The 72,089-nt window shown below is 42.7% G+C and overlaps 2 protein-coding genes across 3 annotated transcripts; one reads left to right on the top strand and one right to left on the bottom strand.

Moving 5' to 3' along the window:
- The first annotated feature begins 9,126 nt into the window (after positions 1–9,126).
- On the top strand, positions 9,127–12,155 carry LOC106577045 (zinc finger protein Pegasus). Of its 2 annotated transcripts, XM_014154730.2 has the most exons (4): positions 9,127–9,485; positions 9,765–9,910; positions 10,568–10,741; positions 10,967–12,151. In XM_014154730.2, the coding sequence occupies exons 2-4, from the start codon at positions 9,778–9,780 to the stop codon at positions 11,932–11,934; spliced, it is 1,275 nt and encodes a 424-aa protein (XP_014010205.1). In that variant the 5' UTR covers positions 9,127–9,485; positions 9,765–9,777; the 3' UTR covers positions 11,935–12,151. The 2 variants fall into 2 exon arrangements, with proteins under 2 accessions (XP_014010205.1, XP_045556823.1); XM_045700867.1 differs by lacking the exons at positions 9,127–9,485; positions 9,765–9,910 and adding an exon at positions 9,928–10,397 and having other exon boundaries at positions 10,967–12,155.
- A 24,669-nt stretch (positions 12,156–36,824) lies between these two features.
- Positions 36,825–56,186, bottom strand: LOC106577095 (transmembrane protease serine 9). The gene is made up of 10 exons (XM_014154819.2): positions 55,892–56,186; positions 47,807–47,827; positions 42,939–43,101; positions 42,476–42,744; positions 42,193–42,338; positions 41,357–41,705; positions 40,684–40,855; positions 38,725–38,990; positions 38,315–38,424; positions 36,825–37,879 (listed from the first exon to the last, which is right to left on the bottom strand). Exons 1-10 carry the CDS (start codon positions 55,944–55,946, stop codon positions 37,583–37,585), a joined length of 1,848 nt encoding a protein of 615 aa, XP_014010294.1. The 5' UTR covers positions 55,947–56,186; the 3' UTR covers positions 36,825–37,582.
- Between the last annotated feature and the right edge of the window lie 15,903 nt (positions 56,187–72,089).

The raw sequence follows: 72,089 nt of genomic DNA on the forward strand, positions 1-72,089 counted from the left end.
TCAAGGACAGCAACCACCCGAACAACTGCATGTTCACCCCACTATCATGCAGAACACAAGGTCAGTACAGGGGCATCAAAGCTGGGACCGAGACAGAAGCTATTATTCAATCTCAAGGCCATCAGACTGTTAAACATCCATCACTAACACAGAGAGGCTGCTGCCTACATACACAGACTTGAATTCATTGGCCACTTTAATTAATGGATCACTAGTAACTTTAATAATGCCACTTTAATATTGTTTACATATCTCACATTACTCATCTCATATGTATACAGTGAGGAAAAAAAGTATTTGATCCCCTGCTGATTTTGTACGTTTGCCCACTGACAAAGAAATGATCAGTCTATAATTTGAATGGTAGGTTTATTTGAACAGTGAGAGACAGAATAACAACAAAGAAATCCAGAAAAAGGCATGTCAAAAATGTTATAAATTGATTTGCATTTTAATGAGGGAAATAAGTATTTGACCCCCTCTCAATCAGAAAGATTTCTTGCTCCCAGGTGTCTTTTATACAGGTAACGAGCTGAGATTAGGAGCACACTCTTAAAGGGAGTGCTCCTAATCTCAGCTTGTTACCTGTATAAAAGACACCTGTCCACAGAAGTAATCAATCAATCAGATTCCAAACTCTCCACCATGGCCAAGACCAAAGAGCTCTCCAAGGATGTCAGGGACAAGATTGTAGACCTACACAAGGCTGGAATGGGCTACAAGACCATCGCCAAGCAGCTTGGTGAGAAGGTGACAACAGTTGATGCGATTATTTGCAAATGGAAGAAACACAAAAGAACTGTCAATCTCCCTCGGCCTGGGGCTCCATGCAAGATCTCACCTCGTGGAGTTGCAATGATCATGAGAACGGTGAGGAATCAGCCCAGAACTACACGGGAGGAACTTGTCAATGATCTCAAGGCAGCTGGGACCATAGTCACCAAGGAAACAATTGGTAACACACTACGCCGTGAAGGACTGAAATCCTGCAGTGCCCGCAAGGTCCCCCTGCTCAAGAAAGCACATATACATACCTGTCTGAAGTTTGCCAATGAACATCTGAATGATTCAGAGGACAACAGGGTAAAAGTGTTGTGGTCAGATGAGACCAAAATGGAGCTCTTTGGCATCAACTCAACTCGCCGTGTTTGGAAGAGGAATGCTGCCTATGACCCCAAGAACACCATCCCCACCGTCAAACATGGAGGTGGAAACATTATGCTTTGGGGGTGTTTTTCTGCTAAGGGGACAGGACACCTTCACCGCATCAAAGGGACGATGGTCGGGGCCATGTACCGTCAAATCTTGGGTGAGAACCTCCTTCCCTCAGCCAGGGCATTGAAAATGGGTCGTGGATGGGTATTCCAGCATGACATTGACCCAAAACATATGGCCAAGGCAACAAAGGAGTGGCTCAAGAAGAAGCACATTAAGGTCCTGGAGTGGCCTAGCCAGTCTCCAGACCTTAATCCCATAGAAAATCTGTGGAGGGAGCTGAAGGTTCGAGTTGCCAAACGTCAGCCTCGAAACCTTAAAGACTTGGAGAAGATCTGCAAAGATGAGTGGGACAAAATCCCTCCTGAGGTGTGTGCAAACCTGGTGGCCAACTACAAGAAACGTCTGTCCTCTGTGATTGCCAACAAAGGTTTTGCCACCAAGTACTAAATCATGTTTTGCAGAGGGGTCAAATACTTATTTCCCTCATTAAAATGCAAATCAATTTATAACATTTTTGACATGCGTTTTTCTGGATTTTTTTGTTGTTATTCTGTCTCTCACTGTTCAAATAAACCTACCATTAAAATTATAGACTGATCATTTCTTTGTCAGTGGGCAAACGTACAAAATCAGCAGGGGATCAAATACTTTTTTCCCTCGCTGTATACTGCATTCTATACTTTTCTACTGTATCTTAGTCTATGCTGCTCTGATATTGCTTGTCCAAATATTTATATATTCTTAATTCCATTCCTTTATTTAGATTTGGGTGTATTGGGTATATGTTGTGAAATTGTTAGATATTACTTGTTAGATATTGCTGCACTGTCGGAACTAGAAGCACAAGCATTTCGCTACACCCGCAATAACATTTGCTAAACATGTATATTCGACCAATACAATTTGATTTTATTTGATTTACAGCCTTATTAAAAAAAAAAAATGTTTCAATCTACACAGAATACCCCATAATGACAAGGCAAAAACTGTTTTTTATACATTTTTGCAAATTAAATTTACATAAGTATTCAGACCCTTGACTCAGTACTTTGTTGAAGCACCTTTGGCAGCGATTACAGGCTTGAGTCTTCTTGGGTATGATGCTTCAAGCTTGGCACACTTTTATTTCGGGGAGTTTCTCAAAATTTTCTCTGCAGATCCTCTCAAGCTCTGTCTGGTTGGATGGGGAGCGTCGCTGCACAGCTATTTTCAGTTCTCTCCAGAGATGTTTGATCGGGTTCAAGTCCGGGCTCTGGCTGGGCATCTCAAGGACATTCAGAGACTTGTCTTGAAGCCACTCCTGCGTTGTCTTGGCTGTGTCCTTAGGGTCGTTGTCCTATTGGAAGGTGAACCTTCGCCCCAGTCTGAGGTCCTGAGCACTCTGAAGCAGGTTTTCATCAAGGATCTCTCTGTACTTTGCTCCTTCATCTTTCCCTCGATCCTGACTATCCTCCCAGTCCCTGCCGCTGAAAAACATCCCCACAACATGATGTTGCCACTACCATGCTTCAGCGTAGGGGTGGTGCCAGGTTTCCTCCAGACGTGACACTTGGCGTTCAGGCCAAAGACTTCAATCTTGATTTCATCAGACCAGAGAATCTTGTTTCTCATGGTCAGAGAGTCTTTAGGTGCCTTTTGACAAACTCGAAGTGAGCTGTCATGAGCCTTTTACTGAGGAGTGGCTTTTGGTGGTTCCAAACTTCTTCCATTTAAGAATGATGGAAGCCATTGTGTTATTGGGTACCTTCAATGCTGCAGAAATGTTTTGGTACCCTTTCCCAGATATGTGCCCCGACACAATCCTGTCTCGGAGATCTATAGACAATACCTTCAACCTCAAGGTCGCTCCCCATCCAATCTGACAGCTTGAGAGTATCTGCAGAGAAGAATGGGAGAAACTCCAAATACAGGTGTGCCAAGCTCGTAGCGTCATATACAAAAAGACTCAAAGCTGTAATCGCTGCCAAAGGTGCTTCAACAAAGTACTGAGTGGGCTTCCCAAGTGATGGTGCGGTCTAAGGCACTGCATCGCAGTGCTTGATTCGTCACTACAGCCCCGGGTTCAATCCCAGGCTGTGTCACAGCCGGACGTGATCAGGAGACCCATGAGGCCGCATATAATTGGCCCAGTGTCGTCCGGGTTAGGGGAGGGTTTGGCAGGCGGCGATTTTCTTGTTCCATCGTGCTCTAGCGACTCCTTGTGGTGGGTCGGCTGCCTGCACACTGACTTCGGCCGCCAGCTGTACGCTGTTTCCTCTGACACATTGGTGCGTCTGGCTTCCGGGTTAAGTGAGCAGTGTGTCAAGAAGCAGTGCGGCCTGGCAGGGTCTTGTTTTGGAGGACGCATAGCTCTCGACTTACGCCTCTCCTGAGTCCATACGGGAGTTGCAACGATGGGACAAGACTGTAACTACCAATTGGATATCACGAAATTGGGGAGCAAAAGAGATAAAAAGTACAAAAAATAATAAAAATAATAATATTAAAAGTAAAACAAGTATTGAGTACAGGGTCTGAATACTTATATAAATGTAATATTTCAGTTTATTTTATATTTTAGAAATTTCCCAACATTTCTAAAAACCTGTTTTCGTTTTGTCATTATGGGGTATTGTTTGTAAATTGATGAGAAAAAAACAATTTAATCAATTTTAGAATAAGGCTATAACTTAAGAACATGTGCAAAAAGTCAAGGGCTCTGAATATTTGCTAATGCACTGTATGTACCTACATCTCCTTATTAAAAAACAAGTAATCTTACTTACAGGTCTTCATGTTCGCTTGAGAACCTTGAGGATCTCGAAATGGAGTCAGTCAGCAGTGGTGAGCGCTCTGAAGGTGAGCCAGTCCAAGATGTAGTGGGCCTACCTGCAGGGCCAGGTGTGGCAGAGACTTCCAACGTTTGTCCTGAGAATCCTACCAGACATGATTTTGAACTGGTAGGAGTGAGATTTTTGGATTAAGTGGATTCCTGCTTTTTGGCTGGAATCCACTTGTGTCAGGCTGGGTAAAGGACAGACTGGGAATGGTTACATTTGTGAAAGTTTTTAGAAGTGGCATTGTTTAGATTTTTTGTGTATCTGCCTCCCAGAGGAAGCAGGCACTTCGAGTCAGGTGGATTGAGAATCAACCTGTGGTGTATTTTGCTCTCCGGAGCAGGGCACCGCTAAACGGGTCGATCAGTGGGGTAGTGTGATTCCCGCCATTTGATGAGACATAGACCCGGTAGCAATGGCGAGACTGAGAATACCCTCTCTGTCTTGTTGGGCTTTCACACAGAGTTTCTACCTGATAAGGTCAGGTTAGGTTATATTTGTAATTCTGTGAGAGCCTATGTTCCGAAGCTGCTTCAGTGCTTTAGGTGCCAAGGATTCGGACATGTTGCAGCTGTGTGTAGAAGGGAGATCCCACGATGTCAGAAATGTGTACAGTTGGGATAGAGAAAGCACTGTGTGTCAACTGTGGGGGTGCCCATGAAGCTGGGAATCCAAAGTTGCCTCTGAGAGAAAGAGAGACGAGTGGGTTCGAGTGGGGCAATATTTGGGTGTGAGAGATTTTAGTGCAGTTGATCAACAGAGAAGGGGTCTGAGAGAAGGGGTTCCATCCTCCTAGGCTGACGGCCCCATGTGTAGGATCATTTAGGGCCAAAGTAGTGGCATGGGGTTTTTGGGGAAGGTGTATAGGTGCAGGTTTAGAGGTGCAATTTAAGTTTTTATCTTTCCCCTTTTTTTGGTGGTGACCAGAATGTGCAGTGCGCAACAGAACGTCAAGTCTGACGGAAAGCCACATGAAGAACAAGAAGAAGTTGTTGAGCTTCCTAGCTACTAGGCTAGGCTACATCCAGACAAGACCAGGTTAAACTGTTTCAAGGTATCTAGAAGGGCGAGTGACTGTAACTGTATAGCCTGTATTGTTTTGGCAGAATTAATGTATAAATGCTTCCCACATGCAAACACACACACAAGAAAACCTGGTCTTAGAGCATTTAGTATTATTCTGTACGTAAATCCAAGATAATCGATTTAGTATAAAGATATGATATAGTATAAAGTTTAAAGATATGTTTGGTATGGTTACTTAAGGTAAAAAAAGGAGGGTGGTTGTGCATATAACAATAATGTCTAGCAACATAAAGGTTGTGAGTTCAAATCTCTTCACAGACAACTTTAGTATTTTAGCTAATTAGCAGCTTTTCAACTACTTAGTACTTTTTAGCTACTTTACAACTACTTAGCATGTTAGCTAACCCGGACCTTAACCCTTTTAGCCAACCATTCCTCTAACCATTTAACCTAACTCCTAAACTTAACTCTAACCTTAATGCTAACCCTGACCCAGCTAACATTATAATTCGTAACATATCTTACTAGTAGCAAATTTGGAACATATGGTACGTTTTGCAAATGAGTGACATAGTACGAATTGTAATTTGTAACATATTATACAAATTGGGTGATCGACATCCACAAATGAATACATACCAAACGAAACGTAACATACACTAAATCAAATGAAATGTTATTGGTCACATACACATATTTATCGAATGTTATTGAGGGTGTAGCGAAATGCTTCTTTATCTAGCTCAAACAGTGCAGTAATATCTAACAATTCATAACAATTCACATGAATCTAAAGTAAAAGAATGGAGTTAAGAAATATATAAATATTAGGACGAGTAATGTCGGAGTGGCATTGACTAAAATACAGTTGAATAGAATAAAGTATATACATATGTAACGAGTAAAGCAGTATGTAAACATTATTAAAGTGACTTGTGTTCCATTATTAAAGTGACCAGTGATTCCATGTCTAGGTATATGGTGCAGGGTTGAGTAACCGGATGGTAGCCAGCTAGTGATGGCTATTTAACAGTCTGATGGCCTTGAGATAGAAGCTGTTTTTCAGTCTCTCGGTCCCAGCTAGCTTTGATGCACCTGTACTGACTTCACCTTCTGGATGGTACCAGGGTGAACAGGCCATGGCTCGGGTGGTTGATGTCTTTGATGATCTTTTTGGCCTTCCTGTGACATAGGGTGCTGTAGGTGTCCTGGATGTCAGGCAGTGAGCCCCCGGTGATGCGTTGAGCAGACCGCACCACCCTCTGGAGAGCCCTGCGGTTGCGGGCAGTGCAGTTGCCGTACCAGGCGGTAATATAGCCCGACAGGATGCTCTCAATTGTGCATCTGTAAAAAATGTTGAGGGTCTTAGGGGCCAAGACAGATTTCTTCAGCCTCCTGAGGTTGAAGAAATGGGGCCATACGGGCCCTCACATCCTCCCCGTAGGCTGTCTCGTCATTGTTGGTAATCAGGCCTACAACTGTTGTGTCGTCTGCAAATTTGATGATTCAGTTGGAGGCATGCGTGGACACGCAGTCATGGGTGAACTGGGAGTATAGGAGGTGGCAGGGAGTATAGGAGGTGGCTGACCACGCACGCTTGTGGGGCCCCTGTGTTGAGGGTCAGCGAAGTGGAGGTGTTGTTTCCTACCTTCACCACCTGGGGGCGGCCCGTCAGGAAGTCCAGGACCCAGTTGCACAGGACGGGGTTCAGACCCAGGGCCTCGAGCTTAATGATGAGCTTGGAGAGTACTATGGTGTTAAAGGCTGAGCTATAGTCAATGAACATGAATCTTACATAGGTATTCCTCTTGTCCAGATGGGATAGGGCAGTGTGTAGTGCAATGGCAATTGCATCGTCTGTGGATCTATTGGGGCAGTATGCAAATTGAAGTGGGTCTAGTGTGTCAGGTAAGGTAGAGGTGATATGATCCTTAACTAGCCTCTCAAAGCACTTCATGATGACAAGTGAGTGCTACGGGGCGATAGTCATTTAGTTCAGTTAAATTTGCTTTCTTGGGTACAAGAAAGACATTTTGAAGAAAGTGGGGATAGGGAGAGATTCAATGTCAGTAAACACTCCAGCCAGCTGGTCTGTGCATGCTCTGAGGACACGGCTAGGGATGCCATCTGGGCCGGCAGCCTTGCAAGGTTTAACTCGTGTCTGAGCAGTTGAATCGCAACTCCACTTTGTCTATGTACTGATGTTTTGCCTGTTTGATTGCCTTACGGAGGGAATAACTACACTGTTTGTATTCAACCATATTCCCAGTCACCTTGCCATGGTTAAATACGATGGTTCGCACTTTCAGTTTTGCGTGAATTCTGCAATCTATCCACGGTTTCTGATTTGGGTAGGTTTTAATAGTCACAGTGGGAACAACATTCGCTATAGATTTAATGATGAACTCCATCACTGTGTCAGCATATACGTCAATGCTATTCTCAGAGGCTATCCGGAACATATCCCAGTCCGTGTCATCAAAATAATCTTGAAGCATGAATTCCGATTGGTCAGACCAGCGTTGAATAGACCTTAGCATGGGTATTTCCTGTTTGAGTTTCTGCCTATAGGAAGGGAGGAGCAAAATGGGTCATGATCTGATTTGCCAAAGGGAGGGTGGGAAAGGGCCTTGTAGGCATCCCAGAAGTTGGAGTAGCAGTGGTGGAGTGTTTTAGCAGCGCCAGTACTACAGTCAATGTGTTGATAGAACTTCAGTAGCGTTTTCCTCAAATTTGCTTTGTTAAAATCCCCGTAACAATAAATGGATACGTGGTTTCTAGTTTGCACAAGTCCAGTGTAGTTCCTTGAGGGCCGTCGTGGTATCGGCTTGAGGGGGAATATACACGGCTGTGACTATAAACAAAGATAATTTTCTTGGTGAGGTAATACGGTTGGCATTTGATTGAGGTATTCTAGGTCGGGTGAACAAAAGGACTTGAGTTTCTGTATGTTATCACAATCACACCATGAGTAGTTAATCATGAAACATATACCCTGCCTTTCTTTTTCCCGGAGAGTTGTTTATTCCTGTCTGCGCGATGTACTGAGAAACCCAGCTGGCTGTATGGACCGGGACAGTATATCCGGACAGAGCCATGATTCCGTGAAACAGAGTATGTTACAGTCCCTGATGTCTCTCTGGAAGGAGATCCTCGCCCTGAGCTCGTCTACTTTATTGTCCAGAGACCGAACAGTTGTGAGTAATATAGTCTGAAGCGGTGGATGGTGTGCACGCCTCCTGAGTTGGACTAGAAGTCCACTCTGAATACCTCTTCTTCGCAGGCAGCGGTGTCTTGGAGCAGCCTCTGGGATAAGTTCAATTGCCCTGGGGAGTACGAACAAAGGATCCAATTCGGGAAAGTCTTATTCCTGGTCGTAATGCTGGTGAGTTACCGCCACTCTGATATCCAGAAGTTATTTCTGACTGTATGTAATAACACAAAAAAAATTCTGGGCTAATAATGTAAGAAAAAACACACAAAAAACCCGAAATACAGCAAAGTTGCTTAAGAGCTAGAAGCAGAGCTGCCATGTCTGTCGGTGCCATCATGTGGCACCATCATGCGGAGTGTCTCGGATGAAATTGTAACGACCCTGGGTTTATAAGCGCGGATATCGACTCCGCCGCTTGAGCATGCTTTTGCGGCCCAGTCGATAGAGCGCTGGACTTCGGGCTAGAAGGTCGAGGGTTCGAGACCTGCTCCCTGCTGTTTCATTACAAAATGTTCTGAGACCGGGTTACAACAAGAGACACAGATCAAAGCAGGCCTCCAAGACCCAAATATTGTTCTCAGTTGCAAACCGAGGCTAAATAAGTCAGTTCTGACCCGTTAAAGGTGATTCATTACAGGTGACTATTATTTCACACTGACAAAAATAAAAAATATATATATTTAGTATCTAGTTAGTTAGTGTAGTCTACTTGCATTGATTAGATCTTGAGAAAGAATTAAACTCACCCTACCACAGATTTTTTTTTTAAAGATGTATGTTCCCTTTGGTAGGCTACTAGCTACAGCAGTTTACACGTAGGAACAGTTCTTCGTGAAATTATTGCACATCATGCGGGAGGAATTTCGCAGGTGCACTGGATGAACTTTCACCCCGACAAACGGATTCATTGTTTTGATTCACCTAGCGTTGCATTGCATATTTATGTGCTTAGAGACCACCCGATTGATAGCGTCGATAGGAACAGCCGTAGTTGAGTGATGCCTATGTAGCTAGATGGAACAAAAATGATGTCTCTGGTACGATATTATAGCCTAGCTAGCGAGCTGGCTAACTTGACCGTTCGCAACAAACAACAACATGGGAACGCTATTACAACGGATCTGATCAATCATTTGTCGCCACTGGTCAATTAACGTTACTTAGTACAGACAAATTCATGCCTACTTACACTTTGCTAACATTTTAAAAAGGTAAGTTGATTCGCCAGTTAACTTAACTAGCTACGAAAGTTAGCTCCTTGGTTACCTGGTTACGGTCAGCTGTTCCAGAAATCAGTGTTGGATGATCCAGCAATCAATGTTGGATGCTCTCACAATGATCGATGACATTGGTTAGCTAAAAGGAACTGCTAAATAATACGTTATGTCAATATGTTGTCATGTTTTTCTATCATCTGTCTGCCAATTGATAATATTTCATAATGTGTTGTGATGGATACAGTTTTATTAACGTTATTTCACCTGAAACAGTCACTAACTTCCAATGGGCGAGGAAAAGCCAGAGACGTTGGACTTCGTCAAAGACTTCCAAGAGTATCTCAGCCAGCAGACTCAACATGTGAACATGATCTCAGGCTCTGTCAGTGGCGTCAAAGAGGTGGACGACTTACCAGCAGGTAGGCCTAGCCAAGAATGTCCAAGGAACTCTGTTAGTTTCAGAGGTAGACTGGCTCTGGCACTGTAAAGAGCCAAATACTCCACAAAAGAATTTCATTTGCGATACGGTTCTAGGAACATATAAAGCCCTTTACTTTCATATCACATCCAGGCTTTATCACAGTTGCAGCCAACAGTATTTTTCAGTTATAACACATTTCTGACGGCCTTCTTCCGTTACACACACGGGTGGTCACCTCTGTTCCATAAACACGCTCTGTAACATGGAGATATGGCCATGTAAGAACCCTAACCCTATACATTTTTTCATTACTAATATTTCTCACTGATATGAAAGATACGTTCCTTATGTTTCCAAAACTGTACCGTAAGCGATGTGTGTTCCCGTTCAGACCGAGCGTCGGAGCTCTTAACAAAAGTCCCCCGGGAAGAAGATAGCTTTATGAACAGATGCGAAAGGTAGTTAGCGTCTATGAATGGTGTAAGGTAGGCGTAACTATGGCATCAACACGCAGACCATAATTTGACTATCCAAACTGTTTCATCCATGAATCTTATCATTCTAAAATCCATTAATGCGAGTGAATGTAATTATTTCTCTATAATAGATATTTCCGATGAAACTGTGTGTTGTGATTATTCCTGTACCTGTGCAGACTGCAGTCAGAATGGGCTGGACCACCCCTCAGCAGATATGTCCCTTGACGACGGCTCAGGGATGCTGGTAGATGGCTTCGAGAGAACATATGATGGCAAACTCAAGTGCCGTTACTGTAACTATGCCACCAGAGGCACAGCACGATTAATTGAGCACATCCGTATTCACACAGGTGAGCTTGAATGGACCCGATAACACCATGCACATGCTACCAGGTGATATACGACTAGATTCATCACTAGTTGAGCATTTTCCCTTATACAAAGCTGGCACCCTTTATTTTCATTAGGCCTAGTTAGAGTAATCAATGACAAAAAGCTAAGAACATTAACATTTCATCCTAAGACCTTATTCTTCCTTCTAATTCTTTATCTCCCTCTTTCCTCTTCTCAAACAGGAGAGAAACCCCACAGATGCCACCTGTGCCCCTTCGCCTCTGCCTATTTGCGCCATCTAGAGGCCCACATGCGCTCCCACACAGGAGAGAAGCCTTACAAGTGTGAGCTGTGCTCCTTCCGCTGCAGTGACCGTAGCAACCTGTCACACCACCGCCGCCGCCGGCACAAGCTCTTACCAATGAAGGGCGCTCGCTCCTCTCTCTCCCACAAGAAGATGCTGAGCGTCTTGCAGAAGAAGACCAGCCTGGGGTACGGTCGCCGGCTCCTCATCAACTTCAGCCCACCCTCCATGGTGGTGCACAAGGCCGAGCACCTGGATGACTACTCCCACGAGCTGCCCCACCTGCGCCAGGAGACCTACGACAACCACGGCGCTGGTGGAGATGGTAGCTCAATGGACGACCTCCACAATCATCACCACAACCTGGTCATGGAAAACCCCCTCAACCAACTCTCGACCCTGGCCGGCCAGCTGGCCAGCCTGCCCTCAGAGGCTGAAAGCCAGACCCAGCAGCCTCCCATGTCTCCAGGTGCAGAGTCCTGTGTGGACGAGAAGCCCTTCCTCATCCAGCAGCCTCACCCAGCCACTGCTCCTGCTGCTGTGTCAGCCAGCACTGCCCACGCCTCTTCCTCCTCCATCACCCCAGAGCCCAGGCCCCCACCAGACAGCAACTGCAGCCCCGGGGCAGATCCCTGCAGTGAGCACAGTGGGCGCACCAGTACCCCCAGCATCACCAACAGCCAGCCCAGCACACCAGCCCCGGGCCTGCCCTCTCTGCATCAAGACCCCCAGATGCTGCACCACTGCCAGCACTGTGACATCTACTTTCCTGATAACATCCTGTACACCATCCACATGGGCTGCCACGGCTACGAGAACCCCTTCCAGTGCAACATCTGTGGCCACAGGTGCAGGAGCAAGTACGACTTTGCCTGCCATTTTGCCAGGGGGCAGCATAAGCAGTGACTTGTTGCCCGGTCAGTGACCGGAGAGGATGAATGGAGGTTGTTTTTATTTAATTCCATGATGATGATTTTGAACGTTCTGAAATTGGCCTTGATGTACAGTGAGGGAAAAAAGTATTTGATCCCCTGCTGATTTTGTACGTTTGCCCACTGACAAAGAAATGATCAGTCTATAATTTTAATGGTAAGTTTATTTGAACAGTGAGAGACAGAATGACAACAAAGAAATCCAGAAATGCATGTCAAAAATGTTATAAATTGATTTGCATTTTAATGAGGGAAATAAGTATTTGACCCCTCTGCAAAACATGACGTAGTACTTGGTGGCAAAACCCTTGTTGGCAATCAGAGGTCAGATGTTTCTTGTAGTTGGCCACCAGGTTTGCACACATCTCAGGAGGGATTTTGTCCCACTTCTCTTTGCAGATCTTCTCCAAGTCATTAAGGTTCCGAGGCTGACGTTTGGCAACTCAGCTCCCTCCACAGATTTTCTATGGGATTAAGGTCTGGAGACTGGCTAGGCCACTCCAGGACCTTAATGTGCTTCTTCTTGAGCCACTCCTTTGTTGCCTTGGCCGTGTGTTTTGGGTCATTGTCATGCTGGAATACCCATCCACAACCCATTTTCAATGCCCTGGCTGAGGGAAGGATGTTCTCACCCAAGATTTGACGGTACATGGCCCCGTCCATCGTCCCTTTGATGCGGTGAAGTTGTCGTGTCCCCTTAGCAGAAAAACACCCCCAAAGCATAATGTTTCCACCTCCATGTTTGACGGTGGGGATGGTGTTCTTGGGGTCATTGGCAGCATTCCTCCTCCTCCAAACACGGCGAGTTGAGTTGATGCCAAAGAGCTCCATTTTGGTCTCATCTGACCACAACACTTTCACCCAGTTGTCCTCTGAATCATTCAGATGTTCATTGGCAAACTTCAGATGGGCATGTATATGTGCTTTCTTGAGCAGGGGGACCTTGCGGGCGCTGCAGGATTTCAGTCCTTCACGGCGTTGTGTGTTACCAATTGTTTTCTTGGTGACTATGGTCCCAGCTGCCTTGAGATCATTGACAAGATCCTCCCGTGTAGTTCTGGGCTGATTCCTCACCGTTCTCATGATCATTGCAACTCCACGAGGTGAGATCTTGCATGGAGCCCCAGGCCGAGGGAGATTGACTGTTCTTTTGTGTTTCTTCCATTTGCGAATAATCGCACCAACTATTGTCACCTTCTCACCAAGCTGCTTGGCGATGGTCTTGTAGCCCATTCCAGCCTTGTGTAGGTCTACAATCTTGTCCCTGACAGCCTTGGAGAGCTCTTTGGTCTTGGCCATGGTGGAGAGTTTGGAATCTGATTGATTGATTGCTTCTGTGGACAGGTGTCTTTTATACAGGTAACAAACTGAGATTAGGAGCACTCCCTTTATGAGTGTGCTCCTAATCTCAGCTCGTTACCTGTATAAAAGACACCTGGGAGCCAGAAATCTTTCTGATTGAGAGGGGGTCAAATACTTATTTCCCTCATTACAATGCAAATCAATTTATAACATTTTTGTCATGCGTTGTTCTGGATTTTTTGTTGTTATTCTGTCTCTCACCTTTCAAATAAACCTACCATTAAAATTATAGACTGATCATTTCTTTTTTAGTGGGCAAACGTACAAAATCAGCATGGGATCAAATACTTTTTTCCCCTCACTGTAGCCTCCGTAAATTCCATGTAGTGAATTTGATTTTATAGGGGGATAATAACATATTTGACAGTGCCCATGCATTTGTAGCTAGAGTGTAGGGATGGAGTGGTTTAGAGGTACAACTCACTTGACCTGTTTGATCATGAACATTCCTCGTGAGTTTTTGACATGAACACTATTTCCAGCCTTACGAACATAGTTCTAGATGATGCTAACCCCTTTGTGAGAGTGCTCTTTAGTGGCTTTAACCATAACCAACTAAACCATTTCAGAGTGAAAGACTGCACCATTCATGCCTCCCAACAGTGCCTGCAATATTCACAATCTCTTTACCTGTACTGAAATGGACACATCTTATATGTTGATGTTTTTGCGTTTGTTTTCTTCAGATGAGGGTCTCCTCTTGTCATTTGTGATGGATCTGTACACAGTGCCCTACTTTAACCACCGGTAGGTAGCCTAGCGGTTAGAGCGTTGGGCCAGTAACTGAAAGGTCGCAGGTTTGAATGCCAAGCCGACAAGGAGAAAAATCTGTGCCCTTGAGCAAGGCACTTAACCCTAATTTGCTCCAGGAACACCGTACTACTATGGCGGACCTTGTAAAACAAACATTTCACTGCACCTCTCCGGTGTATGTGACAATAAGTGTTTTAATTTTTATTTGAGCAACTTTTTGTTATTTGGGTGTTGCATAGAATAAAGCCTAACCTATACATCATGTTATATTCTGACCTTTAAATAACATATGTCATTGCGAGATTTAACACCTTTACTGTCAAAGCAGTATCGCCATATCTCTCTTTTCTCCTTTGTCATGTCTATTGAGTTCAGAATTGCCAAGTAGCACCAGAGATGCCATGTTTTAGCATACATGCTATGCCTTGGGATTCTTCCTGTCCTGCATTAATCAAGGCATTGCATATTGTAGATCTCAATGCTTTCTTTGATATTTATTGAGTATTCTATTCTACATTTTCTGGCCTGATGGGTGTTGTCAATGACGTTGACATTATGCTGAAGTGAAGATTACTGCCTTAGCAGGGTTGTTTTGTATTGGATACTGTTGTCTGTTGCATAGCAACATTTGTGAAGAAAATAGTTACTGTTTCTAGGACTAGTTGCACGTCAACATGCTTACAGGCATCTAATGTTGGAGGGGTTATGAAAAGGGGAAGTTCACAGAAGAAGAAACACCTGTAAGGGAATTTGTTTGTGTTGTGTCTTTTATGGGACAGGTGAATGTTGAAGTGTTTTGGCGGTCAAATCATTTTTTGTGAGAGGACATATTAACACATTTCTGACTAAAGTGTTTTCTAACAGATCGTTTCTTTGTCTCAACTGTCTTTTGTCCTTTTTCTTGGTGTCTCTCTGAATGAACATTCTGTCAGAATGCAAAATGTCACATATTTGATCTGTTTCAATGCTAGCACATGGAATAAGATGTTCAGACACCAATAATTGTCTAGAATGCTTTTAATCATTTTGCCAAAGTAGCAAAGACATACATGATTGTGTACAGTAGCAGTGAATATACTTCATTGCCTCAGGTGAAATTAATTGATAGTTTTAATGATAATAGTTTGTTGAGGCTGGTCAGCTTAGTCTTACGCTTCCACCTTAGCCTGGAACTCTTCCTTATCAGACACTTTCTCATCTGGCTTCTCCAGATCTGAGGAAAGGAAGACCTGTTTATGTCGACATTGTGTCTGAACCAGAGCGATAACATACATACAATTCAGAAGACTATGACAGTGCTCCTAATTGTTTGAGATTTTTTAACAGCCTAAAGCAAACATCAGCAGAAAATATTAGCCCATACAGATCTGTGCCCAGGTGAGTATGTCCCATGTATGTCTAGAGAAATCATGACTTCATGGCCCTACTAGGAGTTGACTTCTGACCTTTGAGCTGGATGGGTCCTAGGACCAGGGTGTGGCTCTCCTGGGAGGGTCCCTGGCCTTGCGGCTGCGGGAGTTGTAGTCGGTGGCTTAACAAATGGTGACCTTACACTGCAGGTACACAAACTTGTGGGCTCACAGGAACTTGAAGGCCTGGAAGGTGACGCAGGTGTTGCCACTGGTACCAAAGGTGTAGCTGCCGGTGCATCAGAAACAAACTTTTATTTTATCAAGATCCTTGAAGAATAAGCACTTGTTGATAAAGTATAGGACCCAGAATGTTTCCTTCTCCACAATATCTCATGGCTCTGCAGGTCAGCAGTCTGTTTCTTACCCGTTGCGCACCAGGTCGTAGGATCTGGTTTAGAAGTCATGAGGGGAGGGAGAGGCCACACAGGTGTCCAGGAACATGTAGGCTGCTGTCGGACCTCCTCAGATGGACCTGGATGTACAAGTTCTGGTTGAGGGTAATTTCGTATGGAGTCTGGGCTATCTGGGTGTAGAAGTTGCTGCTGGTAAAGAGGGCCATTGTGCCATTGAATCTGCCCATGCCTGTGATGGTACTCTTATCCCCATCATGCTTGGTCTTGTACATAATCTAGAACATGGTGTCCTGCTCCATACAACATACCACTCGCAGCATGAAATGAGAAAGGTGTGTGATCTCGCCTGAGTCGGACCGGTAGGCACGGATGGCGTTGGTGTAATCTTACTCTCCCATTCTCAAACTGTTTAGAGTGTGAGGCAAAAAAAAGTTATTGGACAAGAAATAAAAAGTGATTGGAAAATGTAGATGCTAGTCGATGTAACTATATCCACTGTTCATAAAACATCAACATTATTTGCAGCACCATAGATAGAGCTCTATGTAGATTTTTACATACCAAACACAGTAGTAATCGCTTTGCTTTTGGTGAATTCATTTACCGTTCGTTGGGTCCCACAGGTGTTGATCGGGAAGCTGAGCACCACCTGCTAGCTGTTGACCTGAGGTGCTGGTCGTTCAGGAACAAGTTGTAGGCGTCGTAGCCCATTGAGTTCGGGTAGGATCTTTGAATCACTATGTTCATGTTGTCTGAGAAGCAGTCCACTGGACCTGAAAAACAACAACATAAATAAAATCAACCTAAGTTCCTAAGCTTTAATATCGATGTCAGAATACCTGAGATAAATGTGTTTGATTAACTGCATGTGAGGGAGCTGCTGAACATGTCCCTGAAGCCCCTGCTGACCCCTGAGTAGTCGGAGTGGAAGACAACCGTCATGTAGTTAGAGGAGTGGTAGGCATCCAAAGAGGTGCCATTGTTGAAGTCAGATTGTGCGTATCAGACGAGTACACAGACAACCCATCGTACACGGAGATGTAATAACAGGAGCAGCAGTTCTCCAACCGGAACCAACAAAGAGCATACATTTACTGTGTAGGGGACTTTGAAATAGATGTCAATGTGAACTCCATTTCAAGATCTGTCTTCATGCACATTCAGAATTATTTAAATCCATTACATTGTTCTTGAAAGGGAACTGTCAAGCTGAAGCTCTCTCAAATCTTTTACATTAAGATTAAACAAACGAGGGTAATCACAGGAACCATTTCTGAAGAGGAATCTTCACTCACTCCAGGTCAGTAAACGACAGGAAGATACTTAGGCCAGAGGGGGCTGATAGATCCCATACACAGTAGGTGTTGTCATGGTAATATTCTGGATAGTAGGGACTGGAGATGAAAACAGAGCCATGCAAGTTTCCTCCACAGGTGGAGCAAGTCCCTGACACTTGGGAAGAGCAATGAAACACAAAATCCATTTAAATGACTTCAAGAGAGAGATCTCTTGACACCATATGTGATTTGCTATAGATCGTCTACAGTAAATCACTTTTAGTGTCAAAGGTTTATTTAGATGCACATTGATCTTTACTTGTGTTCTGTCATTCTACAGCTTATTGAGTCAACTTTTTTAATGGATGTTATGGGATGTTGAAATAGTTGATGTGGCTGGAATATCTGGTGTGGTGGTGAGGCAGTACGCTGTGTGAAGGAAAACATAAGAATGAGAAATATCCAAACCAAACTGGAGTAAATGTAACGGTGCTTAAAGTAATTTAGGGGGGGGGGTGTGTGACTGGTACTACTGCATTCATTTTTTAAGATTGTTCAAAGCTGAACTTCAACTGCATATTAACTGGATGCATGACTCAATATTATTTTCTGATTATCTGGTACATATTTTACATAGGCCTACTTAGAGTGGATGTGCAACCCAAGTCTTGGTAGCAGGGGTTAGTATTTGTGCCCCCAATTTTTTGTTGTTGTTGTGCAAACTTTGCAGTGTGCTCTTTCACAGAGAATCAAAGGACTCATCCAATCTACTGTCTGTCTCGGACACTTACTGCTGTAGTCATGGCAACAGTTTCCATAGTGTTGACAGGAACAACTTCCAAAATTGTAACCACAGTTGTACCTACAGGAAGCCCCTGCAGGACAGAAAGTAATTTCCTTTCTAAGTTAGTTATAATAACACCACACTACTCAAAGTTACTGTAAATCCAGTTCACTTTTTATTTGTCGGACCAAAGCTTTGATACATGAACAAAGCATTTAAATATTTATGATTTATTTTTTACGTTACATTATGTTACATTCTCCAAAAAGCTTTGAAATATGAAAAGTGATTTAAGTGAATTTTGTTGAACTACGCTAGTTGTACAGCAACATTCTGACACAGCTGAAGAAATGCCTTTGGTTGCTACATCCACTGTTACAATATTATTTTCGGATTATTTTCGGATTACCTGGGACTTTGCATACTTATTTTAGAATTGAAGAGCAACCCAAGTCTTGGTGGCAGATACAGTATTTGTGTTCTTACCCAGAATTTATCCACATTCAAATCAAAAAATCGAATCAAATACTGCAAATCAAATCCTTTCCAACTTTGTAGTATGCTTTCTCACAGAGAATACCTGAACCTTCTGTCCTACTGTATTAGACTCATACTGTTGTAGTCATAGCAACAGCTGCCATAGTATTGACAGGAGCTGGAGCATGAACAGCTTCCAGTATTGTAACCACAGTTGTACCTACAGGAAGCCTGAGCTGTAGGACAGAAAGCAATTTAGAAACTATAATATCACTTATGAGGCCAAATGTTTAAAACATGCACATTTTACTATTGATATGGTCAGCATTTTCTACACAGGTCGCCAAACTATATGCTGGCAAAGCTGAAAGTTTTACAGGTTTCAGTTTTGGGAGAGAAATATACTGCTCAAAAAAATAAAGGGAACACTTAAACAATACATCCTAGATCTGAATGAAAGAAATAATCTTATTAAATACTTTTTTCTTTACATAGTTGAATGTGCTGACAACAAAATCACACAAAAATAATCAAAGGAAATCCAATTTATCAACCCATGGAGGTCTGGATTTGGAGTCACACTCAAAATTAAAGTGGAAAACCACACTACAGGCTGATCCAACTTTGATGTAATGTCCTTAAAACAAGTCAAAATTAGGCTCAGTAGTGTGTGTGGCCTCCACGTGCCTGTATGACCTCCCTACAACGCCTGGGCATGCTCCTGATGAGGTGGCGGATGGTCTCCTGAGGGATCTCCTCCCAGACCTGGACTAAAGCATCCGCCAACTCCTGGACAGTCTGTGGTGCAACGTGGCGTTGGTGGATGGAGCGAGACATGATGTCCCAGATGTGCTCAATTGGATTCAGGTCTGGGGAACGGGCGGGCCAGTCCATAGCATCAATGCCTTCCTCTTGCAGGAACTGCTGACACACTCCAGCCACATGAGGTCTAGCATTGTCTTGCATTAGGATGAACCCAGGGCCAACCGCACCAGCATATGGTCTCACAAGGGGTCTGAGGATCTCATCTCGGTACCTAATGGCAGTCAGGCTACCTCTGGCGAGCACATGGAGGGCTGTGCGGCCCCCCAAAGAAATGCCACCCCACACCATGACTGACCCACCGCCAAACCGGTCATGCTGGAGGATGTTGCAGGCAGCAGAACATTCTCCACGGCGTCTCCAGACTCTTGTCACGTCTGTCACGTGCTCAGTGTGAACCTGCTTTCATCTGTGAAGAGCACAGGGCGCCAGTGGCGAATTTGCCAATCTTGGTGTTCTCTGGCAAATGCCAAACGTCCTGCACGGTGTTGGGCTGTAAGCACAACCCCCACCTGTGGACGTTGGGCCCTCATACCACCCTCATGGAGTCTGTTTCTGACAGTTTGAGCAGACACATGCACATTTGTGGCCTGCTGGAGGTCATTGGCAGTGCTTCTCCTGCTCCTCCTTGCACAAAGGCGGAGGTAGCGGTCCTGCTGCTGGGTTGTTGCCCTCCTACGGCCTCCTCCACGTCTCCTGATGTACTGGCCTGTCTCCTGGTAGCGCCTCCATGCTCTGGACACTACGCTGACAGACACAGCAAACCTTCTTGCCACAGCTCGCATTGATGTGCCATCCTGGATGAGCTGCACTACCTGAGCCACTTGTGTGGGTTGTAGACTCTGTCTCATGCTACCACTAGAGTGAAAGCACCGCCAGCATTCAAAAGTGACCAAAACATCAGCCAGGAAGCATAGGAACTGAGAAGTGGTCTATGATCCCCACCTGCAGAACCAGTCCTTTATTGGGGGTGTCTTGCTATTTGCCTATAATTTCCACCTGTTGTCTATTCCATTTGCACAACAGCATGTGAAATGTATTGTCAATCAGTGTTGCTTCCTAAGTGGACAGTTTGATTTCACAGAAGTGTGATTGACTTGGAGTTACATTGTGTTGTTTAAGTGTTCCCTTTATTTTTTTGAGCAGTGTACTTGTGGTTGCAGGTATTTCGGTTTGAGCATCGGTGTTGGGTTCTGCGGTTGTGCCAGGACAGTACTCTATACAAAGTAGATCAAATGGCACAGAAGCTAACATTTTAACAGAGGAAGAGCACTCACTGTTACAATATTGTGGTTGTTGATAGTCCTGGCAACAGTCTCCCCTGTATTCACAGGAAGATGAGCAGGACCAGTTGCTGACCTGATAGCCACAGTTGTATCTAAAAGAACCTTCACTGATTATAATACAGCAATTATAACAAGCTAATAAAATGAACAGACCATTAGTATGCATGTACTGTATATCAATATCAGTTCATGAGTAAAAGAGAAAACATTTTATATGGCCTGATAATTTTTTATATTTGCATTTCTCACCTCTGATATCCTATGCAATGAATGTCTTTATGAATGTTTCTCTCATCTCAGTGCCTTACCCACTGCATGATACTCTGCCTGAAAACCCTTGTATGTTGAGGAGCTGTCGCTTTTGAATTGCACAGTTGTTGAATTTCCAGTGGAGTAAAAAGTTGAGCTCTGTCCTCCACACAGCTTCCCCAGCAGTCGGTAGTTGATGGAAGGGCCATCGTAGACAGAGATGACATCATACCAACAGTTGAAGTCACCTTCAAGACTATGGTCGAAGACAGGAAAGATGAATGGAATACCATGATGGTGACTACTTTAGACCTTCCCCATAGGCTATTAATTGATACATTACCTACTGTATGATAACTACTTGTTGCACTAACACTCACACTTGGCTCATCTTACAAACACTAACTATATTTGCCTCTTACAAACACTGACTCTATTAGTCTCATCTTACAAACACTGACTATATTTGTCTCTTACAAACACTGACTCTATTAGTCTCATCTTACAAACACTAACTATATTTGTCTCTTACAAACACTGACTCTATTAGTCTCATCTTACAAACACTAACTATATTTGTCTACTTACAAGCACGGACTATATTTGTCTCTTACAAACAATGACTATATGGTTTAATACATCATTCCCAGCACAATGATTAACTTGACCATGCTTAAATATATATCTAATGTCTGATTTGTTATTGTTACCCATCTACCAATCACTGCCCATCTTTAGGAGGCTTTAAGACACCCCCTGGTCTTTGTAGTTGAATCTGTACTTGAAATTCAATACTTGACTGAAGGACCTGTGTGTGTGTGTGTGTGTGTGTGTGTGTGTGTGTGTGTGTGTGTGTGTGTGTGTGTGTGTGTGTGTGTGTGTGTGTGTGTGTGTGTGTGTGTGTGTGTGTGTGTGTGTGTGTGGGGGACAGAGGAAGGGGTAGTCGTTCAAAAATGTAGTGAGTCCATGTAACTTATTATGTGATTTGTTAAGCCAAATTTGACTTCTGAACTCTTTTAGGCTTGCCTAAACAAATACTTGATGAATACTTATGCAACGACTATATTTTAGTTATTTAATTTTTATGAATTTGTAAACATTTGTAAAATGTTCTTTTCACGTTGACATTATGGAGTATTTTGAGTAGACCAATTTAAGTCTATTTCAATCCCACTTTGTAACACAACAAAATGTGAAACAAGTTCAAGGGTGTAGATTTTCTATCAACACTGTATTTGCACTGACCATAAGTGTGCAGAGGTTTCCTTATCAGCTATTTTGGGTGTAACCTAATGACATTTCTATTTCCCACAGAACCTTGACCAGATACAGATTATTCCATATCAGATATTCCAACAGGTGTTCCAAACTCTGCATTTTGACAGTGTTTCCTAGCTGTGTCTATTGTATGTTGCTCTGTTAAGCAACAATTTTGATGATCTAACCCATGTGTTTATTCACCTTTATCATTAAAACAAATTACTTTATCAAAGTTCCAATTAAATAATATTGTCGTCATTGTGCCAGTTAGCACTGTCAGTCAGTTACTGTGTTGTTTAATATATCATTCACAGCAAAATTATTAACTTGACCATGCTTCCTATAAGAGTCTAATCCTGTCTAAGACTTTGGACTTACTGCTATTAGCCCATACAAACGCATTGAATAACAGATTCACTACATGGAACAACAGATAGACCACAAAAAATAATCCAAGGAAGTTTGTTCTGAGGTGTCTGTCCTATATCTGAAAGATACAATATAAGAAAGATCAGGAAACAGTCCTCTCTAAGCCGGGGGGGTTCTACTAACCTATATGGAATTGCTTTAAGAAGGTCATACCAAGGATCATTTTGCTATTTGTTTTTAAATTTGAAGACCCCTTGAAGTATCAAAAACATATAAACTCAGCAAAAAAAAATTATGTCACTTTTTCAGGACCCTGTCTTTCAAATATAATTCGGAAAAATCCAAATAACTTCACAGTTCTTCAATGTAAAGGGTTTAAACACTGTTTCCCATGCTTGTTCAATGAACCATAAACAATGAATGAACATGCACCTGTGGAACGGTCGTTAAGACACTAACAGCTACAGACGGTAGGCAATTAAGGTCACAGTTATGAAAACTTAGGACACTGAAGAGGCCTTTCTACTGACTCTGAAAAATACCAGTGAAAGATGCCCAGGGTCCCTGCTCATCTGCGTGAAAGTGCCTTAGGCATGCTGCAAGGAGGCATGAGGACTGCAGATGTGGCCAGGGCAATAAATTGCAATGTCCGTACTGTGAGACACCTAAGACAGCGCTACAAGAAGACAGGACGGACAGCTGATCATCCTCGCAGTTGCAGACCATGTGTAAAAACACTCCATCCCTAACTATAACATTTTCCGCCAAGATAGAACTGCCAAATGGGGCGGTGTTGCAATCTTCTGCAAAGATAGCCTGCAGAGTTCTGTATTACTATCCAAGTCTGTACCCAAACAGTTCAAGCTTCTACTTCTAAAAATACTTCTAAAAGTCTCACTGTTGCCGCTTGCTATAGACCACCCTCTGCCCCCAGCTGTGCCCTCGACGCCATATGTGAATTGAATGCCCCCCATCTATCTTCTGAGCTCGTGCTACTAGGTGACCTAAACTGGGACATGCTTAACACCCCGGCCATCCTACAATCTAAGCTTGATGCCCTCAATCTCACACAAATTATCAATGAACCTACCAGGTACAACCCCAAATCCGTAAACACTGGCACCCTCATAGATATCATCCTAACTAACTCGCCCACCAAATACACATCTGCTGTTTTCAATCAAGATAACAGCGATCATTGCCTCATTGCCTGCATCCGTAATTGGTCTGCGACCAAACGACCACCCCTCATCACTGTCAAACGCTCCCTAAAACACTTCTGCGAGCAGGCCTTTCTAATCGACCTGGCCGGGGTATCCTGGAATGACATTGACCTCATCCCGTCAGTAGATGATACCTCGTTATTCTTTAAAAGTGCCTTCCTCACCATCTTAAATAAGCATACCCCATTCCAAAAATATACAACTAGGAATAGATATAATCCTTGGTTCACTCCAGACCTGTCTGCCCTTGACCAGCACAAAAACATCCTGTGGCGTTCTGCATTAGCATCGAATAGCCCCCGTGATATGCAACTTTTTAGGGAAGTTAGGAACAAATATACACAGGCAGTTAGGAAAGCTAAGGCTAGCTTTTTCAAACAGAAATTTGCATCCTGTAGTACAAACTCAAAAAACTTCTGGAACACCGTAAAGTCCTTGGAGAATAAGAGCACATCCTCCCAGCTGCCCACTGCTCTGAGGCTAGGAAACATTGTTACCACCGATAAATCCACTATAATTGAGAATTTCAATAAGCATTTCTCTATGGCTGGCCATGCTTTCCACCTGGCTACCCCTACCCCGGTCAACTGCCCGGCACCCTCCACAGCAACCCGCCAAAGTCCCCACCATTTCTCCTTCACTCAAATCCAGATAGCGGATGTTCTGAAAGAGCTGCAAAATCTGGACCCCTACATATCAGCCGGGCTAGACAATCTGGACCCTCTCTTTTTAAAATTATCTGCCGAAATTGTTGCAACCCCTATTACTAGCCTGTTCAACCTCTCTTTCGTATCGTCTGAGATTCGGAAGCTCGGAAAGCAGTCATCCCCCTCTTCAAAGCGGGTGACACTCTAGACCCAAACTGCTACAGACCTATATCTATCCTTCCCTGTCTTTCTAAGGTCTTCGAAAGCCAAGTTAACAAACAGATTACCGACCATTTCGAACCGTACCTTCTCCGCTATGCAATCTCGTTTCAGAGCTGGTCATGGGTGCACCTCAGCTACGCTCAAGGTCCTAAATGACATCATAACCGCCATCGACCTGGCCAAGGCTTTCGACTCTGTCAATCATCACATTCTTATTGGCAGTCTCGACAGCCTTGGTTTCTCAAATGATTGCCTCACCTGGTTTACCAACTACTACTCTAATAGAGTCCAGTGTGCCAAATTGGAGGGCCTGTTGTCCGGACCTCTGGCAGTCTCTATGGGGGTGCCACAGGGTTCAATTCTCGGGCCGATTCTCTTCTCTGTATACATCAATGATGTCGCTCTTGCTGCTGGTGATTCTCTGATCCACCTCTACGCAGATGACACCATTCTGTATACTTCTGGCCCTTCTTTGGACACTGTGTTAACTAACCTCCAGACGAGCTTCAATGCCATACAACTCTCCTTCCGTGGCCTCCATCTGCTCTTAAATGCAAGTAAAACTAAATGCATGCTATTCAATCGATCACTGCCCACACCTGCCAGCCCGTCCAGCATCACTACTCTGGACGACTCTGACTTAGAATATGTGGACAACTACAAATACCTAGGTGTCAGGTTAGACTGTAAACTCTCCTTCCAGACTCACATTAAGCATCTCCAATCCAAAATTAAATCTAGAATCGGCTTTCTATATCGCAACAAAGCATCCTTCACTCATGCTGCCAAACATACCCTCGTAAAACTGACCATCCAACCGATCCTCGACTTTGGCGATGTCATCTATAAAATAGCCTCCAACACTCTACTCAACAAATTGGATGCAGTCTATCACAGTGCCATCCATTTTGTCACCAAAGCCCCATACACTACCCACCACTGCGACCTGTACGCTCTCGTTGGTTGGCCCTCGCTTCATACTCGTCGCCAAACCCACTGGCTACAGGTTATCTACAAGTCTCTGCTAGGTAAAGCCCCGCCTTATCTCAACTCACTGGTCACCATAGCAGCACCCACTCGTAGCACGCGCTCCAGCAGGTATATCTCACTGGTCACCCCCAAAGCCAATTCCTACTTTGGTCGCCTTTCCTTCCTGTCTCTGCTGCCAATGACTGGAACGAACTGCAAAAATCACTGAAGCTGGAGACTCATATCTCCCTCACTAGCTTTAAGCTCCATCTGTCAGAGCAGCTCACAGATCACTGCACCTGTACATAGCCCATCTGTAAACAGCCCATCTATCTACCTTATCCCCATACTGTATTTATTTATTTATCTTGCTCCTTTGCACCCCAGTATCTCTACTTGCACATTCATCTTCTGCACATCTTCCATTCCAGTGTATAATTGCTATATTGTAATTACTTTGCCACCATGGCCTATTTATTGCCTTCACTCCCTTATCTTACCTCATTTGCACTCACTGTATATAGACTTTTTGTTTTCTTTTTTTCTACTGTATTATTGACTGTATGTTTTGTTTATTCCATGTGTAACTCTGTGTTGTTGTATGTGTTGAATTGCTATGCTTTATCTTGGCCAGGTCGCAGTTGCAAATGAGAACTTGTTCTCAACTAGCCTACCTGATTAAATAAAGATGAAATAAAAAAATAATTAAAAAAACCTGCACAGGATCGGTACATCCGAACATCACACCTGCGGGACAGGTACAGGATGGCAACAACAACTGCCCGAGTTACACCAGGAATATACAATCCCTCCATCAGTACTCAGACTGTCCACAATAGGCTGAGGGAGGCAGGACTGAGGGCTTGTAGGCCTGTTGTAAGGCAGGTCCTCACCAGACATCACCGGCAACAACGTCGCCTATGGGCACAAACCCACCGTCGCTGGACCAGACAAGACTGGCAAAAAGTGCTCTTCACTGACGAGTCGCGGTTTTGTCTCACCAGGGGTGATGGTCAGATTTGCGTTTATCGTCGAAGGAATGAGCGTTACACCTAGCCCTGTACTCTGGAGCTGGATTGATTTGGAGGTGGAGGGTCCATCATGGTCTGGGGCGGTGTGTCACAGCATCATCGGATGAGCTTGTTGTCATTGCAGGCAATCTCAACGCTGTGCATTACAGGGAAGACATCCTCATCCCTCATGTGGTACCCTTCCTGCTGGCACGTCCTGACATGACCCTCCAGCATGACAATGCCACCAGCCATATACTGCTCGTTCTGTGCATGATTTCCTGCAAGACAGGAATGTCAGTGTTCTGCCATGGCCAGCGAAGAGCCCAGATCTCAATCCCATTGAGCAAGTCTGGGACCTGTTGGATCAGGGGGTGAGGGCTAGGGCCATTCCCCCCTAACCCTTAGCATCTTAAGATGAATGCACTAACTGTAAGACGCTCTGCTAAATGACTGAAATGTAAAATGTCACAATCACTGATCTGTCCCATTAGATTAAGTAAACAAACATTGGTGGATACATTGCTCACTGGTCAGTAATTATTGCTCAGTGGTAAGTAATTATAATTTAAGAGTAATTTAAGAGTATTTACACAGATTGAAGTGTATGCATAAACATTTAAGGATCCTACTTACCTGATATAGCGGAATTCCAGCTGAAAGATTTGCCTCTCCCCCCATGCGAATGTACCAAGCACAATTTGTACAGTTAGGGAAGGTACTTGCTGGGGTGGATGGGGCTGGTTAGCTGTTCCTTTAGTCCAAACAGGTATTCTCCACATGGAGCCGCAGTGCCTGAGAAAAATAATAAAGACAACATATTTATTAAGAATGATCAGCAAAATTCAGTTACTGACTGGCACAATGACAACACTATAACTTAATTGGAACGTTGATAAAGTAATGTGTTTTAATGAAAAAGGTGATTAAACACATGGCTTAGTTAATCAAAATTGTTGATAGACAGTGCAACATACAACAGACACTGCTCAGAAATACTGTCAAAATGCATACTTTGGACACCTATTGCAATATCTGATATGGGATAATCTGTAGCTGGCCAAGGTTCTGTGAGAAATAGAAATGTTATTAGGCTACACCCAAAATAGCTGATGAAACAACGTATCTAAACATCCATGCGTAAAGACCAACCCTGTCCAGTCCTGTTTGGATAAATGTGTTGCGCTATTCGGAGATACAATTTAAAGCCTATTCTGTAAATTAACCTATTTCTGTTTTTAGTGTATGAATTAGGGCCTAAGTGTCATTTTTATTTATACTGTGCATTCATTGTAATTGGTACACACATTCAGATACTCAGCTTGTTCGTGTGGTGAATTTCTTAGCAACGGGAGGGATTCTCTGAATATTTATTTGTACGGCTGTTAGATAGGTCGAGGTTAAGGTTTTGGGGACAGTAGCCTATTACGCCAAGTCTTAAATCGTTGCATAACAAAATCTGGCTGTAATGATGGAGAGTGTAACATTTACATTTACGTCATTTAGCAGACGCTCTTATCTAGAGCGACTTACAAATTGGTGCATTCACCTTATGATATCCAGTGGAACAACCACTTTACAATAGTACATCTATATCTTTTTGGGGGGGGGTTAGAAGGATTACTTAATCCTATCCCAGGTATTCCTTAAAGAGGTGGGGTTTCAGGTGTCTCCGGAAGGTGGTGATTGACTCCGCTGTCCTGGCGTCGTGAGGGAGCTTGTTCCACCATTGGGGTGCCAGAGCAGCGAACAGTTTTGACTGGGCTGAGCGGGAACTGTGCTTCCGCAGAGGTAGGGAGGCGAGCAGGCCAGAGGTGGATGAACGCAGTGCCCTTCTTTGGGTGTAGGGACTGATCAGAGCCTGAAGGTACGGAGGTGCCATTCACCTCACAGCTCCGTAGGCAAGCACCATGGTCTTGTAGCAGATGCGAGCTTCAACTGGAAGCCAGTGGAGTGTGCGGAGGAGCGGGGTGACGTGAGAGAACTTGGGAAGGTTGAACACCAGACGGGCTGCGGCGTTCTGGATGAGTTGTAGGGGTTTGATGGCACAGGCAGGGAGCCCCGCCAACAGCGAGTTGCAGTAATCCAGACGGGAGATGACAAGTGCCTGGATTAGGACCTGCGCCGCTTCCTGTGTGAGGCAGGGTCGTACTCTGCGAATGTTGTAGAGCATGAACCTACAGGATCGGGTCACCGCCTTGATGTTAGCAGAGAACGACAGGGTGTTGTCCAGGGTCACGCCAAGGCTCTTAGCACTCTGGGAGGAGGACACAATGGAGTTGTCAACCGTGATGGCGAGATCATGGAACGGGCAGTCCTTACCCGGGAGGAAGAGCAGCTCCATCTTGCCGAGGTTCAGCTTGAGGTAGTGATCCGTCATCCACACTGATATGTCTGCCAGACATGCAGAGATGCGATTTGCCACCTGGTTATCAGAAGGGGGAAAGGAGAAGATTAATTGTGTGTCGTCTGCGTAGCAATGATAGGAGAGACCATGTGAGGATATGACAGAGCCAAGTGACTTGGTGTATAGCGAGAATAGGAGAGGACCTAGAACTGAGCCCTGGGGGACACCAGTGGTGAGAGCACGTGGTGCGGAGACGGATTCTCGCCATGCCACCTGGTAGGAGAGACCTGTCAGGTAGGACGCAATCCAAGAGTGAGCCGCGCCGGAGATGCCCAACTCGGAGAGGGTGGAGAGGAGGATCTGATGGTTCACAGTATCAAAGGCAGCAGATAGGTCTAGAAGGATGAGAGCAGAGGAGAGAGAGTTAGCTTTAGCAGTGCGGAGAGCCTCCGTGACACAGAGAAGAGCAGTCTCAGTTGAATGACCAGTCTTGAAACCTGACTGATTTGGATCAAGAAGGTAATTCTGAGAGAGATTGCAAGAGAGCTGGCCAAGGACAGCACACTCAAGTGTTTTGGAGAGGAAAGAAAGAAGGGATACTGGTCTGTAGTTGTTGACATCGGAGGGATCGAGTGTAGGTTTTTTGAGAAGGGGTGCAACTCTCGCTCTCTTGAAGACGGAAGGGACGTAGCCAGCAGTCAAGGATGAGTTGATGAGCGAGGTGAGGTAAGGGAGAAGGTCTCCGGAAATGGTCTGGAGAAGAGAGGAGGGATAGGGTCAAGCGGGCAGGTTGTTGGGCGGCCGGCCGTCACAAGTCGCAAGATTTCATCTGGAGAGAGAGGGGAGAAAGAGGTCAAAGCATAGGGTAGGGCAATGTGAGCAGGACCAGCTGTGTCGTTTGACTTAGCAAACGAGGATCGGATGTCGTCAACCTTCTTTTGAAAATGGTTGACAAAGTCATCCGCAGAGAGAGAGAAGGGGGGAGGGGGAGGAGGATTCAGGAGGGAGGAGAAGGTGGCAAAGAGATTCCTAGGGTTAGAGGCAGATGCTTGGAATTTAGAGTGGTAGAAACTGGCTTTAGCAGCAGAAACAGAGGAAGAAAATGTGGAGAGGAGGGAGTGAAAAGATGCCAGGTCCGCAGGGAGGCTAGTTTTCCTCCATTTCCGCTCGGCTGCCCGGAGCCCTGTTCTGTGAGCTCGCAATGAGTCGTCAAGCCACGGAGCAGGAGGGGAGGACCGAGACAGACGGGAGGATAGGGGACATAGAGAGTCAAAGGATGCAGAAAGGGAGGAGAGGAGGGTTGAGGAGGCAGAATCAAGAGATTGGTTGGAGAAAGGTTGAGCAGAGGAAAGAGATGATAGGATGGAAGAGGAGAGAGTAGCAGGAGAGAGAGAGCGAAGGTTGCGACGGCGCAATACCATCTGAGTAGGGGCAGAGTGAGTAGTGTTGGAGGAGAGCGAGAGGGAAAAGGATACAAGGTAGTGGTCGGAGACTTGGAGGGGAGTTGCAGTGAGATTGGTAGAAGAACAGCATCTAGTAAAGATGAGGTCAAGCGTATTGCCTGCCTTGTGAGTAGGGGGGGACGGTGAAAGGGTGAGGCCAAAAGAGGAGAGGAGTGGAAAGGAGGCAGAGAGAAATGAGTTAAAGGTAGACGCAGGGAGGTTAAAGTCACCCAGAATTGTGAGGGGTGAGCCATCCTCAGGAAAGGAACTTATCAAGGCATCAAGCTCATTGATGAACTCTCCAAGGGAACCTGGAGAGCGATAAATGATAAGGATGTTAAGCTTGAATGGGCTAGTGATTGTGACAGCATGGAATTCAAAGGAGGAGATAGACAGATTGGTCAGGGGAGAAAGAGAGAATGTCCACTTGGGAGAGATGAGGATTCCAGTCACGCCACCCCGCTGACCAGATGCTCTCGGGGTATGCGAGAACACGTGGTCAGACGAGGAGAGAGCAGTAGGAGTAGCAGTGTCCATCAGCGCTAAGAAGTCGAGGGACTGGAGGGTAGCATAGGCTGAGATGAACTCTGCCTTGTTGGCCGCAGACCGGCAGTTCCAGAGGCTGCCGGAGACCTGGAACTCCACATGGGTCGTGCGCGCTGGGACCACCTGGTTAGAGTGGCAGCGGCCATGCGGTGTGAAGCGTTTGTGTGGCCTGTGCAGAGGAGAGAACAGGGATAGACAGACACATAGTTGACAGGCTACAGGAGAGACTACGCTAATGCAAAGGAGATTGGAAAGAAAATTAACTAAACAACTGGGGAAGCGAGAGAGCAGGGCCTCCCTCACTAACCATTCGCTGAAACACTCAAATATAACTATTCCAACTTCCACTTAGAAATTATAATTGATGTAAACTACAGTGGTTCAATGTTTCCAGGAATAGGCTCAAACTTAGTTTATTCAGCTAGATAACTTGGTACAGTATTCTTCTGTGAAACCCACCCAGTGCACCGTGTCTTATGACGCCGTAGCTAACTAGCATGCTAGCATCCAATAACACACGGTTAGCACCAATACTTGGTTACAACAAACTACCAATGGATCATTCGTGTCCGTGTCTAGTTCCTTTCATAACGCAGAAGTAATTAAACGTTGGCTAGCTAACACAAAGTCAGTCCTGCTAGCTACACAAGTGGACTACACAACTCGAAAGCTTACGTTGCAAAACTCTTATTGACTAAAAATGATACAGTACTGCTAGCTGGTAGCTGGTAGAGTTGGCTAGCTAGCAGTGGCTGTGTTTACCTTTATCTTTGATACAAAGACAACTATGTAGCTAGCTAACGTTACACTAATCAAATCGTTCCGTTGTAATGTATTTAGTTTCTACAGTACCGCTAGTTGGTAAAGTTGGCTAGCTAGCAGTGGCTGTGGTGTTACCGCGGGACCTCCCGTTAACAACTTGTGTCTTAACGGGAGACCAAGGTAGGTTGGATTAACTTGCATACAGGGAGGGATAAGGGAATCTGGTCACAATAAGGACACAGTGGGAAGATAAGACACACGTTTTATTACCATGTGTAGACTAGGGGTCTTCACGGGTCCACCAGAACCCGATTACCCCAGGCAGACCCAAATTTGATTTTCATTGGTTGCGGGTATGTGTAATTATAATTATAAACCGGGTGGTTTGAGCCCTGAATGCTGATTGGCTGAAAGCCGTGGTATATCAGACTGTACGTATACCATGGGTATGACAAAGAAAAATTACTTTTTACTGTTCTAATTATGTTGGTAACCAGTTTCTAATAACAATAAGGCACCTCATGGATTTCTGGTATATGGCCAATATACCAGGGCTAAGGGCTGTATCCATGCTTAAATATACTGTAGACCCGAACACTTCTGCTACAGTAGAGAGTGAGAGAAAATGGTCTCATTTATGCTGCTGCTCAGGCTTTCCACGAGAGTGGCACATGTTGCTTGTTGTGGTTGTTGGCCAGGCCAATCACAAGTCATTAAAGCGGCACTGGCCTCTGGCTCTGTGTGTGCTGTGGCGAGCAAGTTAGCTAGGAGATCAATGGAAGATGGAATTAAAATTACTGAGTTAAAATACAAATTTGAAGGATATACTACAATGACCATGAGCCAACAGGTAGGCTGCTACTTAATACTTTGAATGGAGTTGTTGTTGTAATTGTGTAGGACAGGGGAAAGCGCAGCCTATGTAGCCTTAATTAGCCAACTCAGCTAGCTAGGAGTCAATATAAAAAATAAAAACAATTTCTCTTACCTCCTTGCTTCCCTAAATGAAAAAAATATATATAAACCTTATTGCCATTTACAGAATGGGGGGGCCTTAGAGCAGCCAATGATGAGCTTCAGCGTAGTCACATGACACGGACCTCCTCCTTTTCCCATGCACATAGCTAGCTAAGAGCTAGCTATTCAAATGTTCCACAAATTGTTCTCATAAAACAATCATTTTTTTTTCTATATAAAAGGGAAACTCAATCTCGGGTTAGTTAAGAGTTGATATTCAACTTTAAATCACATTTCATGGATGGACCTGGAAGTCATATGCAAGAGAGAGTGAAATCATAATTTTCTGTAATTTTCAAGTAATATTGGCATGAGAAAGATGATTGAAACAATTTTTTTGTAAAGATAATATACGGCCAAACAATTTTATTTATATATGCATGGACAATTATGTTTAATATTTATGATATTTATTATATTCATCATGTAAAAATAACATGTCTGACATTAATTATATAAAAAAAACATAACATAATTTCATGAAGTGTGAAAGAATAAAACAATACAATTATAATTCAAACACCGAATTTCTATTAGAAAACCCATTTTTTATGACACTCGTTGCAGAGTATTACTGTTGTTGCATAGTGTTTCCATATGGCATCATACCATAAAATAACACTTAAATAATATTTTTCTACATATTTTTATTTGAGGCCATTTGAAGTGAGAACAAATAATTATGCATTTTTTGCATGGTTCTATCATAATGTGTGCAGTAAAGGGTGATTTGACTAAACATCCATCACTTCCATTGACTGTTCGCTAACGTGGCTAAAGTTAGCTGAAGATTGTTGTGGCTGTTTTTAAGTTACTGTAGTTTCACAAAATATTTCTGATGACTGCAAAACTTATGGGTATCTTACTGAGAAAATAATCATTCTCCACTGCGAGCATAATTTGGGACTCAGCCTCACCTGGGATTTGAACTGCCAATCTCTTTGTTGTAAGCAACCTGGCCTTCCTGCTATGGCGTCAGATCAGTGGGCATGACAGAGATTGGCCACACTAAGTTACTTTGAATTTGAGTATAACTTGATTTATACAGTAGGGTCGGTCCGTATGAATTCAATCACTTTTTGACTCCACTCCTTTGGATTTGAACAACATTTTGTAGAAACATTCAGGAGGTGCTCAAAGTCAACCAATGTTTCATACCCAACCCTACCATGAGACATCCATCTCTTCATCACTGAAAAAGATAAACAGTTGAGTTTGATATCATTTGGAAGCTTACTAACAAGGTCTTGATAAAATTGGTTTTTAATTTAATTGATTTTCACATAATTTGTTGCTAACCCCTGTCGAATGTCAACTTGAATGGGAATGTACACTGAGTGTATAAAACATTAGGAACACCTTCCAAATATTGAGTTGCAACCCCTTTTGCCCTCAGAACAGCCTCAATTCGAAAAAATCTATTCACAGATGGATAAACTGGTGCCATGAAGAGATGCACCTGATTGGCAATGAGGTTCAGATATCCTCTGGCATTCAAACGTTGCTCCACTTTTATCAAGGGGCCCAATTGTGTACCATGAAAACACAACCCACACCACCACACCACTAGAACCAGCCTGCGATGTTGAAACACAGCATGATGGATGCATGTACTCATGTGTTTTTCTCCATACCCTAGTCCTCCACTCAGCATGATACGACAAGAACAGGGATTCATCAAACCTGGCAATGTGCAGTGATGCTCCCCACCCAACCTGACAGAGCTTGAGAGGATCTGTAGAGAAGAGTTGGAGAAACTCCCCAAATAAATGCGTGCCAAGCTTGTAGCGTGTCATGTCTTTAGTATCCTTAATGTGATGACATGTTATTTTATCAAATCAATTACCTAATGTTTAATTGATTACGTGATTGAATTATTAACCTGGGGCACCTCGGAGAAGTTTATTTAAGGAGGTCCGTCTTCCGAATTAACTCTTAGAGACCTAAAGAGCTCTTACATTTCAGTCATCAATCAGTCATGAATTATTCTTTACCTTCTATCAGTCTCATCTGAGTGGTCTAAAATTCTTGGTTATCTGCACAAACCCTAGTTTCCATAATGAATCAGCAATTTACAAAATTGGCTTAATTATTTATTTCCTAACTAAATAAATAATCACACAGAAATACTGTACATAACAAACAAACAGTAGATATTGGTTACTAACAATAATAGAAAAGTCCCTAGAGGGCTAAGCCGATATGATGGCTTGGTAGACAAAGGGAAGGGGGTGTGGACTGAGAAAGAGCAGGAAAGATAAAATAGATTCACTACACATAGTCTATAATTATATAAATTGAAATGCTAACCCTTTGCACATGAACGACCACTCATTAGAGAATAATTACAATTGATATATTTACGCCCGTATGTCGTGGTTGTATTCTCTGTTGGAATCCTCGATCGTCCTGTAGGGTTCATCAGAGTCTCTGGTTAACTTTACCAGAAGTCACAATGTCTTTTGTGGTTATAGGTTAGAATGGATACTTCAGAGTACCATTCAGAAATGTTGTCATAGGATAGATGCTTCGGGGGGTTGTCTGTATTCTTGCTCTAGACTTATGTAATTTCTAGCTGCAGACTAGTAATTACACATCTAAGATTTGCTCTTATTCTGTAGTGATCAATAGTCTCAGAGTTTAACCATTTGCAACCTTAGCTTACACCGGGGTTTGCATGGTCGAGACGTCTGGCTTACCGTGGGTCTCTTTGGCATGAAATGTACATTTCGTCATGGGTGGTTTTATACCTTTCATTAGAAAAGGGCGGTTCCATGATGCCGATGTAATGTCTATGCTCACGTGGGCGTGGCCACTGACTAGTTCATCTTTATATGAAAATCCATACTCTCATTTAGAAGGTTAACATCACGTTGCATCATTTCACAAATAGTTTGATGTTTAATCGCATACGTTTCACAATATTTAGATGTAAACCTGACAGCTGGGAAATGTACACTGTAAGAGATACCATTATGTGTGTTTCCTGTCCTTCATGAGATCCCGAAATGAAACACACTGAACATAATTGTCCCTTAAGTGTCCACGGACCATTCCCACATTCTCAAAAGTAGAGATATTGTTTAATTCTCCCATTTTGGGGATTAGGAGTTTGGCCAAGTCTAGTGCTTTGTTCTCTCTCTCCCTCAATACTGCATGTCCAATGGGGGAGAGGGTCCCTTACAGATATTTACGACCTGTCGTTAAATCATAAAACTGTAGAGAGAGAGAGAGAGGGGCTATGATCCTCCCCCCAGGGCACGTCATGTCAAGCATCGTACCCAAGAACACTCAAGGCTGCAATTGCTGCCAAAGGTGCTTCAACAAAGTACAGAGTAAAGGGTCTGAATACTTATGTAAATGTCATATAAATACATTTGCTAAAATGTCTAAAAACCTGTTTTTGCTTTGTCGTTATGGGGTATTGTGTGTAGATTGATGAGGGAAAAAAAACTATTTAATCAATTGTAGAATAAGGCTGTAACATAACAAAATGTGGAAAAAGTGAAGGGGTCTGAATACTTTCCGAATGCGCTGTATGTACCTGGTGGCCCTGCAGAAACATCAACACACCCCTGGCCAAGATGTCACAAGTTCAAATTCCTTTACAAATTCCATTAATTCCTTTGTCCCTGTGCCCTGCTTTTTTTATGTTGGTGTTGTCAGATAATCTGACTTTGCCCGCCCCCAATGTCATGCCCAGAGACCTGGTAGCGTAGCAGGGAATTCAGGTTGCTGGCAACCAAGAGGTTGCAGTAAAAATACAGTAAATATCATAATTTAGAAGATTTCACTGTAATCAGATTACAGCAGCATACCTTAGTCATTTTATAGCAATACCATCCTACTCCACCCTAGATTCTGTATTTTTTCTGCAACACCAGTAGCCAGTAATGTACTAGGAACCTTTAGCAAAGTGCTGAAATGTATCGGCCCAATAAATCGGTGGCCGATCTCTGTCATACTCACAAAGCACGAAAATTCAGGTCGCTGGCAACCAGGAGGTTGTAAATTCAAATCCCAGGTGAAGTTGAATCCCAAGTGTCATTTTACAGCAATAGCATCTTAATCCAGATTTAAAAATAGTAAATTATTGTATATTTTCTGTATATTTACTGAAACCAGTAGCCAATCATTTACATAAACATTACAATTAGTGTTTAACAGTGAAGTAACTCATTAGAATTTATTTTTAAATCAGGAATCTTGCAGCTTTTATATAATAAAAAAAAATCTTATAATCTTTTTGGTAGTTGTATGGCAGAGACATTGTGCTACAAAGTAATTGTTTGTTTTATTGTTCTTTACAATTAATAGACACAGAAACTAGATAACTTCATAAAGCTTGCCAGCTGGAAGATTGGATTCATTCTTTTTTTGGAGGGAATAGTAACCATGATCATTGGTTTCCAAGTAGCACAAGGATAAGAGATACATTTACAATGAAGCTTAAAATAGCTTAGAGTAAATGTCATGAGTTAGTTTAGTTTATTGAAACATACCAAACATGAATATACATGTAGATATTTCAATAAAATAAACAAACTGCCAAAAAAGCAAAACACTTCCATATTTATGCATAATTTTTTTTTTACAGTATACAATTATTATACTTAACAGACAACATTACTTAAAAAACAGAATATATGCCAACCTATTTTGTTTGTGTACATTACAGCCGTAAAACTGATATATTTAACATGTCATCATTCACTGGAACTTTACATTGAAGTATACAGTACTTTATAAAGAGGTTATAGGTAGTTTATAAATCAGTACGAATTAAACAGTTATTTTCTTGAAAAACATTATTTTACATAAAAGATTCCACCATTTAGTTATAACAATGTTTTACATAAAGTGTTATCTTTTTTGGTTTCATTGTATGATTATTCCTGACATTCACGCATTTGTCGAATTGCTACAGTTTCTTTCTTTGGTACCACAAATGTAATCCTCAAATTTCATTACCCTGGTTCTGGTGCATAAAGTGATATATTTTATAGACACTGCCAAAAAGAGAGATTGAGGAACTACCAGCCTGACAGCAAGACCATGGTGAGAATGGGGAGAAAAAAAGAAAATAAGAGTGAAAGAGAGAGGGACCTGGGGGCTGCATTTCCTGCGTTGTTAGGGACAGTGGTTCTTTCCGGGGTGGGGAAGTCACTGATCATCTTATTAAAAAAGGACGCGAATCTGGAGGTTTTGGAAAAAACATGCATCTCGGTCGCTTGCAAATTGGTATCATTTTCATCCTTATTCATTGTTATCACTCCAGCCTGGAACCATGCCAGCCCAGACTTACACATCAGGGGACCACCTACATCTCCCTGTAGAGAAAACAAAGCAGAAATAAATAGAATTGGATATTAATGAGAATCACTTAAACAGAGAGAATACGTCTGACCTTCACCAAACAGCAATGCCTAGCACTCTCCGCCATACATACAATTTTGAAGAAACAAAAATTAAAATGTATGGGTAACACTTAAAGCATCCAAGTGTAATTCTTTATGACTTGTTATAAGCATGTATGAGCCTTTATAATGCCTTATAACATGGACTATACAGTATGCAATGGCTCTCTATGCATTCAATTCACAACTCTCAAACTGACTGTTATTTTGACCCGATCATTAAGAGACGTTTATAAGACATTATAAAGAGATTGTACATGACAAGTCTTACAATGCATTATAACTGTATTATAATGCATTATACCTGGATGCTTTAAGTAATGTAGCCCTTGCTGTAGCCCTTGTTACCTGTTCTAGGTTCATCGCTGCAGTGCAGATGTTCTCAGTGGAGGAGATGTTGCCACAGCTCATCACATTAGCCTGCTGCTCTCGTAGACCCGTCCCAGTGGTGCCATTCACTAGGATAGTGATTCATTTAGTTGGGTTAAAAACACCAGCTAATACGCATGGTCAACTGGTATCTATAATTTAACAAAAATGACATGCATAGAAATATTCCACCACATGCCTGTGGTAGAATAAACTAACAAGGAATGTACTAATAATAATGAAATGTCCTAATAATACAGTGAACAAAACTTAACTGATTTCATCATCTCATTTTCCCTAAAGAAATTATGAATGATTGAATCATATGCATCCATTACTTGAACACTGAATGGCCTTCCAGCATCTTGCCAACAAACACAGTTTCTTACCCCTGCCTTTGTCCTGGTTTCCCCAGCCTGTCACCCAACACTGAGTCCCAGGTGGGAAACTTCCATCGTTGCTCAGGTCTACACATATAGGCTGAAGGCAGCTGCTGAAGTTTACGAAGTTCTCCAGCTGCAGCAGCGCAATGTTGGTCCCAGTTAGGTTGGTCAGGGTGATGTTCACAATGCCCAATGAAGCCTCAAAGACATCAGATCCTTTCTGCTGTTGCTCTCCCAGAAACACAGTCCACTCGTCGGGATTTAGATGTGAACTACAGGAACAGAAAAGCAGATATGGTCTTTGAAAAGCATTTAAAAATAGATTTTACTGGCCAATCTTTCTACTCAATGTTGATTACAATGCATGTACACATTTACTGCAATATGACTGGATTATGACTAATTATGTTTGTTTAAAATGCATTATAAACTCAGCAAAAAAAGAAACGTCCTCTCACTGTCAGCTGCGTTTATTTTCAGCAAACTTAACATGTGTAAATATTTGTATGAACATAACAAGATTCAACAACTGAGACATAAACTGAACAAGTTCCACAGACATGTGACTAACAGAAATTGAATAATATGTCCCTGAACAGAGGAGGTCAAAATCAAAAGTAACAGTCAGTATCTGGTGTGGCCACCAGCTGAATTAAGTACTGCAGTGCATCTCTTCCTCATGGACTGCACCAGATTTGCCAGTTCTTGCTGTGAGATGTTACCCCACTCTTCCACCAAGGCACCTGCAAGTTCCCAAACATTTCTGGGGGAAATGGCCCTAGCCCTCACCCTCCGATCCAACAGGTCCCAGACGTGCTCAAATGGGATTGAGATCCGGGCTCTTCGCTGGCCATGGCAGAACACTGACATTCCTGTCTTGCAGGAAATCAAGCACAGAACGAGCAGTGGCATTGTCATGCTGGAGGGTCATGTCAGGATGAGCCTGAAGGAAGGGTACCACATGAGGGACGAGGATGTCATCCCTGTAAAGCACAGCGTTAAGAATGCCTGCAATGACAACAAGCTCAGTCTGATGATGCTGTGACACACCGCCCCAGACCATGACGGACCCTCCACCTCCAAATCGATCCCGCCTCGGTGTAACGCTCATTCCTTTGATGATAAACGCAAATCCGACCATCACCCCTGGTGAGACAAAACCGCGACTCGTCAGTGAAGAGCACTTTTTGCCAGTCCTGTCTGGTCCAGCGACGGTGGGTTTGTGCCCATAGGCGACGTGGTTGCCGGTGATGTCTGGTGAGGACCTGCCTTACAACAGGCCTACAAGCCCTCAGTTCTGCCTCTCTCAGCCTATTGCGGACAGTCTGAGCACTGATGGAGGGATTGTGCATTCCTGGTGTAACTCGGGCAGTTGTTGTTGCCATCCTGTACCTGTCCCGCAGGTGGGATGTTCGGATGTACCGATCCTGTGCAGGTGTTGATACACGTGGTCTGCAACTGTGAGGATGATCAGCTGTCCGTCCTGTCTCCCTGTAACGCTGTCTTAGGCATCTCACATTACGGACATTGCAATTTATTGCCCTGGCCACATCTGCAGTCCTCATGCCTCCTTGCAGCATGCCTAAGGCACGTTCACGCAGATGAGCAGGGACGCTGGGCATCTTTTTTTAGTGTTTTTCAGAGTCAGTAGAAAGGCCTCTTTAGTGTCCTAAGTTTTCATAACTGTGACCTTAATTGTCTACTGTCTGTAAGCTGTTAGTGTCTTCACGACCGTTCCACAGGTGCATGTTCATTAATTGTTTATGGTTCATTGAACAAGCATGGGAAACAGTGTTTAAACCCTTTCCAATGAAGATCTGTGAAGTTATTTGGATTTTTACAAATTATCTTTGAAAGACAGGGTCCTGAAAAAGGGACGTTTCTTTTTTTGCTGAGTTTAGTTATGGGTACATAGAAAGTGTTATCCAACTCTTCTCTGTAAAGCTCAGTGCAATATTAATTTACCCAGGGAAGCATTGGGCAGCACTAAGGACAAATTCCTCCGTAATAAGAGTGCCACTGCAAATATGAATCCCATTCCTGTGTAGACTGACCATCCAGGGCCAGGTTCCCTCCGCAACATAACAACTTTTGCCCCCTAGACAGGGACTCATAGGAGCACGGCCACATAATCGCCCTGAAAGGGAAAGAAGAAAACGGTAAGTAATGATACAAAGTAGTGTCGTATTCTTTCACAGCTCAGCAAATAAAAAATGCAAGTTAAGACACCACACTCTTAGACAAAAAGGTGCTATCTAGAATCTAAAAGGGTTTATTGGCTGTCCCCATAGGAGAACCCTTTGAAGAAGCCTTTTTGGTTCCATATAGAACTCTTTTGGTTCCAGGTAGAACACTTTTGGGTTCCATGTAGAACCCTTTCCACAGAGCGTTCTACCTGGAACCCAAAAGCGTTCTTCTATGGGGACAGCCGAATAACCCTTTTGGAACCTTTATCTAAGAGTGTAGCCACAGAGGTAGGAAACTTATGTGCAGCAGTGGTGGCTGTACTTCCAGTTGGGATCATGGTTGGTGGCAAGCCAGGACAGGTATAACTACTGTCAGCATCTAACCCACAGGAGGTAAACTGGACAAAGCCTAGCTTGGCGGTGCTGAACCTAAAATGTAATGAAAAACTCACCTTCTCCAATTAAAATGACAGCGATATCTGGTGCTTTAGTTGTTGTTGTTTTTGGTTGTTGTTTAGTTGGTACATTTGTAGCAGGACCAGTAGATGGCAGGACAGTTGTAGCAGGAGGTGGTAGGCCAGGACATGTGTAACTGCTGTCAGTATCTACCCCACTGGAGGTAAACTGGACAAAGCCTGGCTTGTCAGTAGTGATCTTGGAGTTGATCCAGGGCTGGTAGCGAGACACTCTGGTGTACACCCCAGGGAGATTGGGCCGAGCGCAGCCAAAACCCCAACTAACAACCCCAGACTGGATCCAGACAGAGTTCTGTTTAGTCACCATTGGACCTCCAGAGTCACCCTGAAATGATGGAGCAAGGTAAGTCTTCCAATCCATAAAAAAACAAAGAATATGTCACGTCCTGACCATATTAAGATGTTATTTTCTATGGTAGAGTAGGTCAGGGCCTGACAGGGGGGGTTTTGTGTTTTTCTATGTTTTGTATTTCTATGTTTAGTTTCTAGTTTTCTATTTGTATGTGTTTTTTTGGGGGGATGATCTCCAATTAGAGGCAGCTGGTCCTCGTTGTCTTTTATTGGAGATCATACTTAAGTAGGGTTTTTTTCCACTTGTGTTTGTGGGTAGTTGTCTTCTGTTTAGTCTTCTGTACCTGACAGAACTGTGCGCTTTCATTTTCTGTTTGTTATTTTGTCTTTAGTGTTTTTGAGTTAAAATAAATGTCATCATGAGCACTCAACACGCTGCGCTTTGGTCCCCTCTCTACGACAGTGGTTACAGAATAGTTTAGGAACAGGGCAATAATGAAATGGGTTAGCATGGAGTCTACCTGACATGAGTCCTTGCCCCCTGTCAGTACACCAGCACAAAGCATGTTGTCTGTGACTGAGCCGACCCCATTGAGGCAGTTACACTGTCTATTACCCAGAACTGGAACCTCCACTTCCTGCAGAGCCTGAGGGGAGGGGAGGGATTCTGAGGGACAGGATGAGAGACAGACCCGTTATGAACACTCCATTTTCATTGGAAAAATAATGTTTTTGGTCTGCAATGTACTGCTATTTCTCACAACACAATATGTCATTGACATCTCCATGGAAAGGTCTCCTCACTTCCTTCGTTGATGTTGCCCCAGCCAGTGACCCAGCTATCAGTGCCATCGTGGTAAAAACTGTCACTTGCTGCCAGACAGATGGGTCTGATATAGTTTGTGAAGTTGACTGGTGAGGTGAGTCTGAGCAGAGCAATGTCGTTGTCACTGGTGTCATTGTCGTAAACTGGATGTAAGACGATCTGAGCAACAGTTCTGGACACTTCGTTGGGGTTACTGCCCTCCTGGTTCTGTCGACCTAAGATGATGTTCCAATCATTTGGGCTTGAGCTTTGTTGGAACAGGAAGATTATATATTTTTTGCATCATATGAGAATTTGACAAAATATAATAATCCCATTAAACTAAAGTTGATTTTGCAGAAACGTATTTCAAGTAAGTGTTGCACTCAGCTGCATAACAGAGAGTTTGACATATTCCTTGAGCTACAACCTCTACGTCCCCTGTATCTCACGCTAACTCACCCGGTAAAGCAGTGGGCTGCAGACATCACCCACTCCTTGTTGATGAGGGACCCGCCACAAAAATGGCCACCAAATTGTTGTACGCTAGCCTGCCAGGGCCAGCTTCCTGCAGGGGCATCCTCACCCCCCACTATTTTGTTGTTGAATGAAGTGGTCCCACACACTTAAACAGAGATAAACAATGATGAGTGCAGTGGTGCCACATATTGGAACATAAGAGATAATCAGAGTCTGAATTGCGTCACTAAGCCATAGAATACAATATGAAACCACGGGTAACACTTTACTTGACACCCAGCATCCTAACCATGTCATAATATGTTATAACAGCTGACATACCTTGTCCTAACCTGTTATAGTATGGTCATAACACTGTCATGAAACACATATTTAGACCTGTTGTGACATATATTGCGTTATTTTATGGCTGATTATGACACCTACATAAGAGTGTAAAAAAAAAAAAAACTACCACACAAGGCAAAACAATCCATTACACCATAGCCTATGTGTCAACAGTATGGTTATGTTATATATATATATATTTTTTCAATTGACCATATTAAATTGTCATTGTAATTGCACACACATTGATGTCAGATATGCAGCTACCCCAACGCGCAGACTCCCCAAAAATATGGAAGAAGGTACTCTGGTCAGATGAGACAAAAATGGAGCTTTTTGGCCATCAAGGAAAATGTCTGGTGCAAACCCAACACCTCTCATCACCCCGAGAACACTATCCCCACAGTGAAGCACGGTGGTGGCAGCATTATGCTGTGGGGATGGTTTTCATTGGCAGGGACTGGGAAACTGGTCAGAATTGAAGGAATGATGTATGGCGCTAAATGCAGAGAAATTCTTGAGGGAAACCTGTTTCAGTCTTCCAGAGATTTGAGACTGGGACGGAGGTTCCTTCCAGCAGGACAATGACCCTAAGCATACTGCTAAAGCAACACTCAAGGGGTTTAAGGGGAAACATTTAAATGTCTTGGAATGGCCTAGTCAAAGCCCAGACCCCAATCCAATTGAGAATCTGTGGTATGACTTAAAGATTGCTGTACACCAGCGGAACGCATCGAACTTGAAGAAGCTAGAGCAGTTTTGCATTGAAGAATGGGCAAAAATCCCAGTGGCTAGCTTAGAAACCTGCAGCTGTAATTGCTGCAAAAGGTGGCTCTACAAAGTATTGACTTAGGGGGGTGAATAGTTATGCACGCTTAAGTTCTCTTTTTTTCTTCTTATTTCTTGTTTGTTTCACAACAAAAAATATTTTTGCATTTTCAAAGTGGTAGGCATGTTGTGTAAATCAAATGATACAACCCCCCCAAAAATCAATTTTAATTCCATGTTGTAAGGCAACAAAATAGGAAAAATGCCAAGGGGGTGAATACTTTTGTAAGCCACTGTACGTGATAGGGCTATCTGGCTTATATGATTATGATGGTCATAGCGCTTCTTGACAGTGTCATAAAGTGTATTTTCTTTGTCCAAGTAAAGTGACACAGGAGGATCATAATGCTTCTTGACAGTGTCATTGTCACGCCCTGGCCATAGAGAGGTTTTTGTTCTCTATTTTGGTTAGGCCAGGGTGTGACAAGGGTGGCCATTCTATGTCCTTTTTTCTATGTTTTTGTATTTCTTTGTTTTGGCCTGGTATGGCTCTCAATCAGGGACAGCTGTACATCATTGTCGCTGATTGGGAGCCATACTTAGGCAGCCTGTTTTCCTTTGGGGTTTTGTGGATAGTTGTTTTCTGTCTTGTGTGTTCACCTGGCAGAACTGTTGGCTTTCGTTTTCTTGTTTTATTTAAAGTGTCATTAAAGTTAATATGAGCACTTACCACGCTGCATCTTGGTCCCCTCTGTCAGACGATCGTTACAGAACTACCCACCACAACTGGATCAAGCAGCGTGCTCGGGAGGAGATGGACACCTGTTCTCATCAGGAGTGGATTGGGAGGAGAGACTGGACTTGGGGCCAGGTGATCGAAAGATATCGGAGCCTACCCAGGAAGAACGAGAGGCAGCCCCCCCCCCAATTTTTTTTTTGGGGGGGGCACACGGGTAGTTTGGCTGGACCAGGGGTGAGGCCTGAGTCAACTACCCGTGCTTTTTGCGGTAAGCAGGTGCCTGCCTCTCGCACTCTCCAGTGCGCCAGCCCAGCCTAGTACGTCCTGTGCCTGCTCCCAGGGCCAGGCCTCCTGCATGTCTCCCCATCCTGGTGAGTCCTGTGCCTGCTCCCAGAGCCAGGCCTCCTGCATGTCTCCCCAGCCTGGTGAATCCTGTGCCTGCGCCCAGAGCCAGGCCTACTGCAAGTCCCGCCAGTCCGGAGCCGCCAGAGCCACCCGCCAGTCCGGAGCCGCCAGAGCCGCCCGACTAACCGGCGCCGCCAGAGCCACCCGCCTGTCCGGCGCAGCCAGAGTCGCCCGCCTGTCCGGCGCAGCCAGAGTCGCCCGCCTGTCCGGCGCAGCCAGAGTCGCCTGCCTGTCCGGCGCCCGTGGCAAGGGTCCCCAGTCCGGGGTCGGCGGCGAGGGACCCCGCTCTAGAGGCGCCACCTAAGTGGGGTGAGCCAGTGGTGGAGCGGGGTCTGCGTCCCGCTCCTGAGCCGCCACCGCGGATAGATGCCCATCCGAACCCTTCCCTAGAGGTTTAGGTTTTGCGGCCGGAGTCCACACCTTTGGGGGGGGGGGTACTGTCACGCCCTGGCCATAGAGAGGTTTTTGTTCTCTATTTTGGTTAGGCCAGGGTGTGACTTGGGTGGGCATTCTATGTCCTTTTTTCTATGTTTTTGTATTTCTTTGTTTTAGCCTGGTATGGCTCTCAATCAGGGACAGCTGTACAGCTGTTCCTTTGGGGTTTTGTGTATAGTTTTTTTCTGTTTTGTGTGTTTACCTGGCAGAACTGTTGGCTTTCGTTTTCTTGTTTTATTTAAAGTGTCATTAAAGTTAATACGAGCACTTACCACGCTGCATCTTGGTCCCCTCTGTCAGACAATCGTTACAGTCATAAAGTGTATTTTCTACAAGTTATAAAAATATGAGGGAAACAGATGACTGTAAACAATTCATTACAAAAACAACAAAGGATTTAAGAAAACAAACTTTCAAACGAAAGAAAACTTTTTGGCAGGGAAAAAACACATTTGAATACATATAGGTGTCATATCCAGCCATAAAATAACAAAATATACACTATATATACAAAAGTATGTGGACGTCCCCTTCAAATTAGTGGATTCGGCTATTTCAGCCACTCCCATTGCTGACAGGTGTATAAAATTGAGCACACAGCAACGCAATCTCCATAGACAAACATTGGCAGTAGAATAGCCCGTACTGAAGAGCTCAGTGACTTCCAACGTGGCACCATCATAGGATGCCACCTTTCCACCAAGTCAGTTCGTCAAATTTCTTCCCTGCTAGAACTGCCCCGGTCAAGTGTAAGTGCTGTTATTGTGAAGTGGAAACGTCTACTAGCAACAACGGCTCAGCCGCAAAGTGGTAGGCCACACAAGCTCATAGAACGGGACCACCAAGTGCTGAAGCACGTAGAGCATAAAAATCGTCTGTCCTCGGTTGCAACACTCACTACCGTGTTCCAAACTGTCTCTGGAAGCAACTTCAGCACAAGAACTGTTCGTCTGGAGCTTCATGAAATGGGTTTTCATGGCCGATCAGCCGCACACAAGCCTAAGATCACAATGTGCAATGCCAAGCGTCGGCTGGAGTAGTGTAAGGCTTGCAGCCATTGGAGTCTGGAGCAGTGGAAATGCGTTCTCTGGAGTGATGAACCAAGCTTCATCATCTGGCAGTCCAAAGGACAAATCTGGGTTAGGTGGATGCCAGGAGAATGCTACCTGCCCCCATGCCTAGTGCCAACTGTAAAGTTTAGGGGAACAGGAATAATGGTCTGGGAATGTTTTTCATGGTTTGGGCTCGGCCCCTTAGTTCCAGTAAAGGGAAATCTAAATGCTACGGCATACAATGACATTCTAGACAATTCCGTGCTTCCAACTTTATGGCAAGAGTTTGGGGAAGGCCCTTTCCTGTTTCAGCATGAGAATGCACCCATGCACTAAGCAAGGTACATACAGAAATGGATTGTCGAGATCGGTGTGGAAGAACTTGACTGCACAGATCACTGACATCAACCCCATCGAACACCTTTGAGATTAATTGGAATGCCGACTGCGAGCCAGGCCTAATCGCCCAACATCAGTGCCTGACCTTACTAATGCTCTTGTGGCTGAAAAGCAGCAAGTCCCAGTAGCAATGTTCCAACATCTAGTGGAAAGCCGTCCCAGAAGAGTGGAGGCTGTTATAGCAGCAAAGGGGGTCCAACTCCATATTAATGCCCATGATTTTGGAATGAGATGTTCGACGAGCAGGTGTCCATATACTTTTAGGAATGTTATGACAATATTATGACAGGTTATGACAAGTTATGTCAGCTGTTATGACATATTATGGCATGGTTATGATCGTGTCATAACGTCTTATGACACTGGGTGTCAAGTAAAGTGTTACCAAAACATGATTGTTCACACAGTGTGGAAATAGACCTTTGGCTTCACAGTAACATGATACACTGTATACATGATAAATAAAATAATCAGACATTAAAACATTAGCAGCACGTCATTAAGATCATTACAGCTGTCAAAATGTGCATGCAGGTATGTGGACTGATTACATTTTTCGTCAATAATGAAAACGAAGAATATCTCAAAGGTTGACATTTATTGTATGTTCTAATCGATCATGCTCTTTAAATTAAACAAATAGCAAAAAGAAATGGCAGCAATGGGAGTGATGACCATGAATTTCTGTACACGTCTGGAGAATAAAATGTAGATCATGTTCTTACCATCAAGTTGACAATATGATTCTGAGAAAGAGGAAGTAATTGAGTTAATTAATTGTCTGATTGTCTCTATTAAACATGTTTGCTTTTGTGTAAATGCAGCTTGTGTATAACCACAATTGTTGAACATGTTACACCTCATTGCATGCTTGCTTGCATCAGTTGCACCTTTTCTTCAGTAGTGGATCAAACAAATAAAGTTAAAACATGAAATTCATGTTTTCATGTAACTGAAAAGTCCCTGAAATTGAATACTGTTGTAATATGAGTTGGATTAGAGTGTTTTATTTAGTATTTTATTTAGGGGGTAGTTTAGTTTTAATATTGCAGATAGACTGTGGCTTCCATCAATGTAATTGTCTGCATAATTTTCAATCCCCCATACATATTAAAAAAATATATATTCCTTTGTTATTTTCCACTAACCCTACCATCCTTTCCCTAATTGGATTAAACTAATGCACAACAAAACTTAGGCTTCTACTTTCAGTTTATACATACTATATACATTTTATGGACACAGTATATTTTATAATCGTTTTTAGACCCAACCTTCAGCTACCCTCAACCCCTCCCATCTATCGCTGAAGACCATCCAGTTTTGATTTCTATTTGCCATATATTTTTTTGTTTTTCAACTCATAAAACTGAAAAGACTCTGAAATGGAATGCTGTTGTAATATTAGTTGGATTGTAGTGTTTGTAAGGTGTTTTATACATATTTATTTTACAAGTATCTAAGTATATTTTTTAAGTATGTGAGTAGTTAAATGATGCAATATGTAACTTTTTGTGTGACCCGACCAGTGGCAATTTTAGCATGTCAATCTTGGTGGGGCAAACCATTTTTTTTTATAGATGCATGCCGGCGAAGCCACTACACACCTCTAAATAGTACATTAAATGCACTTTAATGGTGACAAACGGTGCCCACAACCTTTTAGGGTCTACTTAAAGCTGTCCCGAGAGTGGAGCTTATGGCTGACTTGCTTAAAAAAATATTGTTTCTACTGACTCCTTGTGGATTTGTGTACTGTAACTGGATAAGAACCGCATTCTCCTTCAATAATAATGAATGTCGACATTTTGACTTTTGAACCATACACAAACATTATAACATTTATGTTCAGTAAATTCACAATCACACTCTTTTTATTTTATGGTGCATATAGTCATCAATTTAACAATGTTTAGTAACTGGTTTTGTCCGAATACCCATACGTGCGTCCTAAATAACAGGTGTTTGAGTATGTGAGAATTTTTTTTGGAGTTTAATAGTATGCAAAAGTTAGAAAATAGAGGATACTTTAAATGCCCGGTTGTCATACTCATTTCTGCTTTGACAACAGCTGATCAATTAGATATGGGGATGAGTTACTGAAATCAACGAACAGAGGGAAACAGCGCAATCACACACGGCACATTCTCAGTAGGCCTATGCAAAAATTGAATGTTTAATACTGTCAGAGAGGAAGAGAAAGAGAGAGGCCCAACTCGGCGGAAAATCTGTCTCCCTCCAAGCAAGGAATTTTTGTATGGTTGTCAATGAGAGAGGGTCGAATTTGGTCATCAAAAATATAGCTTTTTTGCTACGTGAGGTTTATTTGATTGAATAGAAGTTTTGTAATGCTTAATTTGTTACAAGTGTACTGATATAAGCACGAGATGTCCCGGCAATTTATAGAAAAACACTTAATATCAGAGTTGTCTCGACATGGCTATGCATATTCATGTATTGAGGCTAGTTGGTTTTAACCAATCAGCTTTCAGGATTAGACACATCCATTATATAAGGGTGTGTTTGTAAATTCAATCTGGAGTGCCAGAGTGCACTCAGAGTGTGTTCTGGACGTTCTTAAATTCAGAGCGTTGTCATATTGTCCGTTTGTAAATTCAGAGCGTTGTCATATTGTCCGTTTGTAAATTCAGAGAATAGGCGTTGAAGGGCATTCTAGAGCAGGGGTCGGGAATCGAAGGCAGCCTTGGCACACAAGGGAATTTGCCTTGGCGTTTAAATATATTTGCGTGTCATGCTAAACCTTGGCTTGACATGAAAATAATAGAAAATAATGAAAATTATTGAAATTGCATCTATTGGTTTCTTAATTTTATTGGTATTCACTGCAATGTTGTATGTCAATCCTTATTAGCCAATGGGCTTTCATGATTTTCAGTAATTTCATATTATTAGTTCAACGCAAGATGACCTGCCTCTCGCCTCTCCCGCCAAATTCAAAACCAAAGCAGCGCTGAAGATGAGAGATTTGTTTTCACATGGATAGCAACCCTTCTTTAGTTATTTCAAAATGTGCAGGGTGCAAAATGTCATCAGCAAAGAAAAATAAGGCAGATGTCAGCTCATTTATTGCCTCTTGGACAAAGGAATAAGGCTTTGTTTTACTGAAGGACGGGTCTGTTTGCGCTCTCGGTTGCAAAACTGTTGTTTGTCGGACATTAAGTGTACGGCGTCATTTTGAAACGAGACATGAGAAAAACTTCAAGGATGAAGCGGACAAGGCTAAAGGAATCAAGAGGGCCATGTCCAGGTATGAAAAGTAAAGCATTGTGTTTACAAATCTAGATGCAGTCAAAAATCAAGCTTCAGATGGGAGCTAGTGACCCAGAGCAGGTATGTGAGGAGCTTCTTTGTCTAAAACCCATGCATGGTACTATAAAGGGGAAGATGTAGCAAAAGGATTCGGAAAGCTGATTGAAGATAAGATTGGCCACCCCCCTGTATCATTCACCAAGAGAATCTGTATTCCAAGATCAAGCCGGTGGTGCTAATGGACAGCGCCTCTGTTTAGCTAGCTATGGAATTCTTCCGTTTGTGGGCAATTAGATATTCAATAGACACAATTAGTTGTAATGTACATATGAAAATCATAACTGGCACGCAGATCATTAGAAATGGTAGGATAAATTGTGAATTGGCACTCCACACAAGGTTGCCAACCCCTGTTCTAGAGCATGCATTATTTTAGTGATAATGCCTGAGAAGCTGGTGTTTGGAGGATATATTGGCACGGGTGTTGTTAGGTGGGGCCGAGACGAATTTGAGGGCCGGCAAACCGTGCCAATATATCCTCCAAACAACGGTTTCGAGGGCATTATCACTTTTACTTACTTACTTACTGACTTTATTGTCCCCGTGGGGAAATTTTGTTGTAGTGTTATGTACACATTTAAAGTGGCGTTTAAATACAAAACAAAATTGACAATACAACTTTGATAACAGTTACATACCAATAATTTTTTTTTTTTAAAGACTAGCCTGCTGGCCTTACTGAGTCGATAGGAACATTAGCCCGAGCTATTTAGGAGGGATATCACACCTGGCACAAATGATTGTCTAGTTCTGTTTTTCCTGCTGAGGGGTGCCCTATACCTGCGCCCAGAGGGGAGTAGTTCAAAGTCCGGGTACAGGGGGTGGCTTGGGTCTAAAATGATTTTGTGAGCCTTGCGGAGGGCCCTGACCTTAATTAAAGATCTCATCTGTTTGACTCCAAGTACCTTGCTTGCTGTGGTGATAATCCTTCTCAGCATATTTCTCTGGCTGACATTGCCAAACCAACAAACAATACAAAAAGTTAAAATACTCTCAATGAAAGATTTGTAAAACAGAGTCAGTATAGTACAGTCTACATTAAAAGATCCCAGCTTTTTGAGAAAGTACAGTCTCTGTTGGCTCTTTTTGTAGATCAGGTCTGTACATTTACTCCACTGAAGCTTATTGTCCAAGAAGACACCTGGGTTTTTGTATTCCTCTACAATCTCTATATTCTGACCTCTGATAGATGTTGCAGAGGTAGGTGTTGTACACTTCCTGAAGTCTATGCACATCTCTTTGGTCTTGTTGGTATTGAGGACCAAGTGTGATTCCTCACACCACTATACAAAGTCATCTAGGACCGGGCCATGATGTTCCTCGTCATCATGCAACAGGCTGATCAAGGCAGTGTCATCAGCGAACTTAACGAGGTCTGTCAGGATGGGAACTAGTACAGCTATTAGTGTACAAGATGTACAGGAGTGGGGACAAAACACATCCCTGAGGAGAGCCTGTGTTGGTATTGCGTATGTCCGACACGTGGGGACCTATTTTTACTCGCTGTGAGCGTTGGCTCAGGGAGTCCAACAGCCACAAAACCAGCCCCCCATCTAAGGAGAAGTCCCGAATGAGTCTCTGTGCCAGAATGTAGGGCTGGATTGTGTTGAAGGCAGAAGAAAAGTCAACGAACAGAAGCCTAACATGGGATTTGGCACCCTCTAGATGTCTATAGACCATGTTAAGGAGGGTAAGAATGGCATCATCAACTCCTCTGCTAGGCTGATAGGCAAACTGAAATGGGTTGAGAAGCCTCTGGGTGACACTGAGAATACGACTTTTCATAAGTTTCTCAAGGCATTTCATTACTAAGGATGTCAAGGCAACAGGGTGGTAGTCATTCAGCACAGAGGGTTTAGGTGCTTTAGGAATGGGTATAATTATTGAGCTTTTTTCGACAACACTGGCACGTGTTGCTGGTCGAGTGAGGATTGGAAAATGTCTGTAAAAACACCAGCCAATTGTTCAGCACAGTGCTTTAACACATGTCCACTTATTTTGTCTGTGGCTTTTGTGTATGTTACATCCCCTGAACAACTTTAAAAACATCAGACTGTTTAACAACAACTCTCTCAAACATTTGTAATGATGCTTCCATTTGTTTTACCTCCGACACAAGGTTGTCTGATTCAAATCTTGAGAAGAAAACATTCAGTTCATTAGCCGTGTTCTGGCCCTCATATCTCCCAAGGTCAGCACTGGTTTTTCCTTTGCCTATGTGGGGGGCACTAGCCATGGATTTAATCCCTTGCCAGGCCAACCTTGCGTTTATCAACGGGTTACCAACATATTCAAATAAGGAGTGATATATTTTAATTAACGTTATGTTGAATAATTTATTCATACTATTTCATCTTTCCACAATATACAGTCCCGAAACAAATCTAGGGTTGCTATCCAAGCCGGCTGGTCGTTTGTTCTATTAGTTCGGTTGCTAGAGACGCGACCCAGTCATTGTCTTTTTGTTCTGTATCTATGGACGCGACCCAGTCTTTTGTTGTAAATGTTCCATTGGCATACTGGCTGGCAACATTCTTATCCCTTGCTAGCTAGCTAGCCAACTACGGCTAACTTACAGTCACGTCAAACAGTGCAGACAGAATAACAACAGTAGCTGCATTTGTTTAAGCTGTTTTCTAGCGACATTTATTTGGATACATCCATAACAATGAGCTAATGAGGCACAATTTTGCCTGGCGTAGAAAATGTGCTCTCTAGTCAGGAAACTTGTTCAGAGGAGCTAGCCAACAACACAGCTAACACAATCACTTCAAACTGAAGCTGGAAAGACTGCAAACTAGCTGCACTTTGTTTCATTTGACCTTTTTTCTCAATTGACATTTATTTTGTATATATCCATAAACATTATGCCAGCTCATTCATGATTTCGACTGGCTGTGAAATGCTGCCTGCCTCTCTCTTGTGCCCGACCCCTACATGTTCATTACTATTGGACAGTTGGAGATCGAATTTGAATATTGAAACAATGTTGCAAATGTCAGAGAGACAGACAGTAAGGTTTATACAAATCTCCACTGTTGAAAACTAAATGTTAGCCTAAAATGAATGTGAGAAAATGTCTAGATGCTTTTTATAGTGGAGATCAAGTGTATAACTTCCCTGCCTGGGCTGATGAGACAGTGGATTGCGCAGTCAGATGGAACAGAGTAAATAGGCATTTGAACTTCATAGATTTAGCTGGCGGGAATTTGTGGAGTAGACAACGGCTGGAATTTGCTTTTAACCAATCAGAATGGACTGTATATTTGCACTGTATTGTTCATTCTTCCATGTTCTATGTTTGAGCTGCTTTTGAAAACAAAAGTCGAATGGAAAACATTATTGTCATTGTTGATTTTGATTGTCATAATAGTAAGCTAGGACTGATGGTTTGGTTAAACCATCAGCTATTCGTGAAAGATGGCGCCGTGCCTCTAGGTCTTAAAGAAACTTTGAAGTATTTAGTTTTTTTACGTGTTATAATAAATCAAAATACAAGCATTTCGATACACCCGCAATAACGTCTGCTAATCATGTGTATGTGACCAATAAAATGTGATTTGATTTGAAGTCTGTTTGATTACCAAGGCAACTACTACAGCAATCTAGTAAACTTGCTAGCTAATACAGTGGATGTTGAACACATTTGTAGCTAAATGATCACATTTCATGTGTGAAATTATAGCCATGGTATAAAAGGGATAATCAACTCGTAAATGAGAACACATTCTCATTTGCAACAACGACTTGGGGAATAGTTACAGGGGAGAGGAGATTAATGAGACAATTGTAAACTCGAGATGATTAGATGGCCATGATGGTATGAATGCCAGATTGGGAATTTAGCCATAGAATGAATTGCCTCTTGTTGATTATCCCTTTCTTAGGGTCCGTTCGTTTGTAAATTCACTCTGGATATCTACTCCGATTTCAGAGCACTCTCGTCTGAGTGTGCGAGAGTGCAGAATAACTGACGAATTTACAAACGTTCAACACCTGTCAAATAGGGCCGGTGTCAATAAATGTCGGCAAAAATGCTTGATTCAATTGTTGCCAGCTGCACAGTTAGTAAACAACGCTCTGGATAACATGTAAACAGCCTAGCCAGCTTAACCCTCTGGAGTGCCAGACTCCAGATTGAATTTACGAACACACCCCAAGTCAATCCGAAACAAGTATTCAACAATGGCATGGTATAAAGGCGGTTGACTCCAACAACCCAAATCAACTATTCAAAATATTTGTGGACAACAACTCCCATGTATCTTGTCACTATATCCATAATCTTTGATAGTATGCAACATTTCTAAAATCAAATATGGTTTAAATTCCAGGATGTTTCACTAATTTCGGCTCTTCATCTAGTAAAATTTAATTGGAAAAGGCGGGCTGTGAGTGATAGGCCCTAGTTCTCTTCAAGTAACCAACAACAAAACTAGGTTAGTTCATTGGGAAGATTCCCAAAGATTCTGTGGTGGTGCTCAAATGTAGGTAGGCTAAGTAGATTCTGGTCTTTTTAAATGTATCATGAATATTGTATTTTAGGTTACATCTTTGAAAACAGAAGTATTTTTTATTTTATTTTTACCCAAAGTGGATTTCTGTTTTCTCACTGAAAAGTGTTTATTGTTCTCGTCAGAGCTTTTAAACTAAATACTAAACCATCTTTTGATTTATGAATGTGTCGTCACTCTGGGTGTGGTCTTGTTATTGATGTGATGTTATTCAGGCCTTTTGATTTTAACAGATTGTTTTAGTTTTGTAGACTAGGTTACCTACTTATGCATTTCATTTATGGATCAAGCCTTAGCGATCATTCTGATCTTGTTCCCAATGATCAGTGCTTTAGTTTGTAATGTTGCTGTCCAGTGGTTCTGAATTAGTGACTGAATTTGCACCCGACTGTCCATGTTTTTCTGTGCAATAACATTTTGATTTGAACAGTTGAAAAATGTTGGTGTGTGTCCTAGGCTTTTTATATTTTGCCTATATATGTTACAGCGCTTTGGTTTCATTAATAAATATGTTGAAATAGAACCAAATGATCTGTTTCAGGATAACTACTACGGATCATATGGTATAGGTCGAATGTGATATTTTGCCTATAACCAGCCTGAGTAGGCCTATAACTGCATTCGTATTATATTCAGATTTTAGAGAAATTAATAAAATTGTAAATTATCTATTATCAGTCTGGTTAATGCAATGAATGTCTGTTGAGTTTGGAAAAATCCACCCGCACTCGGCCTCGACCCACCTACTCAGCCAGTCAGGAGAGGCTGCTGCTTTGCGGCCGTGGCATACTGCATACTTTTCACTAAACAGTAGGCTACGTGCTTAATAGTATGCAACGATGAGTAAATAGTATGTAGTTTAAGTATGTGGTACACTAGTATGGGTATTTGGACAAGTCCGTATACAATCCCACTCCTGCCACAGAAAAGTATAGTGGTCAATCCAATACGCTCAAAAAGACTCACCTTGAATTAGGAGACTTGCCACCGTCAATAAACATACCCATTTCTTCACAGACATTTCTTAAGTGTTGTTATGAGCAAAGCCCATGTTTTTGCTCTTTAAATATCCCTCATGCTATCCTTCATTGCTTACACCCCTTCCTTATGACACCCCCACACAGTACTCCCTCTTCTTTTGTTCTTCTAATCACTCAACTTCATTTCCTTGTTGGTCTACATTGGTCTACATTGGCTATCCTGAGGACACTCATCAGACAGGTATGGCCAAACTGATTAACTGTGATATTTGTTTGTGCTTAGGTCATTCAGTAAGGCTAGAAAGGCTAAGTATGGTGTACAGTGGTTTCCATTCATCTCCATAAATGAAACATTAACCCTACATTCTCAAACAAAGTGCTAGTTAGTACCAAAACAAGGTTATTCATTTTGAAGGGGAAACACTTTTTTTGTGCTGTGGAGAACTTTTTTATATCAGTTCTTTGAATAGCCTTTTGTGTATGGTTCTTCATTACACTGTCAAACATTTCCCGGGTGGTTGCAGTGAAAAAACTGTAACTATACAAAAAGTTCATGTATTTTTAGAACTGGATAAGGTATTATTGCTGTAAGGGACAGTATGCTGCTGTATTCTGATTACTTGGGAGTCAACCTCACTTGGGATTGTAAAACCTGACTTTCCTACGCCACTGGGCCTGTGGTTATGATAGAGATTGTTAAAAGCATATTTGGGGGCATGGTCTAAAATATGTTGTATTTGTGCCAATGTGTTTTGGTATTTGTCTTTGTTGTTATTTTGATGAAGGTTGAGCACCTCATTTGTCTACTCCCAGTTCTACAGTCTTTGTAAAGGCTTGTGACAATCAACAGCTGCACTGTTGAGTGGTTACTGCATTTTCCAGGAACTTAATGGGAGTTGGTCACCAGGAAGTTCATGTTTATTTTTCAATAATACTGTCAGCTCGCTGCAAGTAGTTAACAGTGCAGGTCTTTGTCACATGCTCTTACAAAGATTGCAGAACTGACAGTGGTAAAATTTGTGCTCAAACTTTGACAACATAACCATTAACTACTTAAACTTGTACTTTCTTGTTATTGTTTTCTTTACTTTCACTACAACCAGTAGCCTTTCGTAGAGGTCGACCGATTGTGATTTTCAGCAATATTCCCAGTTACGCAGTTTTACGTTGTAGTTATTATAGGACTATTTCTCTCTATACCGTTTGTATTTCATATACCTTTGACTATTGGATGTTCTAATAGGCACTATAGTATTGCTAGCCTAATCTCGGGAGTTGATAGGCTTGAAGTCATAAACAATGCTGTGCTTCAAGCATTGCGAAGAGCTGCAGGCAAACGCAGGAAAGTGCTGTTTGAATGAATGCTTACGAGCCTGCTGCTGCCTACCACCGCTCAGTCTGCTCTATCAAATATCACATCATAGACTTAATTATAATATAATAAACACACAGAAATACGAGCCTTAGGTCATTAATATTGTAAAATCCGTAAACTATCATTTCGAAAACAAAACGTTTATTCTTTCTTTCAATGAAATACGGAACCGTTCCGTATTTTATAGAACGGGTGGCAACCCTAGGTCTAAATATTGATGTTACATTGCACAACCTAAGTATAAATATTGCTGTTACATTGCACACCCTTCAATGTTATGTCATAATTATGTAAAATTCTTGCAAATTAGTTTGCAACGAGCCAGGTGGCTGTTGCATATACCCTGACTGTGCGTGCAATGAACGCAGACAGCACTTACATGTATGGTTTGCAAACATCTCCCCATTTTCGTTCATCTGGCTGAGTTGATGTTTTTCCATGATTTCTTCAAAGCCAATGTTGTCTGCTTCAATCTTAGCATTGAAATCTACCAAAAATGTTTAGTCTGTGGTAGAAGTTGACTTTCAATTCTTCCTCAATGTTGTTGGTTTGGGTGTGTAGCGCTGTATGATGTTCAGCTGTTTTTTTTCTTGGTGTTGGTTCTGAACAGGAATCATTCATAGAGCATAATATTTGAAGGGGAGTTTATGTATAGAATTTAGTTGACAGCAAATCAAATGTTTAACTGTTCAAAAGTGCCTTTAGAAAGTATCAACACCCCTTGACTTTTTCCACCTGGGCCGCCATGGTTTGGCATGTATTACAAGAAGAGGGCACTAAACCTCTGAGCCATGGCAAACCTGAGGGTTGAAAACTATGGAAGAGCATGCATATACAGTACCAGTGAAAACTTTGGACACGCCTACTCATTCAAGGGTTTTCTTTATTTTTACTATTTTCTACAATGTAGAATAATAGTGAAGACATCAACACTTTTAAATAACACATGGAATCATGCTGTAACCAAAAAGTGTTAAACAAATCAAAACATGTTTTATATTTGAGATACTTCAAAGAAGCCACACTTTGCCTTGATGACAGCTTTGCACACTCTTGGCATTCTCTCAACTAGCTTCATGAGGTAGTCACCTGGAATGCATTTCAATTAACAAGTGACTTGTTAAGTTAATTTGTAGAATTTCTTTCCTTCTTAATGTGTTTGCGCCAATCATTTGTGTTGTGACAAGGTAGGAGTGTTATATAGAAGATATTTGGAAAAAGACCAAGTCCATATTATGGCAAGAACAGCTCAAATAAGCAAAGAGAACTTTAAGACATGAAGGTCAGTCAATCCGGAAAATGTAAAGTACTTTAAAAGTTTCTTAAAGTGCAGTCGCAAAAACCATCAAGCGCTAAGATGAAACTGGCTTTCATGAGGGTCACCACAGGAAAGGAAGACCCAGAGGATAAATTAATTAGCGTTAACTGCACCTCCGATTGCAGCCCAAATAAATGCTTCACAGAGTTCAAGTAACAGACACATCTCAACATCAACTGTTCAGAGGAGACTGCCTGATTCAGGCCTTCATGGTCGAACTGCTGCAAAGAAACCACTACTAAAGGACACCAATAAGAAGAAGAGACTTGCTTGGGCCAAGAAACATGAGCAATGGACATTAGACCGGTGGAAATCTGTTCTTTGGTCTGATGAGTCCAAATTTAAGATTTTTGGTTCCAACCGCCGTGTCATTGTGAGATGCAGAGTAGGTGCATGGATGATCTCTGCATGTGTGGTTCCCACCGTGAAGCTTGGAGGAGAAGGTGTGATGGTGTGGGGGTGCTTTGCTGGTGACATTGTCTGTGATTTATTTAGAATTCAAGGCACACTTAACCAGCATGGCTACCATAGCATTCTGCAGCGATACGCCATCCCATCTGATTTGGGCTTAGTCCCACTATCATTTGTTTTTCAACAGGACAATGACCCAACACACCTCCAGGCTAAGGGCTATTTGACCAAGAAGGAGAGTGATGGAGTGCTGCATCAGATGATCTGGCCTCCACAATCACCTGACCTCAACCCAATCGAGATGGTTTGGGATGAGTTGGAACACAGAGTGAAGGAAAACTCCTTTAAGACTGTTGGAAAAGCATTCCAGGTGAAGCTGGTTGAGAGAATGCCAAGAGTGTTTAAAGCTGTCATCAAGGCAGAGTGGCTACTTTGAAGAATCTCAAATATAAAAAATATATTTAACACTTTTTTGGGTTACTACATGATTCCATGTGTTATTTCATAATTTTGATGTCTTCGCTATTCTTCTACAATGTAGAAAATAGTTAAAATAAAGAAACACTTGAATGAGTAGGTGTGTCCAAACTTTTTTTTACACCCCTTATTCATGACATCCAATTGGTAGTAGTTACAGTCTTGTCTCATCGCTGCAACTCCCGTACGGACTCGGGAGAGGCGAAGGTCGAGAGCCATGCGTCCTCCGAAACATAACCTAACCAAGCCGCACTGCTTCTTGATACAATGCCCATCCAACACGGAAGACAGCCGCACCAATGTGTCGGAGGAAACACTGTACACCTGGCAACCGTGTCAGCGTGCACTGCACCCGGCCTGCCACAGGAGTCTCTAGTGCGTGATGAGACAAGGATATCACTGCCGGCCAAACCCGGACGACACTGGGCCAATTGTGTGCCGCCCCATGGGCCTCCCGGTCGCGAACCCAGAATCTCTAGTTGCACAGCTAGCACTGCGATGCAGTGCCTTAGACCACTGCGCCACTCGGGAGGCCGGTGTGTCCAAGCTTTTGACTGGTACTGTAGATTTGTCGAGCCAATTCCTCCACCCATCATGCACTCTTTAAATAGCCTACCTCTGTGTTAGTTAAGGGATGTTAAGTTAAAACCAGGACTCGAATTGAGGGGGTATGAGATGGTATGAGATGGTATGCCACCTTTTTTATTAAAGAAAATTGCAAAATGCATAGGCCTACACATTGTTAGCTTAAGATTTTTAAGAATATATAAACAGATCAAATTATATGAATTGATCTATAACAACGCTTTGGTCGACGATGCTTTATGCTAGAAACAAGTTGTAAAATACCTGGGAAAAATGTGACTCCGATGCATCTGTATCTGATTTCAAGTTTTCATAACAATCGGTAATCTGCATTTTTGGACGCTGATTATGGCTGATTACATTGCATTCCACCAGGAAACTGAGTGGCAGGTTGACCACCTGTTACGCGAGTGCAGCAAGGAGCCAAGGTAAGTTGCTAGCTAGCATTAAACTTATCTTATAAAAAACAATCAATCTTCACATAATCACTAGTTAACTACACATGGTTGATGATATTACTAGGTTAACTAGCTTGTCCTGCGTTGCATATAATCAAGGCGGTGCCTGTTAATTTATCATCGAATCACAGCCTACTTCGCCAAACGGGTGATGATTTAACAAGGCGCTTCCCTGTGGCTCAGTTGGTAGCGCATGGTGGTTGCAATGCCAGCATGGTGTGTGCAACGCCAGGGTTGTGGGTTTGATTCCCACAGGGGGCCAGTACAAAAAAAATGCATGAAATGTATTCATTCACTACTGTAAGTTGCTCTGGATAAGAGCGTCTGCTAAATGACTAAAAATGTAAATAAAGTACAATCGTTGCACGAATGTACCTAACCATAAACATCTTTTGCCTTTCTTAAAATCAATACACAGAAGTATATATTTTTAAACCTGCATATTTAGTTAAAATAAATTAAAGTTAGCAGGCAGTTTTAACTAGGTCAATTGTGTCACTTCTCTTGCGTTCATTGCACACACAGTCAGGGTATTGTCATATGCGTCGTAAGGGACAGACCAAGGCGCAGCGGGAATAGTGCTCATCTTCTTCCTTTATTTTAAAGAGAACACTCAAACAAAATAAACAAAACGACGAAACAGTTCCGTAAGGCACACAGGCTATACAGGAAACAACCACCCACAAAAACACAGGAAAACAGGCTGCCTAAGTATGGCTTCCAATCAGAGACCACGAAAGACACCTGCCTCTGATTGGAAGCCATACTTGGCCACACATAGAAAAAGTAACATAGAAATAGAAAACTAGAACCAAAATCCCCTAGAACCAAAAAACCCCAAAACACACAAAACAAACACCCACTGCCACGCCCTGACCATACTACAATTACAAATGACCCCTTTACTGGTCAGGACGTGACAGTACCCCCCCCCAAAGGTGCAGACCCCGACTGCACCTCCAAAACAAAAAAAACCACAAAACCAACCCCAAACCTAAAGGGAGGGAAGGGGTGGTGTAGCATTGACGGTTCCTGTGCTACACCACCCCTTCGCCAATCCTCCCACTACGGAGGTGGCTCTGGCTCTGGGCGTAGCTCCTGTTCCAAAGACTCTGGGCTGAGAGGCGTCGCTGGAGGCCCCGGGCTGAGAGGCGTCGCTGGAGGCCCTGGGCTGAGAGGCGTCGCTGGAGGCCCCGGGCTGAGAGGCGTCGCTGGGGGCCCCGGGCTGAGGAGCGTCGCTGGAGGCCCCTAGAACCAAAAAAAAACGAAACACACAAAACAAACACCCCCTGCCACGCCCTGACCATACTACAATTACAAATTACCCCTTTACTGGTCAGGACGTGACAGGTATATGCAACAGTTTGGGCCGCCTGGCTCATTGCAAACTAATTTGCCAGAATTTTACATAATTATAACATAACATTGAAGGTTGTGCAATGAAACAGCAATATTTAGACTTAGGTTGTGCAATGTAACAGCAATATTTAGACTTAGGGTTGCCACCCATTCGATAAAATACGGAACGGTTTCGTATTTCACTGAAAGAATAAACATATTTTTTTCTCGAAATGATAGTTTCAGGATTTGACCATATTAATGACCAAAGGCTCGTGTTTCTGTGTTTATTATACACTGCTCAAAAAAATAAAGGGAACACTTAAACAACACAATGTAACTCCAAGTCAATCACACTTCTGTGAAATCAAACTGTCCACTTAGGAAGCAACACTGATTGACAATAAATGTCACATGCTGTTGTGCAAATGGAATAGACAACAGGTGGAAATTATAGGCAATTAGCAAGACACCCCCAATAAAGGAGTGGTTCGGCAGGTGGTGACCACAGACCACTTCTCAGTTCTTATGCTTCCTGGCTGATGTTTTGGTCACTTTTGAATGCTGGCGGTGCTTTCACTCTAGTGGTAGCATGAGACGCAGTCTACAACCCACACAAGTGGCTCAGGTAGTGCAGCTCATCCAGGATGGCACATCAATGCGAGCTGTGGCAAGAAGGTTTGCTGTGTCTGTCAGCGTAGTGTCCAGAGCATGGAGGCGCTACCAGGAGACAGGCCAGTACATCAGGAGACGTGGAGGAGGCCGTAGGAGGGCAACAACCCAGCAGCAGGACCGCTACCTCCGCCTTTGTGCAAGGAGGAGCAGGGGGAGCACTGCCAGAGCCCTGCAAAATGACCTCCAGCAGGCAACAAATGTGCATATGTCTGCTCAAACGGTCAGAAACAGACTCCATGAGGGTGGTATGAGGGCCTGACGTCCACAGGTGGGGAATGTGCTTACAGCGCAACACCGTGCAGGACGTTTGGCATTTGCCAGAGAACACCAAGATTGGCAAATTCGCCACTGGCACCCTGTGCTCTTCACAGATGAAGCAGGTTCACACTGAGCACATGTGACAGACGTGACAGAGTCTGGAGACGCCGTGGAGAACGTTCTGCTGCCTGCAACATCCTCCAGCATGACCGGTTTGGCGGTGGGTCAGTCATGTTGCGGGGTGGCATTTCTTTGGGGGGCCGCACAGCCCTCCATGTGCTCACCAGAGGTAGCCTGACTGCCGTTAGGTACCGAGATGAGATCCTCAGACCCCTTGTGAGACCATATGCTGGTGCGGTTGGCCCTGGGTTCATCCTAATGCAAGACAATGCTAGACCTCATGTGGCTGGAGTGTGTCAGCAGTTCCTGCAAGAGGAAGGCATTGATGCTATGGACTGGCCCGCCCATTCCCCAGACCTGAATCCAATTGAGCACATCTGGGACATCATGTCTCGCTCCATCCACCAGCGGATGCTTTAGTCCAGGTCTGGGAAGAGATCCCTCAGGAGACCATCCGCCACCTCATCAGGAGCATGCCCAGGCGTTGTAGGGAGGTCATACAGGCACGTGGAGGCCACACACACTACTGAGCCTCATTTTGACTTGTTTTAAGGACATTACATCAAAGTTGGACCAGCCTGTAGTGTGGTTTTCCACTTTAATTTTGAGTGTGACTCCAAATCCAGACCTCCATTGGTTGATAAATTGGATTTCCATTGATTATTTTTGTGTGATTTTGTTTGTCAGCACATTCAACTATGTAAAGAAAAAAGTATTTAATAAGATTATTTCATTCATTCAGATCTAGGATCTGTTATTTAAGTGTTCCCTTTATTTTTTTGAGCAGTATATTATAATTAAGTCTATGATTTGATATTTCATAGAGCAGTCTGACTGAGCGGTGGTAGGCAGCAGCAGGCTCTTAAGCATTCATTCAAACTTTACTGCGTTTGCCAGCAGCTCTTAGCAATGCTTGATCACAGCGCTGTTTATGACTTCAAGCCTATCAACTCCTGAGATTAGGCTGGCAATACTATAGTACCTATTAGAACATCCAATAGTCAAAGGTACAGTGGGGGAAAAAAGTATTTAGTCAGCCACCAATTGTGCAAGTTCTCCCACTTAAGAAGATGAGAGAGGCCTGTAATTTTCATCATAGGTACACGTCAACAATGACAGACAAAATGAGAAAAAAAATCCAGAAAATCACATTGTAGGATTTTTAATGAATTTATTTGCAAATTATGGTGGAAAATAAGTATTTGGTCAATAACAAAAGTTTATCTCAATACTTTGTTATATACCCTTTGTTGGCAATGACACAGGTCAAACGTTTTCACAAGGTTTTCACACACTGTTGCTGGTATTTTGGCCCATTCCTCCATGCAGATCTCCTCTAGAGCAGTGATGTTTTGGGGCTGTCGCTGGGCAACACGGACTTTCAACTCCCTCCAAAGATTTTCTATGGGGTTGAGATCTGGAGACTGGCTAGGCCACTCCAGGACCTTGAAATGCTTCTTACGAAGCCACTCCTTCATTGCCCAGGCGGTGTGTTTGGGATCATTGTCATGCTGAAAGACCCAGCCACATTTCATCTTCAATGCCCTTGCTGATGGAAGGGGGTATTCACTCAAAATCTCACAATACATGGCCCCATTCATTCTTTACACGGATCAGTCGTCCTGGTCCTTTTGCAGAAAAACAGCCCCAAAGCATGATGTTTCCACCCCCATGCTTCACAGTAGGTATGGTGTTCTTTGGATGCAACTCAGCATTCTTTGTCCTCCAAACACGACGAGTTGAGATTTTACCAAAAAGTTATATTTTGGTTTCATCTGACCATATGACATTCTCCCAATCCTCTTCTGGATCATCCAAATGCTCTCTAGCAAACTTCAGACGGGCCTGGACATGTACTGGCTTAAGCAGGGGGACACGTCTGGCACTGCAGGATTTGAGTCCCCGGTGGCATAGTGTGTTACTGATGGTAGGCTTTGTTACTTTGGTCCCAGCTCTCTGCAGGTCATTCACTAGGTCCCCCCGTGTGGTTCTGGGATTTTTGCTCACCGTTCTTGTGATCATTTTGACCCCACGGGTGAGATCTTGCGTGGAGCCCCAGATCGAGGGAGATTATCAGTGGTCTTGTATGTCTTCCATTTCCTAATAATTGCTCCCACAGTTGATTTCTTCAAACCAAGCTGCTTACCTATTGCAGATTCAGTCTTCCCAGCCTGGTGCAGGTCTACAATTTTGTTTCTGGTGTCCTTTGACAGCTCTTTGGTCTTGGCCATAGTGGAGTTTGGAGTGTGACTGTTTGAGGTTGTGGACAGGTGTCTTTTATACTGATAACAAGTTCAAACAGGTGCCATTAATACAGGTAACAAGTGGAGGACAGAGGAGCCTCTTAAAGAAGAAGTTACAGGTCTGTGAGAGCCAGAAATCTTGCTTGTTTGAAGGTGACCAAATACTTATTTTCCACCATAATTTGCAAATAAATTCATAAAAAATCCTACAATGTGATTTTCAGGATTTTTTTAAACATTTTGTCTGTCATAGTTGACGTGTACCTATGACGAAAATTACAGGCTTCTCTCATCTTTTTAAGTGGGAGAACTTGCACAATTGGTGGCTGACTAAATACTTTTTTCCCCCACTGTATATGAAATACAAATGGTATAGAGAGAAGTAGTCGACGTGTCAATTCCTATAATAACTGTAACCTAATATTTCTTTACTGGGTATATTGAAGAACTGGGAATATTTAACCACCAGCTTTCATATGTTCTGAGCAAGGAACTTAAACGTTAGCTTTTTACATGGCACATACTGCACTTTTACTTTCTTCTCCAACACTGTGTTTTTGCATTATTTAAACCAAATTGAGTACGTTTCGTTATTTATTTGAGACAAAATAGATTTTATTTATGTATTATATTAAGTTAAAATAAAAGTGTTCATTCAGTATTGTTATAATTGTCATTATTTCAAATCGGCCAATTAAATCGGTATCTGCTTTTTTGGGCGCTCAATAATCGGTATCGGTGTTGAAAAATCATAATCGGTTGACCTCTAGCGAAAACACTGGATTTTCTTCTTTTGTAAAGAATGTATCTTTACTAATTATGAAAAATATTAATAACATTCTACCCATGAGGCCAAAGAGCGTGCTTTTGGTCATTGACTGCAGGAAAGGGCTACGTAACATAGATGTATTACATCTAAGCACATGGTGATGTACTTAATTCAAAAATACATGTTTTATATGTTTTATATGTAACTATTGATGGAAACATGTTACTTTTAGCTAGATAAGTGTGATGTGGAGGGTGAATAATGGTTTAATAATGCAGCTGTAGTTTTTCCATCTAGTTTGCGAGTGTAATTCTCAAGAAACTGATTGTCTCAACTCCATGACTAATCCGCAATGTCAATGTTTTCTCAACACGCTGACGGCATCACCCTTTTCAGGTTTCCCTTTGCGTTGTCAGGTGAAATATTCAAGGAAGCAGGAAGCGTTTCTAAATATGTCAACTGCCCCTACATTGTAAGTTGTTGTAAAAACAAACAAAAAGTATATTATTAACTTTTATTTGAAAAGATGAGCTTTGTGTTGCTTCCATCTTTTTTAATGTAATGTTAGCGTGAGTAAATCTAAAATTGAAAACAACAATCTTCAATTAATGCCAAGTAGCATGTTCTGAAAGGAAATAACATTAATACTTTAATTCAACTAGAGGTTTCATAATAGCCTACCTTAACGCAAATGTTGATGTCTTGGTAAGACTTTGTATAGCACTGTAAATCTAGCTTACTGTATATGATGCAGCCAAACAAAACATGTGTGCATAACTAAGTCACACAATTATTCTCTGGGTCCTCTGGGATCTTTAAAAGTTTGTGGGTGTCTTAGGGGCTGAGATGAATTTCTTCATCATACTGTCTGTGTGGGTGGACCATTTTCAGATTGTCAATGATGTGTATGCCGAGGACCTTTAAGATTTCCCCTTCTCCACTGCGGCGCAGTCAATGTGGATGGGTGCTCCCTCTTCTGTCTCCGGTATCCCCCGATCAGCTCCTTAATTTTGTTGAGGGAGAGGTTATTTTCCTGGCAACACTCCGCCAGGGCCCTCCTCTCCTCTCCTCCCTGTAGTGGAGGGGTTGTTTTTATTTAACCTTTATTTAACTAGGCAAGTCAGTTAAGAACAAATTCTTATTTACAATGACAGCCTAGGAACAGTGGGTTAACTGCCTTGTTCAGGGGCAGAGCGACAGATTTTTACCTTGTCAACTTGGGGATTTAATCTAGCAACCTTTCAGTTACTGGCCCAACGCTCTAACCACTAGGCTACCTGTTGTTGCCTACCCTCACCACCTGGGGGCGGCCCGTCAGGAAGTTCAGGAACCAGTTTCCCAGGGCGGAGTTCAGACCCAGGGCCCCGAGCTTAATGATGAGCTTGGAGGGTACTATGGTGTTGAAGGCTGAGCTGTAGTCAATTAACAGCATTCTTACATAGGTATTCCTCGTCCAGATGGGATAGTGCAGTACAATGGTGATTGCGTCATCCTTGGATCTATTGGGGCGTTATGCAAATTGCAGTGGGTCTAGGATATCGGGTAAGGTGGAGGTAATATGATTCTTAACTAGCCTTTCAAAGCACTTCATGATGACAGTAGTGAGGGCTACGGGGCGATAGTAATTTAGTTCAGTTAGCTTCGCTTTGTTGGGTACAGGAACAATGGTGGACACCTTCTATTGTGTAATTATTACGTGATTAAACTAATCATGTAAACTTTAATGAACTAGGAAGTCAGGGCACCATGGAAAATGTTGAGATTACAAAGTTATAATTTTCTGAATATAACTTTTCAGATATTTGAATATCTGATCAATTAGTCTTCTATTAATGAACTATTACCTGTTACCTTCCGTCAGTCTCATCTGAACGTCGTAAAATTCTTGGTTATCTGCACGAACCCTAGTTTCCGTAATGAATCAGCAATATACAAATTGGCTTAATCATTTATTTACTAAATAACAGAAATACATTACAAACAAACAGTAGATATTGGTTACTAACAATAATAGAAATTTCCCTAGAGGGCTAAGCCGGTATGACTTTTGGTAGACAAAGGAAAGGGAGTGTGGACCGCTCAAAAGCGGGAGATTCATAGCTGATTGTCACATCCTGACCAGTATAAGGGGTTATTTGTTATTGCAGTTTGGTCAGGACGTGGCAGGGGGTGTTTGTTTTATGTGTTTCGGGGTCTGTTGGGCTATGTTCTTGTTAGTTTATTTCTATGTTAGTTCTAGTCTTTCTATTTCTATGGTTAGTTAATGGGGTTGACCTTCAATTGGAAGCAGCTGCTCCTAGTTGCTTCTAATTGAAGGTCTTATTTAAGAGGGGTGTTTTTTCTATGGGATTTGTGGGTAGTTGTCTCCTGTTTTGTGTCTGTGCACCGGACAGGACTGTTTAGTGTCGTTTGTTGTTTTGTATACGTGTTTCTTTTGTTTTTCCTTTTTTTATAAAAAATAAAGAAGATGAGTATACACGGTCCCGCTGCACCTTGGTCTAATCCTTACGACACCCGTTACACTGATAACTACACTCATAGGAATTGCTAATACTTTACATGAACGACCGCTCATTCGAAAATAAATTGCAATTTACATATTTACGAGTATGTCGTGTTGTCTCTCTCTCTGGTCGCTGGTCCATCTGCTGGAGAGAGTTGACAGAAAAGTCTCTGATTGTGTTCCCCAAAAGTCGTGGTTGAAAGTGGTTTAGAATGGATACTTCAGAGTACCATTAAAAAAAATTCTCAGAAAATGGATGCTTCAGCAATTGTTGGTATTCTTGTTCTAGGTTTACGTAATTTCTAGCTGCAGACTAGTAATTCGTGTCATCTAGAATTTGCTCCTTCTGTAGTGAATAGATAGTCTGGGTGTAACCATTTCCAGCCGTGTAGTCAATGCTCCACGTGGGATGGTTTTCTAGTCTTATGGTTTGCGTGGTCTTAACCATTTGAGACATCCGGAGACATCCTCTTTGGCATAAATGTAAATTTCGTCACAAGTGATTTTCTACTCTTCTGGGAAAAGGGGGCATTCCATGACGCCGTGTCATGTCTGTGCTCACGGGGGCATGGCCACTGGTTAGCAGAGGTGTGGACTCGAGTCACATGACTTGGACTCGCGTCAGACTCGAGTCACAAATATGATGACTTGCAACTCGATTTTGACTTTAACACCAATGACTTGTGACTTGACTCGGACTTGAGCCTAATGACTTGACCTGACTTGATGCACTCCCCAAGCCCAAATATTAAAAATGATGCTATTAAAAAAAGTGTGCAGCGCATCAACTCTTCATTTAACGGATTACAATTTGAATCGGACAGCAGCCAATCACATTGTGCCAGATGAGAAAAAGTTGTGCGTGGCAGTGCAGAGGAACGTCGCCGGGTGAATTCAGATGGTGCCCTTGGAAAGATGATACCCAAAAGTATTATTTTTGGATATAAAGACGACGCTGTATCAACAAAAAACGGATTGCAACTTGCAAAACATGCGGGAAGAAAATTACAGATGGAGGCGCAACAATTTCCAACTTTGTTCGCCATTTGAAGCTGCACAAAGAACAGTAAATCGTGGCTAATATAGCCGACAGCTATATATTTTATTACTTCACTAGTGTATCATGTAGGATAACGTAACATTAAATCAATGAGCCTCCACACAGTCAGTCAGTGCGGGAACGTGATCATTGCACCCAAGATTGAGCTACAACTGACCAGGCAGTTGGTGGCCTAAATCCTGCCTGATGTTATTGCTGTTCCTAAAACCATTGACATACGTTAGCCTACTGTAACCACACAGAGAGAGAGAGAGAGAGAGTGTGTGTGTGTGTGTGTGTGAAGGTTGGGCGATTGTGTACAAGCCTACATCGCCCGATTGCGCCCCATAGCCATCCTCGATAGTCGATCACTATTGGGGAGGGGGGTCTTTCTCATGGCTAAATTGCGTAAATGTAATATACTAACTATTACTCTTGTTAAAAATCTGAAATGGTATTACATTTGGTGAAGAGCACATTATGACTTGTTTAGGACTCAAAACTCAAAGTTTAGGACTTGATACTTGACCGTCTTGACTTGAGACTTGACTCGGACTTGCCTGTCTTGACTTGGGACTTGACTTGGGACTTGAGTGCTAAGACTTGAGACTTACTTGTGACTTGTAAAACAATGACTTGGTCCCACCTCTGCTGATTAGTATATCTTTATATGAAAATCCATACTTTCATTTAGAAGGTTAACATCACATTATATCTTCACAAATAGTTTCATGTTTAATCACATACGTTTTACAATATTTAGATGTAAACCTGACAGCTGGGAAATGTACACTTTAAGAGATACCGTTATGTGTGTTTCCTGTCCTTCATGAGATCACCAAATGAAACACACTCAACATAATTGTCCCTTAAGTGTCCATGTATCATTCTCACATTCTCAAAAGTAGATAAAATGTTTCATTGTCCTGTTTTGGGGATTTAGGAGTTTGGCCAAGTGAAGTTCTTTGTTCTCTCTGTGCTCTCTCCCTCTCTGCTTGACCAGGGGGAGAGTCTCTGCCAGGAATTTATGACCTGAGATAACAAAACCTGGGTTTAGGAGAGAAAGTGAGAGGGAGGGAGCACGATCTACACCCAGAAAGGGCCACGTCATGACAGCTGGCAAGAGCATCCTGTCTGGGGCAGAGGTCAACAAGGCCAATGGTGTCATCACTACCGTGTCTCGCCACCTTGGCCTGGATAAGGGCAAGGTTCTTGGCAGTCTGGCGAAGTACACTTCCAAGCAAGGGCTTTAGGATGGAGATGCAATATATATCATCCACCTGGTGGAAGGGACTTTGTGGATCTGAGGCTCTTTCCCCTTTGCCTTTATTATCCTCCAAATCCCACCAACATCAGCCGCCTCAGAGCGCAACTGGTCCTTGTTTGGGAACACACACACCAAAGCACGCAACAGGCTGACCAATACAAGGGTTGAAAAATTGGTGACCATCTGGGCAAATTTGAGGCTTTTTGAGCCTGACAATGAGCCATCCTCAACACTGTTGGAAAGTGACAGTGAAGATGAGACCTCAGTCTGATGTTCAAGAGGTGGACATTGAGGTCCATGGAGAAAACATGGAAGCCTGAGAAGAAGACAACCAACGCTTTAGTTTCTAGACTATCATTTTACAGATGTATGTTAAAAAAGTTTTTGAGAGATGCGATGGATCATTGGGGATCACTCAATATTCCCCTTTGTTGTTCAGTGAAATCATCCCATGTGAAGAGTCAACTCTTTTAATTCAAGTTTGATTCATAACTAAATTGTTTTTTTATAAAAATTGCAAGGATTTAATCATTTTCAATTGACTACTTATGAGGTAAAAGGTTTATGTTTCTGTTTCTGTCTCCTTATGATATGGTAAATATATCCAATGCAAAAAAATGTGCATATATTTCCAAATATTCCCGTTAATTCCCACGGAATGTTTCCACCTCTGAAAATTCCCCAAAATGTGCAACTCTACTTGTGACTACTTAAATACACAGAAGTTCACTTGTCCAAAATTAAAGCTGACAGTCTGCACTATAACCTCAGTCATTGTATTATTTCAAATCCGAAGTGCTGGAGTACAGAGCCAAAACATAAAAAAATGTGTCACTGTCCCAATGGGCCAATTTATGACTAGAATAAGGTGCTTTTCATGAGGATTGAATGGGTCTAAAGCAAAATGTATCTAAATATAACTGATGTTGTAGGCCTATTCAAATCATTGTAAATAAATGATCCAGTGCATCATGGATATTTCACGAGTATGACAAATATCTATCAGGTATTTTCTCAGTAGGCTAACCACTTCAGCAAAATAGACTAGGCCTAATAATCAAGACATTGATTTGACAAGGGAGAAAAATTCCGGAAAAATGGACTGGTGCCCAAAGAGGTAGAACATCAAGGCCTTTAAATATCAATCTTGTAGAGGATTATCTACAGCATTTTTTTAAACGCAATTTAAATCAACTTGATTAAGAGAGAAATTTAAAGCAACGGTTTTCAAATCAAAATATAATATTTTTAACATGCTTCGTAAACAACAGGTGTAGACTTACTTACAGGTCATTTTTCAACAATGCAGAGTCAAAGATATAAAATAAAAGTAGAAATACTGACTCAA

Source organism: Salmo salar, chromosome ssa18 (assembly GCF_905237065.1).
Source record: "Salmo salar chromosome ssa18, Ssal_v3.1, whole genome shotgun sequence".
Taxonomy (NCBI): Eukaryota; Metazoa; Chordata; class Actinopteri; order Salmoniformes; family Salmonidae; genus Salmo; species Salmo salar.

Bases quoted from the DNA above. Each gene is read 5' to 3' on its own strand.
- LOC106577045 (XM_014154730.2), top strand. From the start codon at position 9,778: ATGGGCGAGGAAAAGCCAGAGACGTTGGACTTCGTCAAAGACTTCCAA. The intron at 9,911-10,567 runs GTAGGCCTAGCC...GTACCTGTGCAG, and splicing joins GGTGGACGACTTACCAGCAG to ACTGCAGTCAGAATGGGCTG. The intron at 10,742-10,966 runs GTGAGCTTGAAT...CTTCTCAAACAG, and splicing joins GCACATCCGTATTCACACAG to GAGAGAAACCCCACAGATGC.
- LOC106577095 (XM_014154819.2), bottom strand. From the start codon at position 55,946: ATGTCTGTGAAGAAATGGGTATGTTTATTGACGGTGGCAAGTCTCCTA. The intron at 38,425-38,724 runs GTAAGAAACTGT...TCACTATCCTAG, and splicing joins AAACCAGGACAAAGGCAGGG to TGAATGGCACCACTGGGACG. The intron at 37,880-38,314 runs GTAACAAGGGCT...TTTTCTCTACAG, and splicing joins CAGCGATGAACCTAGAACAG to GGAGATGTAGGTGGTCCCCT.